The 60,948-nt window shown below is 39.6% G+C and overlaps 1 protein-coding gene across 2 annotated transcripts; it reads right to left on the bottom strand.

Annotated features, from left to right (window-relative positions):
- Positions 1–12,258: 12,258 nt before the first annotated feature.
- On the bottom strand, positions 12,259–32,443 carry Snx16 (sorting nexin 16). Of its 2 annotated transcripts, XM_027398754.2 has the most exons (9): positions 32,264–32,439; positions 31,250–31,360; positions 30,211–30,674; positions 27,324–27,410; positions 26,227–26,375; positions 20,505–20,574; positions 15,172–15,308; positions 14,567–14,686; positions 12,259–13,339 (listed from the first exon to the last, which is right to left on the bottom strand). In XM_027398754.2, exons 3-9 carry the CDS (start codon positions 30,574–30,576, stop codon positions 13,243–13,245), a joined length of 1,026 nt encoding a protein of 341 aa, XP_027254555.1. In that variant the 5' UTR covers positions 30,577–30,674; positions 31,250–31,360; positions 32,264–32,439; the 3' UTR covers positions 12,259–13,242. The 2 variants fall into 2 exon arrangements, with proteins under 2 accessions (XP_027254555.1, XP_035295879.1); XM_035439988.1 differs by lacking the exon at positions 14,567–14,686 and having other exon boundaries at positions 32,264–32,443.
- Positions 32,444–60,948: the final 28,505 nt, after the last annotated feature.

Raw genomic sequence — 60,948 nt, 5'->3', positions numbered from 1 at the left:
TGCATTGGTGTTTTGCCTACATGTATATCTGGGTGAGGATGCCAGATCCCCTGGATCTGGAGTTGCAGGCAGTTGCGAGCTGCCATGTGGGTACTTGGAATTGAACCCACGTCCTCTGGGAGAGCAGCCAGTGCTCTTAACCACTGAGCCATCTCTCTAGTCCCCAAACAGTCTATTTCTAGGTGCTTTTTTTTATTTAGGATATATTGAGTATATATTGAGTCCCTGCAGAGTATGTCCTGACCTGTTACTAGGACAGGTAGTTGAAGGGCTACTTAGAGTCCATATTGTCCATAGACTTAGATGAACGAATGCAAATAAATGTGGCAAGTAGGCTGCAAGACGAACACAGTTCTGTGGTGCTAGCTTCCTGGGTATTCTGGGAGGAACAGTATGTGACCCATGGGACAAAGCAGGATTAGAGCTGAGTGCTGGTGGCAATCATTGATATGCAACAGTGACAGGAGAAGAATTAGTGTCATGAAGGTCTTTGTTCATTGTAGCACATTTCAAAGACACATCCTGCCATGCAGATAGCCAGAAATCTTTGTGAATTACAGATTAAACTGTATTGGGCCAAGGGGCTGGGAAGATGGCTCAGTGGATAAAGTGCTTGAGGTTCATATTAACATACCCAGAACCCCCTTGAAGCAGGCTGTGGTAGTGTGCGCCTGCAATCCCAGCACTCCTATGGTGAGACAGGAGGCAGAAACAGCAGAATCCTTAGAAGCTTGTTGGCTAGTTGGCCTGGAGAATGCAGCCTCTGTCTCAAACAAGGTGGAAGGTGAGGACAGACAGGTGAGGTTGTCTTCTAACCTCCACAGGTGCAGTGTGGCACACACACACACACACACACACACACACACACACACACACACACACACACACCTGTATTCATACACAGGAACTCGATATGTACCAGTGAACATAGTGTTTCTGCTGTCCTCTGTTCCAGAACTCCATGGAAAAAGGCCAGGATCTCAGAATAGAGAGGTGCATGGGAGAGCATTCTTATTCTGAAGGGGCCAAACCTTCACCTAGCTCCTTGCTTTAGCAGCCGTGACAGGCTTGCAGTAAAAGACCCAGCAAGATGTAGGTCCCTGACTCAGCACATATTGCTGAGTTTCCAACCTTCTGACCTTGCTAGACCTGCCCCAGTCACTAGGAAATCAGATACTCTCCATGTGGCAAGGAACCAATCAGAAGTTAGCTGGTGGGCTCTGATGTGCTTTATGGTAACAGTGACACACAGAGCATAGCAACTACCCTGGGAAGGTCTATAGGCCATAGCAACCAGTTGACCAATCAACACAGGCCAGGTCACCCAAGCCCAGAAGTGCACCAATCCTGAGACTCTTGTGGACCCCATGACACTTCCCTTGCTCTACCCCCAATAAATTTACTGCCTTGTGGCTACTCTGGATCCTTCTCACTCTACCTGCTATGTCAGATAGATGGAGGAAACGAGTTAATATAGTTAACTTGTTAAATAATAAGAGACATTTTGCTTTTGCATTGGAATGAGTCTCTTGGTGATTTTGGGGTTCAGAATTTGGGCACAACAATTCATAATTCAAGTTAATTTTCTAAAGTTTAGGAGAAAGCTTGTGAAGAATGCTGTGGAAAAGGGATTCAAACAATGTTCACTCTGAACCATTTTAAATTAAAACCCATGTAATTATGTGGTCAATCAGCCTTCAGTGAGCACTGTTTTATCCTGGTGGCCATTTTGTACCTTGGAAATTTAGAAGTATCACTGTGTGTGACATCTTTGTCTTGACAGCAAACAAAACCACTATTATTCCCTTGACATAGTTGAAAGATAAGACTGAGCCAAGAGGAAAAGAAAGCTTCCAAGAAAAACTTAAAGGAATCTGAAACTTGATCTTGAATAGGTCAACTTTTGTTTTCTGATTTCTTTGTGCCCATAAATACCTCTGTAAACCTGGTACATTTATGAAAATAGTTTTATTTTAATTTTCTGTGCTTATAAAAACAATTCATAAGCATCATATAATAAAACATGAAGGTGGGAATGTGGATTTCCTTGGCTGTGTCTAGACATTATTTCCCTATGGAGAGGAAATGTGGAGAGAATATTGCTTGAAGGCTTTGAGGTAGGGATGTGTCAGAACACCCGAGAAACAGGAATGGGCCACTATTGCCTATGAATCTGACGAGTAATGGGAGATAAGGTTGAAAAGGTTAAGCTCTCACTTATTGTCTAGTTGGGTGCTTTAAAAACATTTAGTGACAATGTCTGAGGCTCTGGCATCTCTAAGCAGGCCCAGGAAAGGAGGACTATGGTTGGCTCATCACTGCAGGTGACATCTTTTGTTTAGTTCCTGACTCTTAGGGAGTTGTTATCTTCTTGGAGCACAGTGTAGCAGGCTCTGGGGAAACACAATGTCTGATGAGGATAATTCCATCTTTACCTGACAGCAACCAGCACAAGGCTCAGCATTTACAGAATGTCCCGGCTTCCCAGGGTCAGTGACGCTTGGTCCTGAGCTAGTGTAAAGATTGTAAGCAAGCTGCTGGGCATGCGGTATGCTCTATCCGAGTCCCCCTTTACATAATCACTGATGCTGAGAAAAACAAATGAACGTGCCTCTTTGATAAGAAGCAGAATTTAAATGTAACCATAAATCTCTGCAATTTTGAAGTGCATTCATAACTAGAAGAGATCTGGGGTATGATTAAGCATAGGAGGTTCTAGGACTCTAAGACTGTGGCAGGCTCTGAAACACCTGGCAGACACAAGGCTCTGGGGAAAGGAGACTCACACATTTGGGCAAACCTTCCATTTATGTGTCCGCCTAGGTAAGGTCAACCCTCAGGTGAGTAATTGTCATCCAGTTGAAAAATGAAAGACAGCTCTCAGTGTCTTACTTGGTTTACATCTTTCAGTGCAGACAACAAAGGTCTTGTTTTGTTCCTGAAGTTGTTCACATGTTATAAAAACAACCCTCCAAGGCCCTAGAAAATGAGCTATTTATCTTCTTGGAGCACAGTGTAGACCCATTTGAAGAATGGAGGTCTGGTGTGTGGCAAAACAGGAATCTTCTAGACTGTCCTCCTGGCTTAGGTCTAGCTGCCTTTGTTCCTTGGTCATCTTCCTGCCATCTGAGATGCTTGAGTCCACATGGTGTTATGACATTTCCTGCCTTTTTCTGAAAGCACATTCTTTAGTTAATTCAAGTAGGGCCAAGTCCATATTTCTTCCATTGTCAGCTAGACCCAGAAACCCGTCTGTTTTAGGCTGGGTGCGATGGCATACACCAGTAATGCTAGCACTCAGGAGGCAGAGGCAGGAGGCTCACTACAGATTCTAGGACAGTCTGGTCCACATAGAGTTCCAGGATAACCCAGGCTACATGGTTTATGTGTCCATGTAGGTAAGGTCAGCCCTCAGGTGAGTAGTTGTTACCCAGCTGAAAAATGAAAGACAACTCTCAGTGTCTTACTCGTTTTACATTTTTCAGTGCAGAAAACAAAGGTCTTGCTTTTTTCCCTAAAGTTGTCCACGTTATAAAAACAACCCTCCAAGACCCTAAGCGATAATTCTTCCTCAAAAGCAATAAACAAATATCTGAGCTAGTGATGGACAGACTACATAACTGAATAGTGTCCATATGTGCAGCAGACAGGCCCTTCAGGGCTGTGATGGCCTTGCCTGGTCTAAACTGTGTACAGCAGGAAGGTAGGAGCCAGGGTTTCTTTGTTCCTGTGACTTTGGTATACCATTACCCAACATGCACTGCAAGGACTGCCAACCCTGAGAGGACCTCCATGCGGATCCACAGAAGATCCAGACAGCTTGGTTCTCATTGACTTGTAAACTCTGGAATCAGTCTTTTGCCACGTTTTTTGGTGCATTTAGTTCAGGTGGTCAGCTGTTCAGTCAAAGCAGATTATATTCCCGTATCAATGCTAGGTGTGTGGGCTGAGTCACCCTGAAATTCATCGGAGTCTTGCCAAGTGTTCACTTACGTTTCAGCTCCAACTAAATTATTTCCTTCAAGTTTTCAGATAAAAATATGACTGCATTATTCTTGCAAATTACTGGTTCAATGTTGTTTTTATTCCATTTCAAACAATGCACAAACATCCAATATTTTATAGATTTAAAAATCATTTTAATTTGATAACTACCATTTATTGAATGTGTAGCTGGGAAACCAGTTACAACAGAAACTACTTGTAAACTGGATAGTCCTTGTTTAAACCCTGCAATTAAAATGCAGGGTAAATGATTGAAATGACATGGCTAATGACTAACATTAGGTCTGATCACTAGAACTGGTTTAATGAAGTTCTATTGTATTTTATGTTCATAGGGACATTTCTGAATGGCCAGTGAGGGTGCTGTTTAGTACAGGAGAATGGACACTGCATTCTACCTGTGCAAAAGAAGCTGCCATGTTGTAGCCGGAGCATGAAGGAAGGGTGGGGGTTACTCATCATTCATTCAGACTGTAATCTGGGTGGCAAGACACTTTTACAGGAGAAAAGTTGAATTTTCTAAAAATGAAAGAGATGATAGGGATATATAGTTTGAATTAATTAGTTTTATTTAGTATTTAATTAGTATTTAATTAGTATTTAGTAATTAATTAGTATTATTTGTTTCACATTTTTAAAAGTTATAGCTTAAACTCTTTCAGAGGAAACAGGTTCAGTTCCCAGCACACACATGATGACTTACTACTGTAACTAACTCTAGTTCCAGGGAATCTGACCTCTAGAGGCACCAGGTATATGCACATGTACACAGACATACATGCAGGCAAACATACCCACACATATAAAAGTATTTTTAAGTTACCAATTAATACATGCTTACTATGGGAAAAATGAAAAATGATAGACGTGAAAAGAAGAAAATGATTCCTTCATAATTCATGCAGAAAACTACAACCATCATTTCACTATTTGAACTTCCTGTGCAGAGATGCACAGATGACGGCTTTCAACCTCCACCAGTGAGATCCAGGCTGCTTGTAGCCTGCTTCTTCCTATCTCATGAGCACTGTTCCTCCTCTTTGGCAGTGTCACTTCTCCAAAAATAGTCGGTGCAGGAGGCTTGTGTGTCAGCCTGTCCATACAGAAACTGTGTGCTGAAGTATTTGTGAGCAGTGTGCTACTTATCCTGAGACAAACCTTACATATCAGGCATACGCTTTCAGCTTTCTAGTGGAATGGCTGCTATAAGCATCTTTGGCATTTGGATGTTGTCAAATTAGCTCCACCAGCCATGCAGGGTTCATGTCCACAACTGCAGTGGAAATACCTTCACAGAACCGCCACCCCACCCTGCATGTGGCCATGACTGTCCTGCACTTCTGACTACTTATGAGATCAAATATAATGCATTTGAATGTCTTTTTCTTACACTTTGTTTTACATACTAAGTGTTATTAAAATAAACAAAGACAAAACTGTGGCACTGTGCTATTATTACATTTCCCTGGAAGAAAACATGATCTTCTGTGATAACCAATTACTTGAGGAAAGAAAAACAAATTAACTGGATGAGACACCTGGGCTCTGTAGGCATATTTCCAGGACACTTCTCACCATGACATATTCGAAGTCTTGTCTTTCTGATCTTTACTTCAGTTCTGCTAACACATGGGTCTCTAATACCTTCTAGACCAGTGATACATGGGCAAGAGATACAGATGGGAGGTTGAATATCTAGATCTCAATTAATCTGACCTCAGTTCTATCAAGTCAGGCCTTTCCCCTTTATTTGGGACAACTGTATCTGTCTACTAGAGAGCTTCACCTGGACTGCCCAAGTAACAATATCTAACCAGTAAAACACAGTTGTGAGTCTGAGCTGCCACCACCCTCTCAGTCAACACAGTGTGAGACCACAGAGTATCAGCCCTCAGGACTGAAATCTTCTTTTCAAATATCTCTTGCTTTTGACTTTTAATTCCTCTAATAATCCAGTTTCGGGTTTTATGATGTCAGTCATTCCATAACAACTCAATATGCACAGTGTGATGGATCTTTTTCTAAGTACAAGCTACAGGACAAAGAACAGAGGGAAACAGAAGTAGTTCTGCTTCCTGGAGCAACTTCAGAGGAAGGAAGGCAAGTAAAGTAGACAATAAAAAAGTAGACAGTAAACTTGGAATTTGGGAGTGGATGCTTGAGGATGCTTTAAGAGGATCATTAGATTAGACTTGAGAAGGAGACACCCTTAGTATGGCCCAGGGATGTAGCAAGGTTGAGAGGCATTGGGGTCTGACAGGCAGGCAGCAAGTGAACAGTTGGCAAGTGTCCCTTGGGTTTCTATCTTGGTGACAAAGACTATGATCACAACACACTTGATCAAGGAAGAGAAAAAAGACATGAAAGTAGATGTTAGACCAGATACTATTTGACAAGTTGGGAAGAAGGGGACTATAATGGGAGGGTAAAGAAGGGTAATGGTAGATAAATATGATAATAATACACTGTATTATATATGAACTTGTCAAAAAACAATGAAAAAGGGCTGGAGAGGTGGCTCAGAGGTTAAAGAGCATTAGCTGCTCTTCTAGAGGTCCTGAGTTCAATTCCCAGCAATGGTGGCTCACAACCATGTGTAATTAGATCTGGTGCCCTCTTCTGGCCTGCAGTCATACATGCAGGCAGAACACTGTATGCATAATAAATAAACAAACAACAAACAAAAAAAAGGGCATCAGGATGCACGCTCAATGATTGCGCAAAGCAAGTGCTCACTTAGACATACATGAATCCTACCTTGTCAAAAAATAAAAAATAAAAAAAAAATAAAGCCCGCTGTTGGTGGTGCACACCTTTAATCTCAGCACTCGGGAGGCAGAGGCAGGCGGATCTCTGTGAGTTCGAGGCCAGCCTGGTCTCCAGAGCGAGTGCCAGGATAGGCTCCAAAGCTACACAGAGAAACCTTGTCTCGAAAAACCAAATAAAAACAAAAAGAAGAAGAAAAAAAGAATCCTACCTTGTCAATTCCTCAATCTTGAACATCTTGCCTCCATACCTATGAGAAAATAAATTTGTTGTTTAAGCCACCCAGTTTGTGGCTTTTACTATAGCAACCTGAGTTTGATCTATCTATCTATCTATCTATCTATCTATCTATCTTCTATTTCATACATATCTCATCTGGAAAAAGGCGTGTCTTACTTAGAGTTTCTATTGCTGTGAATAGGCACCATGACCAAGGCAACTCTTATCAAAAAAAAAGAGCATTTAATTGAGAACTTGCTTAAGGTTCAAAGGGTCCATCTATTAGCATCATGGCAGGGAACACAGTGGCAGGCATGGTGTTGGAAGGTAGCTGACAGTACATGTGATCCAAAAGCAGAGAGGAGAGAAAAAGACTAGGCCTGTCAGAAGCTTTTAAAATCTCAGAGCCCTCCCCATTGACACACTTCCCTCAACAAGGCCACACTCTGTAATCCTTCTAATGCTATCAAAGGGCTTCCTTTCCTGGTGAAGAAGCATTCAAATATATGAGCCTATGAAAGCAATTCTTATTCAAGCTACCACATTCTAGTCCCTGGCCTTTCTAGGCTTGTAGCTATAAAATAAAACAAAATTGCATTCAGTTCAACTTCAAAAATTCCCAGTCTATAATAGTCTCAAAACTGTTTAAAAGTCCAAAGTTCAAAGTCTCTTCTGAGATTCAAGACAATCTCCTAACTGTAACCCCTGTAAAATAAAAATAACAAAGCACTTTCAACGTACAACAACACAGAATAAACATTACAAATATTCCCAACATACAATGGCACAGAACATACATATTACCATTCCAAAGGGAGGAAAGGGAGCAGAGTGAGGAAATACTGGACCAAACCAAGTGTGAAAACCAGCAGGGCAAACTCCATATTCTCTATCTCCATGCCTGATGTCAAAGTACTCTTCAGATCTCCAACTCCTTTCAGCTTTGTTGACTGAAACATGCTTCTTTCTCTTGGGCTGGTTCCACATCCAGTCTACAGCTTTCCTTGGCAAGTATCCTACAACTCTAGCATCTCCAACATCTTGGGGTCCTCAACACAATTTGGCTTTACTCTTAAGATTCATGCACTGGCCTTTCTGGACCATTCATGCAGACATACCCCTGACACATACTTGGCTTCTGCAGCCTTAGCAGGAGAGTGAGATGCCACTGCCCCCCTTGTATTCTTTACTGTAAAGCCAGAACCACATGGCTGAAGCTAAGCTGCCAAGTTGTGCTGCTTGCTGGGGCTGGAACATGACCCCTTCTTTCAATTACATTAACATCAACTTTCTGTTATTGATGGTTTCCCTACTGCTTAAGTTTTTCTTTAATTCCTTTTCACAAGCTGGAAGCTTAGCTGGGTGGGGATCTTGCTCTGAGGCCACAACTCCCTTTATTCCATTTAGCTTTTCTTTAAATGTTTTATCTTCTTGGACACTGGACTTAGCTCCATTCCACTTTCTGGTGCTGCTTTTCTCCTCAAACCATACATTTTTTTTTCTCTTTGTCATCTTGTCCCTTTTCATTATAAATCTGCTTAAGAGTGATTACTGATGACCACAGAACAGCGTCAGTACCAGGCTGTCTTGAGATCTCTACTACTACAGGAATGGTCAGTCTCTAGGTCACTTACTAGTATTCTCAGTTGAAATCCCCCTTAACACTGTTCTCTATGCTGTCCCGCGCGATATTCTCGCAGGCAAGAATCACACAGGACATTTGGATCCTTCTGCAGGAAAGCTTTAATGCATCTTGAGAGAGAGAGAGCATAAGCTTACCAGAGCGGAGACCCCGAGCCAAGAATCCCGTCCCCTAATAAAGGCTGGCAGCCCTGCCTGGGACGTGTCACCCTATGAATGGCTTCAGCTCCTCAGGCCATATGAGCCACGGGATAGGCAGAGATCAAGGAAATGGAAAATTACCCAGCGCCTGCGAAATAATTTACATTCAGTGCCTGCAGGCACCATCATTGTAATGGAGAATGCAGGGACGGCTCCCTACACTATGCTCCTACTAGGATGACCCATTTAAGTGTCAATTTGCTTTTCTAGTCCAAAGTCCCCAAGTCATCCATATTCCTTCAACAACAACAACAAAAAACATGGTTAGGACTATCACATTAATATCCCATGTCTTAGTCACTGTTGTATAGTAAAGAGATGCCAAGAACAAAGGCAAATTTAACTGGGGACTTCCTTACAGTTTCAGAGGTTTAGTTCAATTTATGGCAGGGAGTGTGGTAGCATCTAGACAGGCATGGATTAATTGATATGCAGGCTATGTATACATACATACACATATACGTGTGTGTTTATATACATATTACATAATACATGTGTATTATATATACATATTACACATATGGAGAAAGAGGGAAAGACAACTTTGAAATCTCAAACCCTACCCCCCAGTAACACACTTCTTCCAATAAGGCCAACTTCCTAATCCTCAAATAGTGCCACTCCCTGATGACTAACCATTCAAATGTATTAGCTCATGGGGGCCATTCTTATTCAATGTAGTGGCATCTTGTTCCACCAGTGGACTTGGGGTGGTGGCTGCACCTTAGGGCATGGCTTCAGGTGTTCGGATGTGACCCCTTATAAGGAAGAGGAGGGGCTGGCTTATGTTTTCTGGGGTTGTGATCGGAGCATCCTGAAGGGCAGAGACTGCATCTTCAGGAGCAGGAAGACAACAGAGTTTATTTACCATCATCATCTGAGTGCTCCCCTAATAAATAAATACCATTATCCTTTATCTGGATATTTATGGAGTCCTTTAAACCCATCTTCACTTGGTGCCCACGTGACCCAATTCCCTCGATCAGCCCTAGAGGGTGGCTGGCTGTGGCATCCGAGATCAACTAGTTGCTTCCCTCGTCTCATCAGCCACAATCAGGGCATGCGCTTGATGATCTGCCTCCCGGGAGCAGAGAAACACAACACTTAAGTTTTCCTAATTCCTATGTCTGCAAAGCATTAGGGTGCAAATAAATTTGCTCCATTTTGACTTAGCTCATGGACAGTGGCTGCTGTCTAAAAAAACAAGAAACTTGGATGGGAAGAGCAACTAAGGCGTCCATTGTGGGACACTCACTGTCGGTTTTCAAAGTACTTCAGTTGTAAGAGGTTCTCCTACCTCTTTGGTTACAATAACTCCAACTACAAACATTGTGTTAAGACTCAACTTATCTGCACTAGGGTCTATTACAAAGCATCCCATTTCATTCTCATGTATACCCTGTCTGTTTTGCTTTTTGATTTGTGTAGAGATGACACAGATCTTTGTAAATGACAAAAACTAGTAGCAGGTAATATGTCTCATTTGAGATTGTGGTCAACCCATGGTCCTAATTTTATATCGTCCTTTGGCCAAGGGCCCTTTGATAGTCTTCTAATTGCCAGCATTTAAAATGTGCAATCCAAACTCACTGACCTAACTTTCTTTTTCTCTGTTTAAAAAGTTTTATTATTTTTATTTTTGCTTTGTCTTTTTATCATTTTTTTAAATTTTTACTTGCTAACCAGTTTCCCCTCTCTTCTTGCTTCCTGTTCCTTCCCCCCACCTCTCCCCTACCCTGCTCCCCCATCCACTCCTCCTCCATTTCCACTTAGATTCGGTAAAGCCTCCCATGGGAGTCAACAAAGCATGGCACATCAAGTTGAGGCAGGACCAAGCTCCTTCCCACTGCATCAAGGCTGAACAAGACATTCCACCATAGGGGTTAGGTTCCAAGGAGCCAGCTCATGCACCAGGAACAGGTCCTGGTCCCACTGCTAGGGGCCCCACAATAGACCAAGATACACAATTGTCATCCAGATACAGAGGGTGTAGGTAAGTCCCATGCCAGCTCCCTACCTGTCTGTGTAGAGTCCATGAGCTCCCACAGGCTCAGGTCAGCTGTCTCTGCAGGTTTCCTTATCACTACCTCCCCTTGCTCATACAATCCTTCCACCCTTCAACTGACTCCTGGGAGCTCGGCCCAGTGCTTGGCTGTGGATCTCTGCATCTGCTTCCATCAGGTACTGGATGAAGGCTCTACTAGAGCAATCACCAATCTGATTACAGGGGAAGGCCAGTTCAGGCACCCTCTCTACTATTTTTAAGGGAGGGCAATTTAGCTTTTTGCAACCAGTGGCATAGTTCTTAAGTTGAAGTTGTAAGATTATTCACAAGTACCTTTTGTTTTAGCTGCATTCCAAGTTTTAAGTGAATATTGGTTACTTTAAAGGGCATGGCACGTATTCACAAAAACTTTCCAGAATACCTGGAATATCAAGTATAAACTTAAAAAGAATCCTAAGCTCATTCCATTCATGGGAGACACACACAGCTCTTAAATGGAATTTGACTTCTGAAAGCTGCAGGGGACAGGGGGAATACAGAAAGCAAAGGGAAGGAAAGGAAGCCAACCTCTGAGCAACAGTTACTCTTGTAATGGAAAATTCACTTATTAAATGGGATAATACTCAGAAGGAAAATGTACTATAAAAGTAAAAAGTGCAGCCTCTAAACATAAATAATAGTAGTTTACCTAAAAAGCAGATGTTGTCAGCCATTTAGAACTTTAACTATAATCTGAGAAGTATGTGGTTCCCTTAAAGCAGGCACATAGTACTTTAACATAATGTGTTTGCAAAGATCATTATGGTCAAATGGTATTGAGTAATTTAAGAGATTGTTCTTTTTGGTATTTTTGCAAAGCCTACAATAACTTAACATGAATAAGCAGACTAATTTATTATTTTCTTTTCTATCTTTAAGGGTAAGTAAGTAAGCACATTTTTAATACTCTGTGGAAAATGTCCTGAGTCAGAGCATATCTATGTATTCTGGCAAAAATTTAATTTTAGCATTCTGATAAAAAATATTTTCCTGTAAGATCAAAGGTTAACAAGAGTCAGTGCATGTAATAATGACTTGTGTTAGCAGAATTTTGAACAATTGCATCTCAAGTTTAGATAAATGAAAACATTCTATTTCTCCAGAAGGTTCTCTCAGATTTTAGAAAGCTTATGTATTTCAATGCCAACTGGGATTTCAAGATGTTACTGTGATTATAATGCACATTAAGAATAATATGCAAACAGTGGAAACAGAAACCATACAAGCTCACACTATCAAGATGAACAAGGCATTTCTACAACTGTACACAGAGCTGAAATAGGCAGAAACATTTCACAAGGCTGGCTCAAAGACCCTAGAATACTTCTGTAATAAGAGTTAAGGTACTATATCATTCTTCCAGCTAACAAGAAACTCACCAGTTGAACTTGGCACAAAAGAGTTTAATTATCATAAAGTGCATCAGTTGGCTAAATACATTATAAACAAAATCAGCCATAATACAGCATAACATCTTCACATACATAGAAATACAAATGGAACACCAGGAGCCAAGCTACTTGGGAACTTTGTAGTATATATGTTTATTTTGTTTTGTAACTCACTTGCCTCAAAACTAACATATTTTGAAAAGAATATGCCTTGATTAGCAAAAAGAGGTAGTGTTCTGAATGAGGCAAACCCCACTGAATCTATGGGTGGAGAATTGAGTTGAAGATTATGCAGAAAATATCCTAGTATATTAATAAATCAGGACACTTACAATAAGTATCTTGACATTAACTAATCATCATTTAAATCAAAGCTCTTTTATCACTTTGCCTATCTAATTATAGTTCTTCAGAACACATTAATCTTTGGCTGTACAAAGTCATCTTCTTAAGTAGTACTAACCTTCCAAATAAGCAATTTTTATTTAGAGATGATAAACACAGCAACATCTTAAACTGGATTCATCTTTATCTTCCCGATGGTGTTCACTGATTTAAACCTATGTCATAGAAACATTACCCAGATTCTAGCATGCAATTAGTTTTCACCTAATATAACTGGTGATTTAAGACAAGCACACACAAACACACACGCACACACACATAGTTTGGAGCAATATACAGGCAAGACACTGTAATAATTTATGTAAAGTATTTACGAATATGGGCCCTGATAACAAATCTAACTAGTTTTTTTTTTTTTTTTTTTTCCAGTATAGTAAATACAATGCTGGATAAAAGACAGTTAAAAGCAGCAGTGAATATAGTTCTTATTCGAATAACTTAAGAAACACTTTATGTAAACTTTATACATGTGCAGTCTTGCTCTCTTCTGTTCAGTCTTGTTAAGTGGCATCTGCCACTCCACTGCAAATCTGCTGAAATGCCGAAATGCAAGGAACTGTCACCAGTATGTTAGTCATCTTCCACATTATATGCCAACTGTGCAACTTCTATGTCTGCTATCACACTTCTAGCTTCTCTTGAGTTGAAGTGTGCTTTACTATTAGCTCTGCAAAGAAAGAGGATCATGTCAGTGAAGCGGACAAGGGGACAGATACACGCTCTCAGTTTCTTGTTATTCTCTCACAGAAAGGCCACTTATACGTTTAATGTCAAATAATTACACATTGAACCAGAAATTATTTGTGTGTGCATACCCATGTGTATGCATGTTTAAGGTGATCATAGGTGAACTTTTGGTGTCATTCCTTAAGTTACACTAATTTATTTAGAGTGTGTGTGTGTGTGTGTGTATGTGTATGCCCTAGCATGTGTGTGAAGTCAGAGGAAAACTTGAGGGGATAGGTTTTCTCCTTCTGCTGAGGTGGAACCAAGGAACTGGATAACAGTTCCTTGCTTGACAGCAAACACCTTTACTCAATGAGTCACCAACAATGGCCTCCACCTAATTTCCCAAAGTCTCACATTGGCCTGGAGTTTGCCAATTAGGAAAAGTTGGCTGGCCAGAAAATTCGCTTCTTAGGGAGAAACTAGGGTACTTTCTTTCTTTTTCTTTTTTTCCTTGATGAACAGATTCACGATACAGTAATACAAAGTTCATAAAAAATACTCTTTGGGCCAGGTGTTGGTGGTGCATGCCTTTAATCCCAGCACTTGGGAGACAGAGGCAGGTGGATCTTTGTGAGTTCGAGGCCAGCCTGGTCTCCAGAGCAAGTGCCAGGATAGGCTCCAAAGCTACACAGAGAAACCCTGTCTCAAAAAACCAAAAAAAAAAAAAAAAACAAAAAAACAAAAAACAAAAAACCTCTTTGGATTTAAATGAGCAGGCTGTGGTAAACTAAACATTATTGTGCTGCACAGTTTTATGTCAACTTGACACAAACTCAAGTCATCTGAGAGGAGGCACCTCAATTAAGAAAATGCCTCTATAAGATCAAGCTGTAGGCAAGCCTCTGGGACATTTTCTTAGTCAACACAGGGAAGTGCCCAGCCCACTGTGGGTAGTGTCACCTCTGGGCTGGTGGTCCTGGGTTCTGTAAGGAAGCACGATGAGCAAGCCAGAGGAAGTAAACCAGTAAGCAACACCCCATTCACAGCCTCTGCATCAGCTCCTGCCTCCAGGTCTCTGCCCTGTTTGAGTTCCTGTGCTTACTTCCTTCAGTGATGAACAACAATGCGGAGGTGTAAGAGGAATAAACCTTTTCCTCCCCAGCTTGCTTTTTAGGCATGGTGTTTCACCACCACCATAGCAACCCTAACTAAGACAATTATATACCTAGAGTCTTCATTCAAGACATCCCGATTGACTTGAAGTACAGAGGACTCCACCCTTAGGATCTGTCCACCTTCTGCTCCTGACACATAGAGTGTTGCCTCAGGTTCCAAGGACAATGTTCTAAAAGTATGGTACAACACAAGGTTATTTATTCTGAATAAGAGATGTCCTTCACTGTCATGAAAACATGCAGCATTCCTAGTCTCTAGCTGCTAAGTCTATGCAGACAAGTGGTTATTAAACTGTTAAATGAGGAGTGACAGTGACAGCATCAACTGTAATAATTTCCAATCTTTCCCACATGCACTCAGTATACACAGCTGGGGAGGCAAACTCCAGCTTTTGTAGTCAGAAGTTAGCATATCCTGTTATGTTGGTAACATGAACACACTTAACTTTTTTTATCAGTTAGAGCTTTATCTTCCCAAGGTTTCTCATCCTTAAATGTTCAGCCTCCCATATCCAAACAGTTTACAAGGAAGTAGGTCAAGAGCCCACTTTGAGAGTCACAAATTTCCTAAGCCACATTCAAATCTAAAGGACACTGAGGCTAGAATGTGACGAGTCAGATTTGCCAGACCACAGGTAGAAGTGTCACAACCCACCTCATTCTGTTCTCTAATGTGTCTATGTGAAGCTGCTTTTCTCCGAGCAGTTTCTTCAGGGACTCTACCTCTTTTTGCTTTTCCAGCAGTTCTCTCTGTAAATGGTAGTTAGTCTCTTCTAGAGTCTCACAGAATGCCTTTACAAAGAACATAAAGGCAAAGCAAAATTATGCACAGCAGCACCTTTCTCAAAAACATATTCAAGAGTCAGGAATACAGACATCAGAGAAATATGTGTAAAAACCCAAATAATTTGCTCTTCATGCTTATCTTTTTAGATTACTGCTATTTTGGCACACAGTTCCTATGCATAGGGTACCTGTCAACTCTCTTCCTTGAGAATAAGAACAGTAGCAAACACTGAAAGTGGATGTACAATTACAGACAAAGTGATAGAATATTATGTACGAAAATAAAGAATAGTATTACATGGCTTTATTTTTAAAATTATAAAAGCCATCAATTTCTATAAAATATACAAAACTACCTTTCCCCAGAATAGATAACCTGAATAAACTATTGTCATTTATTAAAAACAATAGTCAGTTATTATACTCTGATAAACTAAAGGGATTATCAGTCAAATTAGTCTTACAGGCAAGTTCTAAGAAGACGGAAGTAACAAAAACCATTCACAGTATTCAAGTAGTTCTGGAGAAGAGAAAAAGGAACAATTCCTGAGCTTAGAAAACTGGAATATTCTGACACCAGACTCAACATGAGTTAAAAAGGAAAGCAATACACACAGGAATTTGTTACAAAAATCATTATCATCTAAATTCAGCAATTAAAAGGAAATTTTCTCTCAAATAATTCTATCATCTGAAATTCTATAAATATATAATTCCTGCTGATTAAAGAAAGATCCCTGACAAAGTTATCCTTACATATATAAATAAAACCATCAATAGGACACAGATACACACATTCTACAAGCTAGCAAACTAGGAATATGAATAACTTGCTAACCTACAAAAAGACAGTAACAAGTGAACAAACCACAACTACCAACAGCTTACAGAAAATGTCTCATGATGACACAGGGTTTCTTTAAGATTAGGAAGAAAGGTAAAGTATGCTCACTGTGATGGTTTTGATTTATCTCCCAGGATATATTAACAAGCACAATAATACAGGAAAATGCCATGTACAATATTAAGGGCCAGTAGGGAAAACTGTGAACATTAGTATTATAAGGATACAATTAGCTGTACAGACAATTCAAAAGACTCCTCCAAAGATACAGTAGGGATGTGAAATAATCATACAAAATCCAACAAGTCAATCACGAAAATTTATATTATAAAACAGCAATTACTAACAGAATGATTGGAAGTTAATGTCTTGGAAGTTAAAAGGAGAAAAAGAAATGAAACCTTTATTGAAGGATATTCCCAAGTAAAATGAAACAGGATTTTCAAGGAATTCATGAGTTGATTATAAAATTTACATTGAAAACAAACAACAAGCAAACATGGGAGAAAACCTTTTCTCTGTGGACTCTAAGCTTCTGAAGCTACTGTAATTAACTGTATAGAGCTGGCAGGAGGAGATAACTAACTGAAGCTGAACTAACTGGCGGCAAACAGGCAAGAATGATTCATGAGACAGGAAAACTTTTAACTAGTGAAGGAAGGTGAACACTTTAATAAATGGTATTGGGATGAGAAACCACTCATATAGAAAAAGCTAAGTCAATTAAAGCCTGGTGTGAAAAGCAAGTTTTACTATCAGAACATAACTTAAAGATTACATTTGTGTCCTGGAGTACAGTAAAATAAAAAAAAAAAAGAAAGAAATATGATGAAGTATGGTAATGAGACAACTTTATAAGAGCCCCATGTAACCATTAATATAGAAAAGCCCTGGTAACCAAGAAAATCAGCCCAGAATCAAAAGGCAAATAATACTATAGATGAGTGATGACAGAGAGTAATGGAAAAACACTGATGTGTCAACTGACCTAACAAATGTTGGGAAGCTAAGAGTAAAATACACAGTATCAGGTAATTCCATGTCTACAAATAAGCTTCCTATAAACCCTTGTGTATCTTCCAGGATGAAAAACCATCTCCACAAGGGAGCACTGTCTTAGGAAAGATGTCCCTAGAGACTATGTTTCCAGAATAATCATTAGACAAATATGCTGATGGAACTATTTACCTATTAATAAGACCTCAAAATGCTTTGTGTTCTTAGAAAACAACCAAACCAAAACTGCTCTGAATGAATTATAACATTAAATGATGATGAACGTGATGTATGCAATCTTCTGTGACTAGCAGCAGCTTCTGGACAATATGTCCCATAACTCAGGGGCCATCATCATTTGCCTTTCTGGTTTTCTCAAACTTGGAAACAAGAAAAATTAAGTTCCTAAGCTGAAGAATACCCAAGTGGGGGGTAGAAAGTCTAAGGGTTTAGGTTTTAACATTTTGTAGTCATAATGTTTCCTTTAATGTTTTTGAATCCACAATACATTTCTTGAATATTGAGAATAGGTCTTCATGAGTCACTGATGCAGGGATTACTGGTATGTACCACTGTACCCAGTTCTCATTGCTCACTTCCAGTCATAATCTATTTATTGTTAGTATACCTCAGCCTCATTTTTTCCAATGATGCCACTTCCATGGAGATATAGCTCTGCCAATCTTAATTTCTTCTTTAGTACAAGCATTTGGAGGCATAGAAATGTCTCTCTTTAATAGGGTGCAGGTAAGTTGGGTGTGGTAGCTCATGCCTTTAATCCCAGCACTTGGGACAGAGGTGGGTGAGTTCTCCTTGCCAAAGAATTATCCAGTCCCTAATGCAATAGTGTGGAGTTTCAGATACTTCGACTTAAACCAACTCCACTCTTTTCTGACTCAGCCAGTGCATATTTTGAATTAAAAGTATTTAAAAGATTTTTTTGAAAAAAAGGAAAAATGCAAAAATTAAAATTTTTAAAGAACTGCCTTGCAGGAAGGCAGAACAATCTACTTGAAAGGAAAAAGACATCATGAACTGAAAAAAGTAGTAATGCCAACTGTTTTGTAGTACAATATATCCACCTAAAATGGAACTTTAACTTTCCAAACACATTCTAGGTCAAAATAACCCAATGAGCCCAAACCCAGTAACTACATGTGCGGCAGAGACAAAATATCACAGTTATCAAATGAGTAGCCCAATACCAACAGTCTATAGAGCAGAAATCAGATTAAGGTTGCTGAATTCATCTCCTGAAGTGTCTAGTACTCAACAAAACAAACAGATAAAAACCAACAAATAACAAACACCCAAGCACAACCGGAAAAAACAACAGCTAATAGAAGCTATCTCTAAATGACTTCAAGTAATGGTATACAGAATAAGTGATTTTTGAAGCACCTTGTATATTAATGTACTAAAATTTAAAAAATGTATTTATTTCTCAGTAAATAGTGAATCTAAATATGAGAAAGAATGACAAATAGAAAAAAATGAAATTTCTGTAATTAAAAAATACGAGGCCTAAAATTAAAAAAAAAAAAGTAAGAGATACTCAATGGCAAATGTAACAAGACGGAATTGTGAATCCCTGAATTCAAAGACAAACCAATAGAAACAATCCAATCTTGCAAACAAAGAAAAAAATAACTGAATAAAATTACAAGGAGACACAGGGAGAAAGGAGTAGGTAACTGAAAACTACTTGAAGAGATAATGGCCTTCTGAAGAAACCTCCATATCTGAGGTAAAGCAGCAGCCTTCAGGCCAACGAAGGAACAGAGCCAGTGTGTGTGTGTGTGTGGTGGTGGGGGGAGTGCATCACAATCGGATTAGTAAAAGTCAAAGACAGATCTTCCAAACAGAGAAAAGGTATCCATCATGTAATAGGAATGACAATAAAATTAAAGGCTCACTTTTCATTTAGATTGACAGAGAAGGCAGAAATGACGCATTCAAGGGGCTGGAATAAAAACAATCTGGGGTGGGGGGAGGAGTACATAATATTAAATGTTTGTGAGGGAATGGAGAAACAGAAACTCCCGAACTACCAGTGGGAAACTACTCAAGTAACATAGTTCATTAGTTTAGAAGTTTCTTTAAAATTAGACATTATGATGCTTTACAAGGAAACAATTGCTTTCTCAATAAACAACTAAGGTAAAAGGAAAGCATACATGTACTAGGGTTTAGAAGAAGCTGTCCATGTGTGACTTAGGGTGGTATAAAACTGCAAACACTGTAAGTATCATTCAGCTGGTGATGGAGGAAATGCAAGTTGGTGCACGCATTAAAAAATGACAGAAGCATAAAAACTGATGAGAGAAGCAATAAAATGGAATATCCTGTACACATGCTAACTGAAGGAAGGTAGAAAAGATTAAAATATGTAACTCTATCATGCACATCATATACATGAAAGATTATGCACACTGTATGTGGATTATAGATACAAAAACATTTACATTATTGAATGAACATATATACATACAAAACAAACAGAAAAGGCAAACTTATAGGGAATGGCAGAAGATTATGGGTTGTCTTGGGCTGGAGTGCCGACTAAAATGTTTTGAGGTAATGTGAATACTCTAAAATTGTTTATGGTGGTGGTACCACAGCTGTATAAATACTAAAAACTACTAAGCTAACTATTTAATAGTGAAATAACAAAATAACAAATGAATAAAGCTTTTGAGGTTTTTACTTCAATAAAGCTGTTTTTTAAAAAGCTGTAGCATTTACTCCAACACAAAGAGCTACAGTTTAGCTACACAAAACTACAAACCCACCAATTAAATCTGTTTCATTTAAATGCCATTAAACGTTTGGGGGTAAACTTGCATAAAATTCCAGCTAATCTCTTATTACTAAATCTGTTTTGTGGATCTAGCTTATTGCTTCAAGAAATGGGCCACTTTAATGTGTCAATTATTGTAATTTGAGTACCATGAAACATGAGCTGAATTGTTAACAAGACAGTCCTGTCTACCTCTAAAGATCAATTTGAATTCGACAGCAGGTTCCTCACTTGGGTCCCTCAGAAAAGGAATGATCACAATAAATCATACTACCAAATGAAGTAAATTCCTGTAGCATTTTATTGAAGCGGGAAAAAAATTGAAAGGATTTTAGATTTTTATTCATTACATGCCATGTATGAATTTTTATCTTTTCACTAAACTCAGACCATGTATTTCAATGAAAGAAACCTTTGATTCAAACATTAAAAACTGTCTGTATGAAAACCACTGTAGTTTGAACTGATAATATTTTGCTGTTTGCTAACCTATTCAAGAAACAATGTAGTAATTGTACTGTATTATTTATTCCTCTTTCATGTGACATAATATAGCACTTACCCTGCTTTCTTCTAGGCTATCAAATGGACCTGGTGGATCATCCAGACAAAGAAATTCTCTCACTGCAAGGCTTTTCAAAGGTAAAAAAATTAGCTGGCATACAAATAAGTTTATGAAAGACAGCAGAAAGCAAAAGGCACATTGACGCTATACAGTGTGTAAGGCACGCAATTTGTAGACAAGATAAAAAAAGCAATTATGTGTGTCTTCACATAAGTAGCCACATGCAAATATCAAACTACAAAAGATACTAAGGTATTATGGTATTCATAGGATCTTACAAATGTAAATAAAAATTACAAGTTTACTGTTATACAAACCATAAGACACAATAAACACAATTCAGAATAATGACAGAGGGCAGCAACCTGAGTAGTGACTCTCACTCTGACTTTCAGATAAGCATCAGTACCAACAGCTGAAAAGATGTCACCTTGCTATGAAGGAAATTATACTTTCCACCACGGAGTGTTTCCAAAGTTTGAAAAGCCTTTACTCTGAACTACCTTAAAGACTGACCTTGCTATGTTTACTGATTTATATACGTATTTCCCCTAGATGTAAAGAGAAAAAAATTCTGAACATGTCTTAATTACTAAATATTTTATATAATGAAGTATCATTCCCATGGATATAATTCCTATCAGCATTGGGTTAAGGAGGTAGATCACCAACTTCCTCACAATAAAATGCTCTCTTTTCTAACAGCAAAACTGGGCCCAAGAGATAACTTGACATGTATGTGCAACTTCCGTTTTTTTATTTGTAAAAGATAGGAGATTAATTGACATACTACATAAAGGAGATGCTACTCTGCATTGAAGAGAATGGAGCTTTGGGGTCTTTTTGGTCCCCAGAGGTTTATAACGACAAGGCTGTGTAATCATGAAGAGATAAACTGTATATTAAATGAGAACTCTTCAAAGAGAAAAACAGTAATATAAAAAAGTATTATTAAGAAAAGAACACGAAGTCCAAAGAAAGAGCAAAGAAGCTGATGGCAAGCAAGCAAATTCTAGACTGTTAAAGCTTTAGAATATAGTGCAAAGGACACATACTCAGGAAGGCTGAGAAAAGACACATGTCCATGATCATGGAAGATCTTCAATGTAATATACAACCACCTGCTATGCTTTTGTCCTTTTTAAGCTTCAAGCAACAACAGGTGGTGTTCTTTTTTTTTTTTTTTTTTTTTTTTCTTTCAGAAACCCTGTGAATCAGTTATTTCCTTTACTAAGTCTTCATTCAGCTCTTGACCACCGGGGTAATCCCAAGTCTTTTACTTGACAACACCAAGCATTCTAATGTGTCATTTCCTAGAAGCAATACCAGTGTACTGACACTTTCACACTGCATCACACCACTTTCACATTCACAGCAACTCTGAAAGGCAACACACTTATTTCTCTATCTCAGAAAGGATATCAAAGTCTAGATAGAAAAATGACCTTTATAGTGTCACCTAGTACAAGTGGTAGAAATGTCTTCTACCTGTCTTCAGAGAATAAACCTGTGTTCTTGTCGAAGAGAAAATTATTTTGTCTTATGTCTTGGTTAAATCAAATCTTTCTTTGTAGGACCGTTCTCTCTGAATACTCAGTTTGCATATATGACTATCAAGTTCTGGACCTTAGAATACTGAAGCTGCTTCAACAGCACAAAGTAGGACAGGGCTACCAGTCTTCTGGTGTAAGAATTCTAACTTCACCCACCCACTCTTTCTATCAAGTACCTACAGTTAGATATAGGTGAGCACAGGAAAGAAACTGTTCTTGGGCAACAAATCTAAAAATTAGGAATTGAAAAGCAAGGGAAGATTTTAACCCTTTCCCATGGCAGACTGTCAGTACATGTGGGAAAATCAGTTTTAAACTGAGATCTACTGTTCATTCCCTCTCAAGAGAAAGAAGTTTATTATCAGTACATATCAGCACTGCCTTTACTTCTAGGGAAAAATCTGTACTGTAACTTGAATCTCTCTTTGATTCTCTTAAAAAGGTGTTCTCTAAGAGAGTCCAAATGTACTTTTAAACTATGTTCCTAATAAACTATCCTGTTACTAAACTTTCACCTTGTCACTTTTTTCTTTCCATAGATAATATACTTCTTTAGACTTCAGCTGTTTTTGAAAGACTAGCAGTTTAGTAGCTAAATGGGCTTTATATTTCATTTTTCATTTTAAGAGAAAACAGCAACCATGAAACAAACTAAGGCCTAAACTCATTGCAAGGTCAAATAAATAATGAGTAAAGAGCCCAGTGCAGTGGCACATGCCTGTGTTGGGGAGATTGTGGCAGGAGGATTATAAGTTATAGGCCAGTCTGGCCTATATAGCCTCTTAAAAAAATCAATAAAAATATACTAAAAATAGTAATACCAAATTTGATACAAAAGCCACTACATAAAAATATTAAGAGGGATTCAGATAAAAAGACAGACACACAGATATGAAACCTAGCCTTAAGCGTGAAGACTGAGGAATCAAGGCTGAAGAGGCATTCACTATGTATGAGAACAGTGGTGTGGTTGTGAGGCTTGTCAAGGAGTGAGAAAGGAGGTACTGGGGGCTTAGTTAGATACTGATCACCTTCCCCTGGGTACTTTTAGCCCATTAGAGCCTTTACTAACCCTTTTGGTCCTTTCTGAGCCAGAATATTTCCCATCCACAGCTCCTCTAGCAAGAGAAGTAGAGCTTCCTTCTCAGAGCTGGCATGAACACTACCTACACTAATGCTGATTCTTACATGACACCCCAGCAACCTGCATCATTGTGTCTAGAGTGGTGTCTCATGCTGACCAGCCTTCCCACCTCAACCTGACTCTTGTGCTTCCTGATTCAGCGTATCTATTATTACCCACGAAAGCCTCTCATTACCTACCTCCCCTCTTCTTCGCTAGGTCCAGGGTTAGTGTTTGAAAGCTCCTTTTGACAGGACTTCTTACGGTTTAACTAGCAGATTAAAGAATTTAAAAGGAGAAAATATTGGAAATAGGATGTGTAATACTTGTGAAAACGTAACGGTAAAATGCCATTACTGTGTGTAATGGTGAAATGTCAGTGTAGGAGACAGCATAAAACAGCTGTTTTTAACTATGAGACTGAGCAAATAACTGGACTTCACTTTGACAAACCAAATACCATGCTGTTTCCAGCATATGACCTGTAGGCTTTACTTCTGCAGTTTGATTAGAAAATTCTCTTCCATCTGGTAAATCCTTCTTCACTCTCTCAAATATGGTTCAAATATCACTAATTCTTTAGAGACCACCTCAAATATCATCCAGTTGTAAGTTCTGACATTTCCTTGGCTAAAAGATGTATTTCTTGCCATATTACTTCTGAGGGCACATCTTCTCACATTTAATACAGGACCAGCACCTACTTCACCTTTGTGTAGCCATGCTTTCATGTAATAAATGGGTAAAATTTCTAGTAAATATTGTTCTCATGGAAATAGTGCTTCTTTTCAATGTTTTTTCCTGTTTTATAAATAGACCTGAAAACAATATTGTCAGTACTTTAAACTAAGATTTATTAATTTCCTTTCATCTTTCCTCCACTTTCACCTTGTCACATTTGGCAATTATAACAGGGTTGCCAGCTGTGCAATGACAACAGCTGTGTGGTAAGGTGCAGTGGCTATCAAGAAAGTGCACATAGTCTATCAGAAGGGAAATTGAAGACTTATTTAACACATGAACAATTATTTATATATGAAGACATACTTATTTTTAACTTTTTGATATTTTACTGTGTATGGGAGTTTGCCTGTGTCTGCCTGCCCTATATGCATGGTGCTCTTGGCGAAGAGAAGAGAGTGTCAGATCCTCTTGGAGCTGGAGTTACACATGGTTGTTAGCTGCCATGTGGGTGCTGGAATTTGAAACTGGGTCTTTTGGAAAAGCAGTCAGTGCTGTTAACCCCTGAGCCAACACTCCAGCACCCCCAAAACAGACAAACCAATAGGGTCTTCATGTGTAGGCCAGAATGGTCTGGAAGCTGAAATCCTCCTGCCTCACCTCCTGTGTGCTGGAGTACATGATATACCACCATACACTTCTTTGTAGTGATCTGTAAGTGCAGTTTCATAAAGAAATGTAGAAATTTTGTTCATCCTTTTTTCCCTTGGGAGGAATTGACTCTGTTCTCTTTTCAGCATTAAAAAAGTGAAAGACTCTTCTCTCCTTCATTTTTAAACACAATGAAGTCCTTGAATAGTGAATTCTTCTTCCCTCTACTATGTGACTTGAAGTAGAGGAGACTATGGAAATCTAGTACATGGAGTACAACAGGAACAGCACCACTGACAGCAGAATGCTGCAAGTAATTCAACCTCAGACTGAGAAGTAGGCATTTGTTTATAGAAGAAACAGTCCCGAAAGGAGAGAAACAACGTAATCATAAAGCAGAGAGCTACTATGTCAGTTTAAGAAGACAACTTTCAAATCAGTGAAGGGCTCCTACATATACTATGAGGAAGGAGGGACCTTGGTGGAGAGGAAAGGGACTAATCAAGAAACCTAATGAAGTGAAGTCTGTGTTGAAATTTTGGGGATGTACAGGAGTTACAGTGGAGTAGTAGTTTGAAATACTGCCTTTCTAGGAAGCATATACTTGAAGACCAAGAAGCATGATAATGTTAGATACAGAATGGTTATGACATGTACAGAGAATGGATGAATGGAGAAATAACAAATCCATGGCTGGAAAGACAGTCAAGTCAGCTGGGACCAGAATAATATCATCAAATTGCATCACAAAAATATCAGAGGCTTTAGTGAACTACAGAAGGCAGAGTGAGGAGAAGAAGACAAGCAGGAAAGACTACAGTAATTAAGGCAGAGACCTGTTGCACTAGGATGGAGCTGACAGCAGCCAGAAAAAGTAGACAAGTTTGAGTGGGTTCTAAAACTTAAGGGAAGAGATTAAAGTAGTGAAGGATGTGTGAAAGATGACTTTGCAGGTCTGAGTAAACAATGATACTGGAATTTGGGGGAAAACTATCTGAAGACTATTCTTCAAGCTGAGACAGCACACACTGAAGAGCAGATGCTCTTCAGAAGAGTATGCAGATCTCATGCAGATGACAGGCAAAGACGGAAAAAAGGGAAAGAGACGGATGGGTTCTTGGTTACCTTCCATCATTATTTGAAAAACTGCAAACAGTTAAGACATGTTCCATATGTTGCTGTTCACTGTAAATGCTCTCTAATTTTTCTAATAATGTAAACCCTTCAAACAAGCTAATTCATTAAGGGATTTTCTTACATTCAGAAGCAAAAAAAAAAAAAATTCTTGATCCTTTTCATACACTGCTCAATGTTTCTAGAAATTTTACTTTACTATATGAATTAATCTAACTTCCTAATTTTTATATTCTTTGCAGAGATATAAAAATATTATCCTTAAATTACTGTTACATTAACCAAACTTGAATAGTATGTTAGCTGTTTTGCCTAAATGATTGCTAACACGATGGGTAGTGTGAGGACACTGTACACTGAAATGTCCCCTTTATGTTTAAGCTTTAATACAAATGAAATGCTAAATAAAATCTTCAACTGAAAGCAAGAAAATTCCATGCACAGATTTATTTGAGAGAAGTAATTAAATTCTCACCCTCCATTATGTTCTGATATGAAGTTGGTCCTAAATTTATTCTTCAGTTTAAACTGGTTTTTGAAATGATTTCATAATCTCTTATTTCAATTTGTTACATACCAGTTAGCAATGTCCTTGTGAGCTACTAAGTTTTGAAGAAATGCTTGTAATCCTAATTGTCTATCTTCTAGAAAGTCAGCATTGTAATTATCTTTAAACCAGCGTTTTGGAGGGAGTGCTAATCGAAATCCTGGAAACATCTCTTTCAACTGAAAACAAAGAAAGAAGAGAGAGAGAAAACACTGGGCTCAATTACATGAATTGAGTACTGTTCTATAGCATTGACTATGTGAAATCATTCACCAAACAAGCTTAAGCTAATTAAACTACCTACGCCTTTTTCTGCATTTGCTTCTTGATGCTTCCCAGAGCTGAGCAAGCAGGCATTCTAGTTGCTCCACACCAGGACCTGCACATGGTATTTTCCACTTGCTCTTGTTAGTCATCCTGGTGTAAGGAGTGGAATTCACTGTGGCTGAAATTTGCATTTCTGATTTCATGCATAATGTATAATTGGCTATTCGAATATCTTCTCTGGTGCATTATCTATTCAACTTTAGACCAGCCATTGATCAACCCATAAAAAGTTGGCTGGAGCTTTGAAGATGGAGGAATCACACACAAGGATCTATCCATACCCTAGGAATGATCTCCAGTTGACAGGCAGAAATCAAACAAATGCCTTGTTCCTACAATGTCAAAAACTAAACTCTGATCAAATCCTGAATGAGCTTGGAAGCTGATTCTTCCCCAGAGACACCAGATAAGAGTGCAGCCTAGCCAACAGACTGACTGTGAACTTGTCTGGTCCTAAAAAGCACGAAAACCTTATCCCAAGCCACTATTAAGAAGAGTTTTAATGGTGTAGGCAGCAATAAAACTAATACTAACATTACATATTTTTGTTCACTTTCCTTTAAAGTGATGTTAAGTAGATTTTCCTCAAACTTTCAAAGTTATATAATCATATATGAAATATTAAACATTTCATATTTATATTAGAACAATTTTTCATAAACATGTAGCTAACTGCAGATGACACTAAAGATTATGATAGTGAAATGAAGTCTATGATTTTCTTACAAACCCACAAAGACAAAGGGAACAGATTCATAACTCACAACTGAGAGGCAGCTTGGGATTTATCGACTACTTACTTTGTCATTAAGCCTAGAGAAGTCCGTGTATCTTCGGAAAACTACCCAGCTTTCTTCTGGGGTTTTCTTTACTAGTATTTTATATACCTAGAAAGGGAGAAAGGGAGAGGTACAGGGAAAGCAATATTGAGAGGGGAATGGAAGAAAAAGAGGGAAGACAAAGAAAGAGGTCAAACATTTCTAGAAAACTTTACTTGGCATATCAAGCAATTTTTATGCAAGAAATATGAAGTCATTCAGATAATCAAATATATGGATATGGAGACAATTTTTAAAAGCATGACAAAGACAAAATGCCACAGCACATGTCTACATGTGTAGACATCAGAAAGCAACACCCAGGACTTGTTTTCTCCTTTTCTACCTTGTGGGTCCCAGAAATGAACTAAGGCCATTGGATTTGCTGGCAAGCACTTTTACTCACCAGCTTGGTTCTACCTTTTAGTAGCATCATTGTGGAGGTTAGGCTTCAACATATGAATCAAGGTGGACAAAAACACTCCCACCCTACCAGAATCTTAGTGAATATACATTCTTTCATAAGATGGGCAGGTCAATATAGACAAACAGCCATTAGGTTATAATTGGTGAAACGTTCTGAATGATGGTGTCACTCAGATTCACATCTTATCCCAGTGGTATGATAAACCAAATCCTATACTAGACTGCTTCTTCAAAAATAATGTCAACTGTTTTTCTTGGAGGTTCTCTCCTCCAGGCATAAGTTAACAGCATGAAACATCAGAGTAAACATAAAAACTTTACTTCAAGAAAACCCCCAAACAAACCCTTTGATCTAATGTAACTTTAGCAGGGTTAATGATAAACACATAAACACAGGCCAACATGCATAAATACACAAAATTATAGTATATAAACTTGGCTGGTGTGGTCAGAGGCAGGCAGATTTGTATGGTTGCAAGGCCAGCCTGGTCTACAAAGTGAGTTGCAGGGACAGCCAGGACTACACAGAAAAAACATGTCTCAAAATATCAAAAAGGAAACAAACAAACAAACAAAAACCCAGAAATATTAAAGCTGGACAGATTTTTTTAAAGTAGTTAAAAAATAGAAAACAAATAAATATAGATCTCATCTAAGAGTATCAGGTATACCAGACAAATCTGACTCCAAGACCTGCACTGGCAACTACAAAACATTATTAGGAAGAATTAGAGACTGAAGTCAATGGATTCATCAAATATGTGAAGATAGTACTGTGAAGATGAAGGTTCTCTTCAACTGATCTGTATCTAACAAACCCAGTGCACAGGGCAGAGAATAGCAAAGGCCATTCTAAGAAACAACAGAGATTGAGCACTGAGACTACTGGGTATCAAGATCTATTAAACACTGTACTTATTATGGTTGTAAAATTGGTAAAGATAAAAAAATGAGCATAGTAGTAGATTCACCTTTATGAATTATGTCATAGGCAACACTGAAAATGAAGATAGCTTTTACATAAAAAGCCTGATTAAGAGATTTCACAGAAAAACATGAATGGCTTGGCCTTTTTCATAACATGGCCATAAGAATCACTCCTGGATGGTCTTCTGTTATAATTGTGAAAGGTCTAACACAAAACCGTTTGACAAAAAGCATGGACAACACCTTTACAACATTACAGGAGGCAAAAAGTATAAAAAAGTGCTAAGCAGAGCCAGATGTAGTAGACATGCCCTAACCTTGGCATTTGAGAAGCAGAGGCAGCAGAATGGCATGTCTGAGAACAGCCCGTTACAGTGAGACACCATCGTAAAAGAAGAAACAAGAGGAAAAGAGAGAAGAGGATATTTGTAAGAAAAGAGAACAATCAACTGAGATGTTAAAGCTATGTCTAGCGCATGCACCAAGGAAAGGTAAGAATGATCACAACACACATACTTGAAAAAGGACCTGTCTAGAATGCAGAAAACTACAAAATGGTTATGTATAAGTGAATGTGTAAGAGACTATCCAAATAGTCAAAAGGTTTGATTTTTTTGTTTATTTGCTTTTTTTTTTGAGACAGTGTTTCTCAGTGTAGCCCTGGCTGTCCTGGAACTTGCTCTGTAGATCAGGTTGGCCTCCAACTTAAGGGATCCACTTGTCTCTTTCTCCTAAGTGCTGGGATTAAAGTCATGTGCCACCACTTTCTGGCTAGGTTTTGAATGTTTTAATGCAATTAGTCATTAAGAAAACTCACATTTAATATAAACTAGAATACATAAATTAAGAAGGAAGGCAAAAGGTGACACACTAGGAAGGTGTGAATGAGTGGAAATCCCACACACTGCAGTGCAATGACACCTACAGGGCATAGCTCACCAGTATCTTCCAAGGCTGGGCCTCTGAACTAGAAACTTTACTCCTAAGTAGATTGCAAATGGAAATGTGTACATGTGTTTCCAAAGTGATCAGTACCAAACGATCACAGCAGTCGTGTCTGAAAAAGCCTAAAAAAACAAGTATTACCAGCAATAAAAATGAGGTACCTAAATGTATACAAGATTAAGGGTGGCTCTTACAAGCATAATGCTGAAACAAAACTGGATCCCAAAGAGTATATGCAAAACAACCACATTTATATCAAGTTCAAAAAGGGCCAAAATTAATTGAGGCTACCAGAAAAATACCAGGTAAGTGTGTATTGACTGTCAGGGAGCATGGGGTGTTCTATGTGTGCTAACAATGTTCTTTTTCTTTATCTATGTGCTCGTTACAGAGGTATGTCTAGTGGTAAGATAAGAGTTTGCAGTAGCATGGCAGAACTCACTGGGTAAAAGTCACAGAATTTTATGGTTATGAATTTGAAGTATAGGCTTGACTTAATAAGCACAAACTTAGGCACACAGGTGACCAATCTTTGACTTGTCACTGGTGTGCAGCAAAAGTCAATACTTACAGTAAATTTGGCTCGCTCTTCCATAACTTCATAACCCAGAATTGTAGGCGTAGAAGGTCTCTCTTCCCAATTCACTGTGTCAGGATGCTGATCTTCAGTGTCTCTTGGTCTAGTAGAATATTCAATGGATGAATCTGCACCTGTAAACTTAGTCCTAATGAGAGGACTGCCACAGACAGATGATGTACTGTCCATCCGATCCTGAACATTGGTCTGCTTAAAATTCGAGTCTTCTAACTGGCCTTTGGAAGAGTTTGAGCTAGTGGAGACACTACCAAAAGAAGAACTCCTTTGATTTCTGTTGGTTGTAAAACTGGAAGCAGAGTTTCCTATTGGCATAGGAACTGGGACGTAAGGGGTTGCCATCTTCTTTGGCCTTGGCAACAAACCTGTATACTTTTGACTCTAAATACTTAAAGAACAACCAATATGCAGTTCATTATTTTCTTCTTAGAGTTCACTAGCTAAAAATGAGAAGGAAATATCAAATGGTTAGTCTTCTACCTAGAACACAATCCAAAAGAAAACAAAATGTTCTTTTTAATATGTGAGCTCAAATATTTTGTGAACACATACTTCTAACACCTTCCTTTAATGTGAATTATCTCCATGAAGTCTTGTTTGCAAGGTAAAGAGAACGAACTTATTTTATCTCTTTTCTTAACACTCATAATACATGGCAGTCTCTTTTTTTGCCTCCTTTCATTCCTTTATTTTTGCAACATTCATTTCAAATGGACTTAATCCTAACATACATACAAACATATTCCCCTCAAGAGGAAAAATAAGAAGTTTTGTCATCCTGATAGTACTATAGGAACAGTATAGCAAAAGAAAGGAAAAACCATTCACATTGCCTTTTTATATCCCAAGTACTTAAACATGCTAATCACAGTCAATCAGAAACTTAGGTGGTATTATTAAATGTTCTTTTATTTTGGAAGAGATTTGCAAATACTAGGCAGGTACTCTAACTCTCTCTCCTAAAAAAAAAAAAAAAAATTGTTTTTAATTTTTAGATGAAGCCTCGTTAACTTACCAATGTGCTGCCTGTGACCTTGCTAAGAAGCCCAGATAGGCTTGAACTTTTGATCTTGCTGTAGCCTCCAGAGTTGCAGGGATACGTACCACCAAGCCAGCAACAACCGTTCTGAAAGTAACATTTTATAAAACTTAACATCAAATATATTTCGAAAATAAATTTGATCAAGTTAATGAATTTTGATCAAGATTTACAGTCAACAAAATTAAATAATTACAATTTTGTTTTAGTTTCTAGATGATTAATCCTCCATAACCCAGGGTCCAAAAAATATTTGTATTTTGTGTTAAGATAATTTTGTACTATAAAGAAGTAATGGTTTATCATTACATCGTTAAGTAATAAACTCTAAAATTTTAAGTACCAACCACTAGAAATGACAGGTCGATACACAACAACAGGCCATCTACCAGCCCAACTTCATTTGCTCAACTCTCCTGCCCTTGGCAAGACGCTGAAACAGGGTTTTTACCCTCACGTGGCCAGTGAACCTTCCTTACAGACGAATATTCAAGAAACTTGAGCTGCTGATTCACCTCTTGCGTTCTTCTTGATTGCCCCCCTCCCCCCCGAAAAAGAAAAAAGAATTAACTGTGCATGACTTCTGGAGTTCTCAGCTCCAGCCTGTGACATCTGCCACCTGAGGCCCCGGGCTGCCCCGGGCGGCCTAAGCGTGCACCGGGGAATTCCACCCACTGAGCTGCGAGCGTGCGGAGGGCGTGTCGCGTTCTTTGGGGGCGCCCGACGTTTGTCCTCCATGAGGATGCTCCAATGCTACCTGGCTCGCTTGCACAGGTGAGGTGGATGACAGCAAGGCGGCGGAACACAGGCCCAGGGGACCTGGCAGGGCGGTGTGTTCGGCGCGGGCCGCGACCCTCAGGCCCGGCTCGGGCGCCTCCAGCCCTCCGGGGCGACCGAAGGTCAGGGACGGAAGGGGTGCGGCGGGGGGTCCTGCCGCGTCCCCGCACCCTCCCGCCAGCCGTCGAAGCGGCAGGTGTCCCCTCGTCCTACCTCGGCTGGCACCGCGGCCCCCGCTTTCAGGTGAAGGAAGGCGGCTCCTCTTCGACTGCGCGGCGGGTCTCCTCCTTCCCCGTACCGGGACGCCCGAAAGCAGCCGCTCTCTGCCTCAGGTCTGCCACCAGCCCGGTTCCCGCGAACCGGAGGGAGGGGAGCCGCTCCAGGAAGTGACGTCACACCACGTCGCCGCCCCCGAAGGCTCGCGCTACAGTTGTTGGTCCCTATCTCTGCAGCAGCCAGAACAAATCTAATTTCCTCGAGGGGAATCGATGGTTTTGTTCCACAGACTTTACTATTAAAAGTGACTTCCTGAGAAATGGAGCTACGATATCGAGTTTGCCAAGTAGGCGACACAAAGACTTCAATTCCCAGGAGGCACTGTGGGTATCCTAGGTTCAGGCTCGAGCTTTGCATCATGGGATTTGTAGTTATCACTGGCTTGGGGTTCTCTCAAAGGTTAGTAGTCATTTCCCAAAATTAGCAGCTTCTTGATGGATGAAAACTGATTTGAAAAATAGACAAGTAGAACAAAATTTCATTGTGTATTTGTCCCATGTAATTCAGGACTTTTCTCTGGCAAAGTTTTCTGAATTTCTTAGTAATTTATCCCAAGTGATAACAATATTGGGCTGCTTAGGTCTGCTTATTTGAAAACCTATAATGTTTCAGTAACACTATTATCTGGTGGCTATATATCAAAGTTTACAGAACCATTTATCAGTAGAATTGTGCAATCTAATTTAAAGATCATTTCGTGATTTCTAGGGCTTTGGAGCAATATCAAGTGAATGAAAAAAAAAGGAAAAGGAAATATGGAAGGAAATAACCCTTCTCCTTCACCTAGGTCTGGTGAAGGAGAAGGGTTATTGTAGACATGTGAGAGAGCAGAGGTAGAGGCAGACACATGGTCATCCGGGAGAGGCCAGTCTGATCATGACTGGACTGAGCTGTCCTCTGTGGGGAGAGAGGGAGGGGAAGGGAGAGAGGAGGGAAGGGATCCAGGTACAGGAGCCAGGAAGTCAAAAGTACAAGAAGGAGCAGGTAACTAAAATGTCTGGATTATATAGGGAAGATCAGCTCAACCCCCTCGGCTGGTGAGTTTAGGATAGGGGCCAGGTATGCCAGGGAGAACTCTGTAACAGGTCGGAGCTGAGGGATGCTGGGAGAACCTGGCAGCCAAATCAGCTTTGATTTGTTTTAAACGTGAGTGTGTGTGTGTGTGTGTGTGTGGGTGGGTGTGCGCGCGCTTGCGCTTGCGCTTGTGTGTGTGTGTGCGCGCACACGCGTGCGCATGCACGCGCACCTGTCTGTCTGTCTGTGTGTCTGTGTGTCTGTGTGTCTGTGTGTCTGTCTGTCTGTCTCTGTCTGTCTCTCTCTAGGAATTTATTGGAATGACTTACATGCTGAAGTCTAACAATGGCTAGTTACTAATGGAAAGTCCAAGAATCTAGTAGCTGCTCAGTCCCGTGAGGTTGGGTGTCTCAGCTGGTCTGCGGGAATCCTGAAGAAAGAATGGATGTGCTGATGGAGGTGAGATCAACCACGCAAAGCACAACCCCCTCCTTCTTCCATTGTCCTTATAGAGGCTTCCAACAGAAGGTGTGGCCCAGATTAAAGGTCTGTATTAAAGGCCCATGTCATCCACCGTCAAGACCCGGATCAAAGACATGTTGTCTTCCTGCTTCAATTCTGGATCACAGGTGTGCCCTCCATTCCTGGATTATAGTTCATTCCAGATACAGTCAAGTTGACAACCAACAACAGTCATCACAACAGGCACTTCAGCCATTTGTCCCAGGGTTGAAATATAACACCAAGAAGGGGCAAAATGATAGTGGTAATTCCAAAATGATTATATGATTTCTGACATAACTATAGTAGTTTTTATTGGAGAAATGCTATCCTTTAGGTATTAATGAAGTAGAATTCTTTGAAAAAAGGAAGGTAGTTTTCAGGATGAAATTGGAGGTTTTGTCCATCAGTAATGTCATTGAATAAGGGGAAGAAAAAAGCAAAGCAAAGCAAAGGAGCCATGGAGTATTTCCCTCAATATGTACAGGGTTACAGGAGCCAGGGAAATCAATCTTCTTTCAAGAAATAAGACTGAACAGGGACCTTAATGTGAAGAAAGTTGAAGATCTTGGAAAGGTTGTTGGACTTGTCCAAGAGCATTTTTTTTTTTTTTTACAGATTATTGAATGGAGAATAACAGAACACACACACACACACACACACACACACACACACACACACACACACACACACCCCACACACACATTTTCTGGTATTGATAATATCTAGATTTTACTTTCAAGAATTAGCTTTAGTGACTAAATGACTTTAGTAGACAAGGAGGAACATTCTGTGTGTCAAGGTAAAAGCTACATTATCATAGGCTATATATACTGGCCAGTTCCTACTTACAGAACTTTTAGTTCACAAATTGGATGCTTCTTCTATACAGTCCACAATTGAACTCAATTGTTTTCATAACTTACAGAATAAGGTTATTTTTTCTGACTGTTAATAGTCATAAGAGGGCATTTGAGCTCACCTGGTATATTACTAAACAAGATGTTTAGCTCTTATCAGCCTGAGGTGGTAGTGGTGTGGGAGGGAAGAAGAGGCAAAAACTAGAGCAGAAAAGAGGTAATTGAAATGGGAGGTATCCTTTGAAGTGGCCTATTTGTTAACCAGATTTCCCCTTTCTAAGAAATTGCTCTATTTTCTGTACATTTGATTTCTCTAGTGGCTAGGTTTATATCCCTGTTAATACACATTTTTATTAACTTTTTTTTTCAAGAAGAATATCTGATCTAACTTGTGTCCAGCAGGAGCTCTTTCCCAACAACTAAAATGGAGGTAGGGTTGAGGAAAACCCTAAGGTTGATGTCACAAGAACTAAGGTGAAAGGACTATCTGTGGTGAGAAGTTCCTGAAAGTCTCACTGCTAATTCCTCTAAAATGGATCAGTTCCTTCCTCTTCTTGACTTTTCCTTGAGCTCTGTAAAATAACCCAATGGAATTTTACAACATACTAGTTTTTTTGCCTAAATCTAGTCAAAGTTACTTTTTTTTTTTTTTTAGTGTGTAATCCAAAGTGCAAGTAACACAGGCAAACTGAACATGAATAGTAGATGCTGATCAAAGTCTTATAAACATTTAAATTGAGCTGAAGAGAAGGATAAAGTAGGTAAAGTCCTTACTTTAAGTGTGAGGACCAGAGTTTGGATCCCTGGTACCCACATAGAACAACCAGGAGCAGGGAGAGAGAGAGAGAGAGACAGAGAGAGACAGAGAGAGAGAGACAGAGAGAGAGAGAGAGAGAGAGAGAGAGAGAGAGAGAGAGAGAGAGAGAGAGAGAGTTTCATCCCACTTCTTAGGAGGTGGACATGACGGAATCCCTGGGTCTAGGCTACGAATACTAGTTGAATTAGTTCCAAGTTCGGTGACAGATCTTGTGTCAGTAAAAGGAAAAATCAATCAAGGATGAAGGATGATACATGTCTGATCTGCATATTATGTGTACAAGCATCATGTGACCACACAAGTGTGATCACATATGCAAACATTCACACCACACAAAACACATATAGATAATAATTTAAATGTATGATTTCAAAATAAAGTGTGGTACATCATAATGGAACATTATTAGTCCATCCCTTCAATGCTTCTGTGCAGCAAGCTGATGTTTATAATGTAGGAAAACAATTCCTCAATAATTTATAACTAAAAAAGGAACCATGAAATAATCCCCATTAAGTTTTAAAAAATGAATTCCCTAATTTGTGTTTGTTCTCCATAGGTGGCACTCTCGTAATCTTGCTATTTAGGATCTGTACTGTACTTGCTCTCCTTTGTCACTTTCATGACATTGTGAGTCTAGAGAAAGAACCACAGGTGATCTCTTTCTGGAGCTCTGGGAGGTCAACAAAGCAGCAGCGTGGCGACATGACACATGACACTATCCCCATGAATCTGTGACCTCTCCAGCTTCTTACATTCAGAGTGACAATCATTTGAAACTCGTAATGGCTCTGAGATGACTGCTGCCATTGGTTATTTTTCATGCTGTGTGGAAATCCTCCTACTGGGAACATATCAAAGTGATACAAAACTTCCCTCAAAATTACATTCATAGCTTTGGACCTGAGAACATGAATGCTGTCCACAGGAAAAGCCTTTGTTCTCCTGAGAAGAATCTTATCCATTTTCTTGGGCTCAGACGGCCAGTTCATACTTCCTTCTTCTCTGAATGCAGCTACACTCTGTTGTTTTTAGGTGTCTTTGACTTTCCAATGGTTAACTTCTGCTGCATTTTCAAATAGTACCTGACACTTGGGAGATTATTGTGCACTTTATATATAAGGACTGTCTCTGCACTGGGCCTTTAGGAGTTAGCAGGAATTGTTAAAGGAGGGAGGGTGGTCTTTTTACATATAGTGAAAGGCTTGAGAGAGGACACAGCACCAAGTGTGAGGTGTTGAGGGTTAGGGGTTAGGGAACTGATGGAACTGAAAGGTGTTTGTAGGCTGTCACTAGACATAGAGATGAGCTTCTGATTGTCCTTCAGACTACCTCAAATGTGACCTTATCAGTAATGGCTTCCTGTTCACCCTAGATGGAATTCAGAAAGCCACCCTCTATTGTTCTTGGTTCATGAATGTAGGCTGACATCATATTATATCATAGGTGCTTACTGGTTGAGCCTCAGAACTGGACTATGTATTAGATATCTATCTGCCCACAAAGCTTTAACACCAAATAAGGCATACTCCCCATAATTTCAATTTTTAAAAATACCTGGTTCTTTTTCCACGTTTACATTTTCACCAGATATTTTAGATATTTGTACTTCTAGTTCTAATTTTTTTCTTAAGCTTTGATGATGTATCTAGTTCTAATTTGCAAAGCAAAATCTAAATACTTTTCAGAGACCTATGAGCTCCATCCCAAAATTTAATTATCCCCAGAACAATCAGCTACTTACCGGAAACCTACCATAGGGAATGCACCTCAAAGGCCAGCTGTACCCATTATTTGACACGCTGAGTGCTCGTCTTTCTCTTTATATGATTTTCTGATGCTTTTGCCTCTGACTTTCCTGTGTCCTGCATGCCAGTTAAGGGGCTGAGCCTTAGGCCAGTCACTTTACACCATTCCCACATTCCTTTTGACAAACCCCTGTGTGGCTTTGCCTTCATCTCCACCAAACAGGATTATCTCTGTGTTAACCTGTTGGACCAGATTATAAACACCTTGAGGGCAAGAAAGATGGGTTTTCTTCTCCACTGGTTGGCAGAACCTCCAACTAAGTTCTGTAGGGCTAAGTTGAACAAATAAATGAATGTAAATAAGTGAAAGAAATTTTCATATTTTTTGTTTTGTCTTTTCTTCTGATTAGGGATTCTAACACCCACACCTTTTCAGTGGAATTTTGTTTTGAAGAAACATATGTAAGCTGTAAGAACAAAATCAGAGCAACTGTGATGAAAGAGAATAAATACTATTAATTACTGAGGGTAATTAATTGTAAGCTACTAGATTGGCCATGGGACTTATAAGGCCTACTTCAGATCTGACACTTGGAGTTTATGTTACTTAGAGTCAGAAGTGTATCTCAAACCAAACACCATAGTCTAGTTAGCAGCACTAAGATCCATAAAAAACCTTAGGAGAGTGAACGTAAATTAAAAACTAGGAAGTCAGACTTCTGAACTTAAGCAGACCAATGAATCAGACTGCATTGCACTTTTACAGCTTTGTCTTAAGTTGGTTTGAGAAATGTTCCTGGCATATGACTAAATTGAAATCTCTAAGTTCCACACAGTGTCAGCATTTTCAACATCCCAGTTTGTAAAACAATTTTCCAAAAAAGGGGGATTAAAAAATCCTGTCTGGTGCTCTCCAAACTGTTGATCTGCCTGCAGGCTGTGCAGTGTGCTTCAGTTTCCTTTTTGTTTGTTTGCTTTTGTTTTTGTGAGCTGTCCCCTGTGCTGGGGTGGGATTTGGTGACACAGCTGTCTTTAAGTTATTTGTGCTTCTGTAAATAACCCCTCACTCATATTCCTCTAAGTAACCCCAATAAAACACATTTGTTCACCAAAAAACAACAACAACAACAAAATCCTGTCTGGTAAAAAGCTAAGACTTGGAAGGGCAACCTGACTCCCGAGTCTGTCAGCACTGTCATTGTTGCTTATCTCCTAGATGAGTTTGACATCTTCCAGGGAGTCTTTTGTTAGGGTCTTCTTCACTTTTTCACATACACTGAGATGCAGCACAATAACCTCCACATGGTTATTGTGAGAGTTGGAATGATCAAGCATCTGAAGGGCTTGGTACTAAGGAAAGGAAAGTAGCTCCTACTGCTATTTTGGGAGCTTCAAGGCAGTTACTTTCAAAATATGTGAACAGTGGCAATAATAATGCACTTAGACGTATGATGAATGGATGGTATTGGGCACCTCTACAAAGAACTGCTGCATTGGCTTTATGTACATTTATTGTTTTTGTGTTTTCTTTGTTTTTCCTCTGTTGACTTCTAGTTACCTCTCTCTCTCTGTCATTTTGCTTTATTGAGATAAAGCTGACAAACTGTACAAGTTTAAAGTATACAATGTGATGATTTGTATGTATTAGGAACTGCTTGCCTCAATAAAGGTAGTGAACATATTGGATTAATTTCCATAATTCTCACAATAATTTCTTAGACACCATTGTTACTGTAGATCTCCTCTCTCTCTCTTTCTCTCTCTTTCTCTCTCTCTTTCTCTCTCTCTCTCTCTCTCTCTCTCTCTCTCTCTCTCTCTGTGTGTGTGTGTGTTGATGGAAACATTACTCTGAGAGGTGAACCTGTTGGTATGCTGGCATTCACACCTAGTTTTGTCTCCATCCCATTCTCAGATTCCCACTTTACTATGCTTTTTGAATCGCTGCAGGAGTTGGGGGTGGACTTTCTTACACTACACTGGCCAGACATTGGTTGACAATTAACTCAACTTGGTTACAGGAGTTGTGTAATCACATAATTTACACATGGAGGGAATATGGAGGGAAACTTTATTTCTCATGAACCATTTGCTAGTTCTAACCTAACTTACTATCATAGCTATGGCCCCTGAAATATTTGTCTCTTCAGCCCACTACAGTTCCTCAGTGCCTGTCTTGTCCCTAGCCTTTTGCTTTTATCTTGATTTATTCCCTGGTATTTGTCTAATGGTGCTTTTTTTCATTTTCCTTGTCAAAAGACTGAATGAACCAGGAAGACTGGAAGATTGGGAAGTGGTTGACCGTGTGAAAAGTGTTTCTGAAGTAGATAGACTATAGGGATTTAGTTAGGCAGGACTAGACAAAGGTGATTATGCAGAAATTCCTTAAAATGTGACACAATATGGCTACAATTTAAATAAAGTCTTGAAGATCTGAAGACTCCATATTTGATGTGTGTGTGTGTGTGTGTGTGTGTGTGTGTGTGTGTGTGTGTGTGTGATAAGGTCTCTCTATCTGGCCTCATAATCCATATTCTCCTGTCTTAATCTCCCATGTGCTGGGATTATAGGCATTTGTCACCGTGACTGACCTTTCTTCTGAGCATATAAAATGGTTCAATCTCTGTGAGGAGCCACATCTTAATATTCATTTAACTATATTGGTTGAGCGCCCGCCATATGCAACACTTCCTGCTCTTAGCCTTGAGTAATCCACTAAGAAGATACGCTCGTGGAAATCACATTCTTGTGGATATGTGTGTGTGGGTAGTCAGTAGATATATGAAATACGTTTTAAGAATTTAGCTAGACTTATATTCTTTGAAGAAAATAAAACAGAGTCATATAGCAAAAGTGGCAGAGACAGAGGAAGTGAAACAGTTTTCTAGTGTAGTGCTAACTTTCCTGGAAAAAAACAAAAACAAAAACAAACACAAAAAAACGCCTGGAATTGCTGAGTCTATAAGAAAACAATCTTGCAAAAATCTGGAGGTCACATCTTCAGGAAAGCAGTCTCACATGCTCCCTGGAAAAGAAAACAAGCTAATTAGCAAAGCCTCCATTTTCCTCCAAGTGTCATTTCCATCCCAGGGAAGGTGACTCGGTGTTTCTCTAATCACAAATGTGGTCTGCATGCCCCCTGAGACTTTTTTTTTTTTTTAAACATTAATACCTGCTGCTTCTAAATCTTCATTTGTTAAGGAATCCTCACCGCTTACAAATTTTCCGGTTCTAGGGTATTTTCGGCATCCTTGGGGGGTGCAATTCAATGCTCCGGGGGAGCCTGTTCTGGTTATTGCTCCCTGCCACCGTTGTTGGATGAGCCGTTGTCACTGTGTTTGCTGCTGGCTGAGTCACGCTTGCCTTGACAGCTCTACAGTGGCCTTTGCACTAACAGAAATTAGATGTGCAGTGCCTCTTGACTTCAACCCCATGCGACCGCAAGCTGGAGCTCTGCCAGAAGTGCTACGGTACGACCCCCCTGATGAGGGAGATCCGTGGAGCAGTGGGCAGCTGATAATTACACTGAAGCAGCTTCTTTCTCTTCAGCTGGAGTCCTAAAGCATTGCAGAGCAGTGAGTCAACCCTTTCAGTTTTGTTTCCCAGGCAGCTGCATGCCACGTGGGTGGTGCATGCTATAAAGGGCTTCTAACAGCCTTGTAGTGGGCCGAACTGGATGCTCACTCTCTGAGTCTCTTTATCTCTAAGGCATTGCTGCCCTATGACTCACAAGAGGTCTGAGCCCATGGCTGGATATCCCAAAGGCCCTTGCCTTCTTAGGCCTCATGGGCACCTTTGATTAGGTGAGCCACTGGGATGCAGGCTTCATAAGTATCTGGGATACAGGGACTAATGCTCAGGAGTTTTGAGGTTTGCCTTAAGGATTGCTCCTGCCTATATTGTCCCAAACTTTCTAGAATTTATATGAGCTAGTTAATGTCTTTATAACAATATCATTTCTGAAACTGGACAGAGCTTGCCTCATAGTGATGTGAAGAAACAGGCCAAGAGAAAGACTAAGAGACTTGTGGCTCCCTGAGGGCACATAAACAAGGAAACACAGATTCCAATTGCCCTTCAGAGTCACCTTGAAGTGAAGCCAGGACCAGGATGACAGAGGGAAGCAGTTCAAAGCCTTTGGATGATACCATTGAGCCTCATGTCTAGTCTGTTGCTGAACTTGAAATTGCATGAGATAATGCATTTCCTAGTGAGAGCAAATTTAATGCTGGATTTTCTATTGATATTAGTTTTACAACAATAAATACAAAACAGAACACCCAGCCTTTCCCAGAACTTTCTTTATAGTTATTCAACAAATATTTATTGAATACCAATGTATTAATGACTCTATTATTACAATAAACCTAATAAAAGTATTATTTATGCATCTGCATGTGCATACTTTATATGCAGACAGAGATAACTAGATTGGTATAGAGGCATGTATATTGAGATCCATATAGATATAGGTATAGCTCTGGTTATAGGAATGGTTATAGGCATAGATCCAGACATAAAGACACACATGTAGGGCCAGGAAGATGCCTCAGTGGCTTAAAGAAATCACTTGCTGACAAGGCTGCCAACCTGGATTCCATCCCCAGAATGGACTTGGTAGAAGGAAAGATCTTCGAAACCCACACTGTGTTATTCACAAAGCACATGCATACGCACACGCACACGCACATATACACTATAAATACAAATAAAAAGCAACTTAAGGAAGGAAATGTTTATTCTAGCCCACAGGTCCAGGATATAGTCCCTCATGGTGGGGATGCCACAGCAGCAGGAGCCTGATGTATCTGATCACATTTGTAGATGGAGGTTCTGTCCCACCTGGTCCCACAGTCTTTTAGTCCCAAATAAACACACAGAGGCTTATAGTAATTATTAACTGTTTGGCTGATGGCTTAGGATACTTGTTGGCTAGCTCTCTCTTAATTATTAACCCATTTCTATTAACCTATGTATTTCTACATGGCTTGTCTTACCTGAGATGCCTGTCCTATCTTCCTGGTAGCTACATGGCATTTCTCTGGCAACCTCTCTGCCTCTTCTCTCCAGAATTCCTCTCGTCTGGTAGCTCTGCCTAACTTTCTGCCTGGCTACTGGCCAATCAGTGATTTATTCATCAACCAATAAGAGAAACATATGTTCACAGCATACAGGAAATCACCCATCACACATTCATCAAGCAGAGAATGACAAATGCCTTGTCTCAGCTTCCTTTTACCATGTACAGTCCAGGATCCCAGCCAGAGATAAGGAGCCACCCACACTGAGCAAGTAAGTCTTCCTCAGTCAATCAATCAAGATAACCTCCAAAGGCATGCCCAAACGTGATTCTGTATTCTAGATTCTGTCTTGTTGACAGTTAACACTAGCCATCACATGTATGTCTTTTGGGTGTTGTGTGTAAGCAATTCAAACCAGTATTCCTTGAAATCATTTTAAACATGTATTTTAAAAAAATATTTACTTATTTATTCATACTTTTTCTTTAGAGACAGGGTTTCTCTGTGTAACAGCCCTGGCTGTCCTGGAACTCACAGAGATCTGCCTGCCTCTGCCTCCCGAGTGCTGGGATTAAAGGCGTGTGTCACCATTGCCAGGCAGATACATTGATTTAATGTACATGTGTGTGTGCTCGAGTGCTGTTGTTCCCTGAGGAGCATGTGGAGGTCAAAGTACAACTTGAGGGGGTTGACTTTTTTTCTTTCCACCATGTGGCTATGGGAAATGAAACTCAGATCGCCAGGCTTGGCAGCAAGATCTTTACTTGCTGAGTCATCTCCCTGGTCTCCAGTGTCTCATAAAATCCTTATATTAGGGGCGCTAATTCAGAGCACTGCCCTAATCACCAAGTCCATTTGGGCCCTATTAGAAAAGAGAGTGGAGGGAGTCTATTAGGCTACTTCTTTCCCACTACAACCAATAGTTTAACAAACAATGGTTCACCTCTCTGAAGAGGATGGCCAACTACTCAGCCTGAGATACCAACTTGCCTGTGGTCCTCTCAGGTCATTTCATATGCTAATCCTAGGTTCTGAAACAGAGAGTGTTGGGCAAATATCACATCATTGCTGAAACATAAATAAGAAAAGCTATTGGCTCCATTAGCTGAAAAGGCAGACATTAAGAAAGGCTTTAGGAATGTGTGAGTTTATGCCTTAATGTTTATGTTCCACTTGTGTCCTTTGCTTAATTGGCTATGTGGGTGTAGAATGGCTACCAGGACTATTTACTGTGTTGCATTTCCATGTGTAATCTACTATCGGAATGAAATTCTATCAGAATGTTCCAACAAAGAATCCTCATGTTTATCCTGGTTGAACGTTTGTCATATACCCAATAATACACTAGTGACTGTGTCAGAACAGAATACATTTGCCTTCTTAAGTCACTCAGGATCTATCCCCATGTTTAGAGACTTTGAGTCAACTTTATCCTCTATTGTATGGTGTCTTAGTTAAGGTTTCTATTGCTGCGAAGAAACACCATGATCATGGCAACTCTTATAAGGGAAAACATTTAATTGGGGTGATTTGCTTGCAGTTCAGAGGTTAGTTCATTATCATCAATCATGGTGAGAAACAAGGCAGCACACAGGCAGAGCTGAGAGTCTCAAAGCAACAGGAAGTGACCTGAAACACTGGGCATGGCTTGAGGCCACATGAGACCTCAAAGCCCACCTCCACAGTGACACACTTCCTCTAACAACAATATACGTACTCCAACAAGGCCACACCTCCCAATAGTGCTATTCCCTTCGGAGGCCATTTTCTTTCCAACCACATCATTCGTGAGTATGTAGATGGATGTCTGAACTAAAATATGAAAGCTGTGGTTGGGGGCACCAACCACAGATGATGAGATACAGTCAGTAATGTCCTCTACAAGGAAAGAAAGTGCTTCATTAGGGTGACTAATCCTAGATTAGGGGTAGGAGACTGGACAGTACTCCAGACAATAGGTAAAGATATGCAGTGTCTAGAGCTTGGAATGACTTTGAAGATTCCTCCTCAATAAAAACTCTCACATTTTCATTGAAACTGCACTCATTTGTACGTAGGAAGTCAGGGAAGGTGGTGTCTAGAGCACGCTGACAGGTGTGTCCCTCCTGTATCTACTGGTAGACGTGCTGACAGCATCATGTTCTTAGTGATGAAGAACTCCTACCTGCAGACAGCTGCCCATTTGGAGAAATGGCAAAGCCGGCCTCACCCACTGTCTTCTCTTTCTCAGAGAAAGTTCTGCTCCATGGAGAAGAAGGAAAAGGCATGCCTAAGCCTATGTCCAAAGGCTGGCTGAAGGTTTACCTTGCAGGACCATTCATGTTTTAAAGCCACCAGTTCTTCACTGTCACTTTCCTCTCTCCATAGGTGTACATCTTTTTTCTCTTTTTTTTCTGTTTCCTTCCTTCCTTTTCTTTTCTTTTCTTTTTTTTGCAGAGAAAGCAAGGGATTTTTATTTTTATTTATATTTTTTAATTTAATTAAATTTAATTTTATTAGTTCAAATTAGGAACAAGCTTGCTTCAGATGTCAATCCCTTCTCCCTCTTCCTCCCCTCCCCCCAACAACCCACCTGCCCCTAGCCATCCTCCCTCCACTCCCCAGGCAGGGTAAGGCCCTCAAAAGGGGCTCCCCAAAGTCTACCACATCACCCTGGGCCAGGTCTAGGCCCTTCCCCATGTGTCCAAGTCAAGAGAGCATCCCTTCACAAGGGATGGGCTCTTAAATTCCATTCTTTTTTTTTTTTTAAGACCTTACATATTTAATACAGTGCATTACTCCTGTACAAATGGAAAAAAATTAAGTTCAACATTTCTAGACCAATATGGCTGTTAATTTTTGTACAATGCCAACTCAACACAGTAAACGGGATACTTTTTTCCAATGTTGACAGCACAGCTAAAGTTTCCAAAAATTCAAATTATATATGCATATATATATTTATATTTATATAAAAAGACCAATAATGGCAGTATGTTATGCATCAATAGCAGCAACAGCTTTTCCAGGTTCTACAGTCATTTGAACAAAATTGTAGAGACATCCAGCACTCTCCATTAAAAAAAAAAAGTAAAGAACAAAATCCCAGAAAAACAGCACAGTTCTGTTACTCTTGTGGTACCGGGCACCATTTTTTTTTTTAAAATTAGCTTCTCAATCATCATCTGGAAGGAAACCATTCTGAGCAACATCATTAAAAACAGCTCTGATAAAGCACAGTCACTACTATGTATCATAAAGCAGGTCCACATATGAGTGAGTACATATCATGTTTGTCTTTTTGTGATTGGGTTACCTCGCTCAGAATGGTTTCTTCGAGTCCCATCCATTTTCCTGAAAATTTGAAGATTCCATTGTTTTTTTCTGCTGAATAGTACTCCATTGTGTAAATGTACCACAATTTCTCTATCCATTCTTTGGTTGAGGGGCATCTAGGCTGCTTCCAGTTCCTGGCTATTACAAATAATGCTGCTATGAACATGGTTGGACATATGTCCTTGTTATATGAATGTGTTTCTTTTGGTTATATGCCTAGGAGTGGAATTGCTGGATCTTGTGGTAGACTCATTCCCATTTTCTTGAGGAGTCGCCATACTCATTTCCACAGTGGCTGTACAAGTTGGCACTCTCACCAGCAGTGGAGGAGTGTTTCTCTTTCTCCGAATCCTCTCCAGCATAAACTCTCATTGGTACTTTTGATTTTAGCCATTCTGACAGGAGTAAGATGGTATCTCAGAGTTGTTTTGATTTGCATTTCCCTGATGACTAAGGATGGTGAACACTTTCTCATGTGTCTTTCAGCCATTTTAGATTCCTCTATTGAGAATTGTCTATTTAGTTCTGTACCCCATTTTTTAATTGGATTGTTTGGTGTTTTGGAGACTAGCTTCTTGAGTTCTTTGTATATTTTGGAGATCAGCCCTCTGTCAGATGTGGGGTTGGTGAATATCTTTTCCCAGTCTGTGGGCTGTCGTTTTGTCTTGCTGACTATATCCTTTGCCTTAGAGAAGCTTCTCAGTTTCAGGAGGTCCCATTTATTAATAGTTGATCTCAGTGTCTGTGCTACTGGTGTTATGTTCAAGAATAGGTCTCCTGTACCGATTAACTCAAGGGTATTTCCCACTTTATCTTCTAGTAGGTTCAGTGTGGCTGGGTTTATATTGAGGTCTTTGATCCAGTTTGACTTAAGTTTTGGGCAGGGCGAAAGGCTTGGGTCTATCTATAGTCTTCTACATGTTTGCATCCGGTTATGCCAGCACCATTTGTTGAAGATGTTCTCTTTGTTCCAGTGTATATATTTGGATTGTTTGATTGTTTGTCAAAAATCGGGTGTTCTTAGGTGAGTGGGTTAATTTCAGGGTTTTCAACTCTATTCCATTGGTCTAACTGTCTATTTTTGTGCCAATACCAAGCTGTTTTCAGGACTATATCTCTGTAATACAGCTTAAAGTTAGGGATGATGATGCCTCCAGAAGTTCCTCTATTGTACAGGGTTGTTTTGGTTATCCTGGGTCTTTTGTTTCTCCATATAAAGTTGAGAATTGTTCTTTCAAAGTCAGTGAAGAAATGTGCTGGGATTTTGATGGGGATTGCATTGAATCTGTAGATTGCTTTGGGCAAGATTGCCATTTTTACTATGTTGATCCTGCCTATCCAAAAGCATGGGAGATCTTTGCATTTTCAGGTATCTTCTTTAATTTCTTTCTTTAGAGACTCAAAATTCTTAAGGTACAGGTCTTTCACTTTTTTGGTTAGTGTTACTCCAAGGTATTTTATGTTGTTTGTGGTAATTGTAAAGGATGATGCTTCTCTGATTTCTTTCTCCACCAATGTGTCATCTGTATATAGTAGGGTTACAGATTTTTTTTGCGTTAATCTTGTATCCTGCCACTTTGCTGAAGGTGTTTATCAGCTGTAGGAGTTCCCTGGTTGAGTTTTTTGGGTCACTTATGTAGACTATCATATCATCTGCAAATAGTGAGAGTTTGACTTCTTTCTTTCCAATTTGTATTCCCTTGATCTCTTTTTGTTGTCTTATTGCTCTAGCTAGAACTTCAAGGACAATATTGAAGAGGTATGGAGAGAGTGGACAGCGTTGTCTTGTACTTGATTTTAGAGGAATTGCATTGAGTTTCTCTCCATTTAATTTGATGTTGGCTGTTGGCTTGCTGTATATTGCTTTTATTTTGTTGAGGTATGTTCCTGTTATCCCTGATTTCTCCAGGACCTTTATCATGAAGGGATGTTGGATTTTGTCAAAGGCTTTTTCAACATCTAGTGAGATGATCATGTGATTTTTTTCCCTCAGTCTGTTTATATGGTGGATTACTTTGGTGGATTTTCGTATGTTGAACCATTCTTGCATGCCTGGGATGAATCCTACTTGATTGGGCTGGATGATTTCTCTGATGTGTTCTTGGATTTGATTTGCTAATATTTTATTGATAATTTTTGCATCAATGTTCATGAGGGAAATTGGTCTGTAGTTCTCTTTCTTAGTTGTGTCTTTGTGTGGCTTGTGTATCAAGGTTATTGTGGCCTCATAAAAAGAGTTTGGCAATGACCCTTCTGCTTCTGTTGTGTGGAATATTTTGAGGAGAATTGGTATAAGCTGTACTTTGAAATTCTGGTAGAATTCTGCACTGAAGCCATCTGGCCCTGGGCTTTTTTTGGTTGGGAGACTTCTAATGACTGCTTCAATTTCATTAGAGGTTATAGGTCTATTTAAGTTGCTTATCTGTTCTTGATTTAATTTTGGAAAGTGAAATCTGTCCAGAAAATTGTCCATTTCCTTTAGATTTTCAAATTTTGAGGAATATAGGTTTTCAAAGTATGATTTGATGATTCTCTGGATTTCCTCTGTGTCTGTTGTTATGACCCCCTTTTCATTCCTGATTTTATTAATTTGCATATTCACTCTTTGTTGTTTGTTAAGTTTGGATAAAGGTTTGTCTTTCTTGTTGATTTTTCTCGAAGAACAAACTTTTTGTTATATTGATTCTTTGTATTGTTCTCCTAGTTTCCATTTTATTGATTTCAGCCCTCAATTTGATTATTTCCTGGCATCTGCTCCTCTGGGGTGTATTGGCTTTTTTGTTTTCTAAAGCTTTCAGTTGTGCTGTTAATTCTCTAGTGTGATTATTCTCCTGTTTCTTCATGTGGGCATTTAGCGCTATGAACTTTCCTCTTAGCACTGCTTTCAGAGTATCCCATAGGTTTGGATATGTTATGTCCGAATTCTCATTGAATTCTAGGAAACCTTTAATGTCTTTTTTTATTTCTTCCTGGACCCATGAATTGTGCAATTGGGTGTTACTTAATTTCCATGAGTTTGTAGGTTTTCTGTAATTTGTGTTGTTGTTGAATCCTAACTTTAAAGCATGGTGGTCTGATAAGATACAGGTGGTCATTTCAATTTTTTTGTACCTGTTGAGGTTTGCTATGTTGCCAAGTAATTGGTTGATTTTAGAGAAGGTTCCATATAGTGCTGAGAAGAAGGTAAATTGTTTTGTATTTGGATGGAATGTTCAATAGATATCTGTTAAGAACAAATGGGCTATAACTTCTATTAGTTCTTTTTTTTCTTTGTTAAGTTTCTGTCTGGTGTTCGTGTCCAGTGGTGAGAGTGGGGTGTTGAAATCTTCCACTATAAGTGTGTGTCGTTTTATGTGTGATTTGAGTTTTAGTAAAGTTTCTTTTACAAACGTGGATGCCTTTGTATTTGGGGCATAAATGTTCAGAATTGAGACTTCATCCTGATGGAATTCTCCTGTGATTAGTAGGAAATGACCTTCTTCATCTCTTTTGACTGATTTTAGTTTAAAGTCCAATTTATTAGATATTAGGATTGCTACCCCCGCTTGTTTCTTGGGTCCATTTGATTGAAAGATCTTTCCCCAACCTTTAATTCTTAGGTACTGTCTGTCTTTGAGGTTGAGGTGAGTTTCTTGTAAGGAAAGCAGAAGGAAGGATTCTGTCTTCTTATCCATTCTGCTAATCTGTGTCTTTTTATAGGGGAGTTAAGACTGTTAATGTTGGTGGATATTAATGACCATTGATTATTTTTCATTCTTGTTTGTTTTTGATTTGGTGATGGTGGCAAGATTATGTGTGGGATTCTATCCCTTTTTTCTTTTGACTGTTGGTAAGTTGGGATCATCTATTGCCTATGTTTTTCTAGTTGTAGTTAACTTCCCTGGGTTGCAGTTTACCTTCCAGTACTTTCTGTAGGGCTGGATTGGTGGATATGTATTGTTTGAATCTGGTTTTGTCATGGAATATCTTGTTTTCTCAATCTATAATGATTGAAAGCTTTGCTGGGTATAGTAGTCTGGGGCTGGCAGCCATGGTCTCTTAGTGTAGGTAGAATATCGATCCAGGACCTTCTGGCTTTCAGAGTTTCCAAAGAAAAGTCAGGTGTGATTCTGATAGGTTTGCCTTTATAGGTTACTTGACCTTTTTCCTTTGCTGCTCTTAATATTTTCTCTTTGTTATGTATGCTTGGTGTTTTGATTGTTATGTGGTGAGGTGACCTTTTTTTTTGGTTCAGTCTATTTGGTGTTCTGTAGACTTCTTGTATTTTCCTTGGCATGTCTTTCTTTAGGTTGGGAAAGTATTCTTCTGTGATTTTGTTGAATATGTTTTCTGCGCCTTTGAGTTGGATTTCTTTACCTTCTTCTATACCTATTATTCTTATATTTGGTCTTTTCATGGTATCCCATATTTCCTGGATATTTTGTGTTAGGAATTTGTTGGGCTTAAGATTTTCTTTGGTTGATGAATCTATTTCCGCTAGTGTGTCTTCAGCTCCTGAGATTCTCTCTTCCATCTCTTGTATTCTGTTGGTTATGCTTACATATGTAGTTCCTGATCATTTACCAGCTTTTCTATTTCCAGCATTCCCTCAGATTGTGCTTTCTTTATTGTCTCTAGTTCAGTGTTTAGGTCTTGAACTGTTTCCTTGAGAGATTTGTTGATATCTTGTATTTTTTGGTTTGTTTTTGTCTTCAATTTCTTTAAGGGATTTTCTCATGTCCTCTTCGAGGTCTTCTTTGAGGTCCTCTATCATTTTCCTGAAGATGTTTTAAGGTCATTCTCTTCTGGTTCATCTGCATCGTGATGTTGAGGTCTTACTGGTGTATGGTTCCTAGTCTATGGTGGTGTCATATTGGGTTTTCTGTTGTTGGATGTGCTTTACCTTGTCCTCTTCTCATCCTTTCTTCTGGTGGGTGTAGCAAGTGTTTCTTGTTCTCCTGTTGGGTGTGGGACCACATTCCCTTCTGGTAGATGCAAACAGATCCAATACTCTGATGTCAGTCCTCTTCTCGTGAATGGACCTGTCACTGTTACCTGGTGTGGGCAGTGTTCGGGCGTGCTGGGTCCTGCTGGCCCTGCAGATGGAGGCAGAGCTGTCACCAGGGGTGTTGGATCCCGCTGCTGAACTCCATACAGCAAGCAGGTCGCTTGTGTCAGATGACTCTAAGCAGCAACTATGAGCAGGAGCTCGAAACAGCCCCTGGTCTACCTGGACTGGTGGATGGAGGCTGGGCTGCCTCTGGGTGTTCGGTGTTCAGAACCCGCTGCCGCCGAACTGGGTCCAGCACGCAGGTGGCTTGCCTCAGATGACTCTGAGCAGCCATGACGAACCGGAACTGGAAACAGTTCCTGGCCTACCTGGGCCGGTGGATGGAGGCTGGGTTGCCTCTGGGTGTTCAATGTTGGGAACCCACCGCAGCTGAACTGGGTCCGGCACTCAGGTTGCTTGCCTCAGATGACTCTGAGCAGCGATGACGAAGCTTCCTTTTCTTTTTTGGTCATCTATAATGTTGCTACCTTCCAAGTCACCCAAAGTAAAAAATTTGGGTTGCATCAATTTTACATCTTTCATTCCTTGCTTCTCCTCAGAAGCAATCTCTGTCAGGTGTTTACTAAATGTCTTCCATTATGTCTTCTTTCTTATTTCAATGTAAGTACTGTCCCTAGCGCGCCCCTCACACTCCTCCTCCTCCTCCTCCTCCTCCTCCTCCTCCTCCTCCTCCTCTTCTTCTTCTTCTTCTTCTTCTTCTTCTTCTTCTTCTTCTTCTTCTTCTTCTTCTTCTTCTTCTTCCCCATTCTAGCCTCATTATCACTAATTTCTTTTACTCTTTCCTTACTCCAGGACCTACATGAATCATTTACTATACATGCTCTTTACCTGGTCTTTGCAGTTTCCCTTTCCTTTAATAAATCCATTTATGGTACTGTATTTTATTTATTTGTATTTTTACGGCTTGAAAATTTTAATATTAGTGTGTGTGTATACATAACTGTGAGTCATAGTGTTCATGTGGAGGTCATTGAACAATTTTATGAAATTGGTTATCTACTTCCACCTTTATGTGAGTTTTGAACAACTCAGCCTCCAAACTTGGATTGCAAGGGCTTTGCCCACTGAGCCATCTTGTCAACCTAATGTTCACATTTTAAATCTCTCTCTCTCTCTCTCTCTCTCTCTCTCTCTCTCTCTTAAATAATGTTTTGTAGATTATCTGGCATTTCTTCTTCAATGCTTCTGTCTGTCCTTTGTGTGGTTTTGGCCTTTATCATACTGTATTGGAATTGTTTCATTGTTTGTCTACCCATTCATTCCATCAGCCTACACTTCTTGAACACTTTGCATGTGTGCAGAGGGCTCTGACTGCATGAAAAATGAATACTTTGTACTTGTTGGCTTCAGTCAGCAGTTAGGTAGAGATGGATATTTAAATTAATAAATATGAAAGCATTCTGGATAGTAGGATGGATATTGCCATGATCAGCAGAAAGAAGAGAGAAACAATTTTACATAGAATTGGCGATCAAGTCAGGTTTAGTACTTGTGACTTATCTTGTTCTTTTTTTCACCATCAGCAGTACTTACTGAATACAAATGGCTGTTGTACTGTAACTGAAATAGTGGTGACCTAAATAGAATTAATTGTTACCTTTATGCTACTCATAGTAGGGTTGGGAGGAGACAGATTAAGTAAGCACCAACCATAATTGGCAAACTACAGTCAACTCACACAGAGGAGGGGTGCCAGCCCAGGCTGTGGAGTGCAGAGGCAGCAGAAGATTCCAGAAGGAAATGACATCTAAGGTCAACCTGAAGGATGAGTGAGGGGATCCTCTCTCTCTCTCTCTCTCTCTCTCTCTCTCTCTCTCTCTCTCTGTGTGTGTGTGTGTGTGTGTGTGTGTGTGTTATATTCAAGTCTGGAAATGAAAAGTGGCTTGGGAGAGTCACACGCTTTAGAGGCAGCACATAATGGATACACAAATACATAAAATTTTCTATATACCCTTGACTTTAAAGCTCAAAGGTTCTTTCTGTTGAGTAGGACTTTTGTATAACCTAGTCTTCAGTGGATTTTTTCTCTCTGTCTTTTCTCTCTCCCCCTCTCCTTCACTCCCTCCCTTCCCCTCTTATTTCCCTTCTCAGCAACAGACATGGAGAATATACCATCATTCCCAGGAAATTCTCTGTGTGCTTTTCTTTTGATAATATGTGGAAGTCTGGGCTTGAATCTGCTGCTTGTCTGTCTCTTCTAGACCACTTTAGAGTAGATGAACTTTACCTTCAGGCCTGACTGGGAGCCTGGTATCCAAGGATTTTGCATGGAGGGGAACAGCCTCCATAGGCAGAGAGCAAAACCCAGACCTTTTATTGGCTGTTTAGGACCTTTGGGAAAAGGAGAATTAGATGGACAAGCTCAGAAAGCTTCCAAAGGAACTCTGTAACACTCCAGTGCTATCCTTAAGAATCCTGCTTTTCAGACCTACTCTATCCATTCAAACATTCAGAGACAAACTCATGGACTGTGGCTGGGCTACCCATAGAAACTGGATTTTTGGGGCCTGAGCAATTACTTGAATTTTAGAAGAAAATGTAAAATGAAATAGAAAAGGTTGATTAAAGCCAACCCCATGGCTTATCTACTGGAGATGGAGACTCAGGATGGATTATAAAGCAAAGGAAGACTAGGCGGTAAAGGCTCTGAAAGCAAGGCTTAAGGGTTTAGAAATGGACTTAGATGAGTTTAGAAAGGAACTACTTATGGGAGGTAAGAAGACATGGAGAGCTGACAGGGAGAGGAGGATACCCCAGACCACCACCAAGAAAAGGAAAACAACTGTGAGACTAGCATTGTGACAAGGTGCGTCCAAATCAAACCAAAAGGAGGTTAGACTGAAGGCCGAGGTGGCTTGTGAGGGAAGGCTGCCATCATTAGACAGCCGGTATTACAGCCAGTTCTCAGTGTCTAAATGCCTTTTAATCCGTGGATTCAACCAACCTTAGATAAATATACTAAAACCAAAAAAATCCTTGAAGCCATTCTGATCTGGCTTTCTCCCTTGTTATTATTTCCTAAGCATTTTAGTGCAACAACTGTTTATTAGGTGTAAGTAATCTAAAGTCAATTTGAAGTCCACACAATGACTGCATACATTATATGCAGTTAACATGTTCTTTATTATTATCTTTTGTAAGATGCTAGGGATTAAACCTGGGGTATAGCACTACCGCCCCAGTTTTACTGTGTCATTTTATATTAGGGACATCAGCATCTTCAGATTTGGGTATCGGCGGTGTGTCTTTGGAAACAATACCTGGAAATTCTGAATGTAGAACAGAAATAGGTATGCTTGAAAGCAAACAGAGGATTAGCACCTTGATCTCCAGATTCAAAGGCCACCCTTTTCTTAGTAGATAATAGTCCACTTTGTAGTAGGCCAGACTGCTCTTTAAGTAGTTCTTTTTTTTTTTTTCTGGGGTTGTGATGTTTATTCTGGTTATTCATTTGTGTGTGACTAGACACAGATAAAGTTGGCACTAAAGACCATTTTGTTCTTATATCTTGCCTTGCCAGCTCAACTCTGCTGTTCTCCATAGCACGGCTAGGGTGGCTTGGAGACTGGGGACTTCATATGCATGTCTACAAATTGATGCTCATGTAGCATTCTTGGGACCTTAGCTGAGTTTTCTCGGCAGAGGCAACCACATGACTTGTCCTTGTGTCCTCATGAAAGCAACAAATGGATTCACAGCTAGCCCTGGAAGCCTGTTAGTATGGGTGCTGGTTTTATTTATTTTATTATTCCTTTTGAGACAGAATATTTCTACACAGCCCTGGATGTCCTGGGTCTCACTGTGTAGACTAGGCTGTCCATGTGTAAGAGATAGGGAGGATGACTTTGAAATTCTGTCATTTTTTTCTAACTACCCTTGATGGCTATGTGCTATTCATCAGGCATGCCTCACAAAGACCAACAGACATCTGAAGAAAAGAGAATTAGACTTTATTTTTTATTTTTATTTACTTACATATTTTTTGAGACAGGATCTTAGTCTGTACCCTAGTGGGCCTAGAACTCACTACATAGAGCAGGCTGGTCTTGAACTCGGGGATTAAATGCATGTACCACTATTCTCAGCTCAAGAATTAGCATCTTGATGGGAGGAATGCTAAAGATTTCACCAATGAGATTAAATTGTGCACCATGGATTTAATGATAATAATAATAATAATAATAATAATAATAATAATAATAAATACCAATAACAGTTATAAAGTACTTAAACAGCAAATTCCGCTATGATTTTTTACTTATGTTGATTACTTTTTTCTTCACAGTTACCTTATATTATTATATTCACTTCACATTTGAGGAAATCTAGGCAAATAAATGATTCTTCCCAAGTTCATGCAGATTACAGCAACAAGCACAGCTAGCCCTGGGAGCCAGTTAGTGTGGGTGTTGTTTTTATTTATTTTATTATTCCTTTTGAGAAAGAATCTCTCTACACAGCCCTGGATGATCTGGGTCTCACTGTGTAGACTAGGCTGTCCTTGAACTCACAAATCTGCCTGCCTCTCCGTCCAGAGTGCTGAGATTAAAGGGGTGTGCCACCAAACTCAGTGGGTGCTGGGTTTAAATGATTATCATCCATTTTCTACTGTCTACTGTGGTATGAAATATAGTCTGGGAAATTATACCCTGCTGGAATGAATGGCTGTTTTGTTCTTTCAGTTTCCCTCAAATGCTAGCAAAGCTGTTTCTTTTTCTTTTTAAAGTAATTTATTTATTTTACATTCCAGCCACTTTCCCCCTCCCTTCTCGCCTGCCATTCCTCCCTCCACCTCTTCCCTGCTCCACCATCCTCCATTTCTATTCAGAAAAGGTCAGACCTCTCATGGGTATCAACAAAGTATAGCATATCAACTTTCAGTAAGACCAAGCAGCTCCCGTTATATACTGGGCAAGGTGACCCATTATGAGGAATAGGGTCCCCAAAGCCAGTAAAAATTAGAAACAGCTATTGTTTCCATTGTTAGGAGCCCCACAAGAAGACCAAGCTACACATATATGCCGAGTGTTAGGTCAGTCCCATCAGGCTCCTTAGTTGTTGGTTCAGTCTCTGTGAGCCCCCTTGAGCCCAGGTTAGTGGATTCTGAGTTTTCTTGGGATGTCCTTGAACCCTCTGGCTCCTACAATCCTTTCTTCCCCTCTTCTGCAGGATTCCCCGAACTACACCTAAAGTTTGGCTGTGGGTGTTGTCTGTATGTGTTTCCATCAATTGTTGGATGAAGCATCTCTGATGACATTTGGGCTAGGAGTCAATCTGGTCACAGAAGATGGCCAGTTTAGGCTACCTATCCACTATTACTAGGAGTCTTAGCAGGGGTCATCTTTGTAGATTCCTGGGAGATTCCCTTGAGCCAGGTTTTTACCTGGCCCTCAAACTCCCCCACTTCCAGTAGTTTCCTTCAGTATTCTTTCCCCCATCCCCACACTCCCAACTTGATCACTCCTGTTTCCATGCCCACATTCCTCAGTCCACTCATGAAATCTTTTCTATCTCCCCTTTCCACGGAGATCCAGCAGTTTTCCCATGAACCCTCCTTGTTACCTAGTCTGCCTGGATCTGTGGATTGTAACATAGCTATCCTTTATTTTATAGCTAGTATCCACTTATGAGTGAATGCAAACCATATTTGTCCTTCTGTGTCTTAGTTTCCTCACTCAGGATGTTTTCTTCTAGTTCCATCCATTTGCCTTCAAATTTATCGATGTCCTTGTTTTTAACAGCTGAGTAATACTCCATTTTTCAAATGTACCCCATTTTCTTTATTCATTCTTTGGTTGAGGGGTATCTAGGTGGTTTACAGGTTCTGCCTATTACAAATAAAACTGCTATGAACATAGTAGAACAAGTGTCCTTGTGTAGGATTGTTCATCCTTTGGGTATATACCTAAGAGTGATATCACTGGGTCTTAAGGTAGATTGATTGCCAGTTTTCTGAGAAACTGACACATTGAGTTCCAAGATGGCTGTACAAGTATGCACTTTCACCAGCAATGGAGGAGTGTTCCCCTTATTTCATAACTTCTCCAGCATGAACTGTTGCTTGTGTTTTGTTCTTAGCCATTCTGACAGATATAAGATGGAATCTCAGGGTCGTTTTGAATTGCATTTCTCTGATGGCTAAGGATGTTGAACATTTTAAAAAATGTTTCTCTATTATTTGAAATTCTTCTTTTGAAAATTTTGTTTAGATCTATACACCAATTTTAATTGGATTATTTGATTTGTTGATATCTAGTTCCTTGGGCTCTTTATATATTTTTGAAATCACCCTCTGCCAGATGTGGGTTTGGTTAATATCTTTTCCCATTCTGTAGGATGCTGTTTTGTCCTAGAGATGGTGTCCTTTGCCTGAAGGAACCTTTTCAATTTCATAAGGTCCCATTTATTAATTGTCAATCTTCATACCTGTGCTATTTGTATTCTCTTCATTGGTGTTCTGTTCAGGAAGTTGTCTCCCATGCCAATGTGTTGAAGATTATTTCCCTCTTTTTTTTTTCTATCAGGTGCAGTGTATCTGGATTTATGTTGAGGCCTTTGGACTTGAGTTTTGTGCAAGGTGTTAGATATGCATCCATTTGCATTCTCTATCTTTCCATTTTGTATCCCTTGAATTCCTTTAGTTCTCTAGCTCAAACTTCAAGTGCTATATTGAATAAGTATGGAGAGAGTGGACAACCTTGTCTTGTTCCTAATTTTAGTGAAATCGCCTCTGGTAAAGTAGAAGTCTTTTTCTGAAGTTGTAGATCAGGTTATGAAGGTGGGGTGCAGTCTGAGTTTGTTGAGCAGGCTTAATGGGGTTTTGTTGGCTGTGAGTGGTGTCTTCCCTGGGGTTCCTAGGCCCTGTCTTGCCTCTTATAAGGATGCCTTGGCTGTTGACCCTAGTCTGGAGCCCAGGGGAAGGGGTGCAGTCTGGAAAAGCTGTTTCTTGAATGAATAATTTAAATGCCATCCTGCTCCAGACATTGAATGGAGGGTATGTCACTGTGAAACTGGAGATGAAATCCTGGTTTTCAAGTAGGTGATGAGAGACCCTGTTCTAGATGGCTTCTGTTGCAGAGTTGCTTTAATTCTATATTCTACATTAGTATTTGGGAGTGTGGAGGTTCCTTTCCTCTTTTGACCAGTCTTCTTAAATTATCATATAAAGTAATTGACTTTATGATAGCATCACCATACATTGTTCTTACTTATCTTCCACTCCTAGTCCTCTCTCCTATTTCCCCTGTTGATCCTTTCCCTATCTATAATAGTCCTGCTTTCACGAGAGCAAGACCATCTTCTAAGAGGTGAATTATAAGAGCTTCCTTCTCACTTGCACACACACACCTTAGAGTTTCCCCTATTTTTTAAACTGATTTCATTAGTAATGGGAGTATGTATTTATTTATTCCAAATAAATAGTAGTGTATTTATTTTAAAAGAACTTTAAAGAAATCTTATATTCTCTATGACAAAAATTTGAGCTGTTTACATGGTAGACTATAAGAAGAGCCACCTAGTGGCAAATTTTAGAATGTCCTTTTAAAAATAAAAAATACAAGGTGTTCTAAAAGAAAGCAATTGGGCAATAAAGTGAAATGTATTAATGTTGTAAAACAACCACGTAGTATGATATCTGAACTATATGATTATATTTATGTATCTATAAATTATTGTTACTGTTGTTTCAATCTACAATTTTCATAGTCTTTCAATCTATAATTGCCATATCTTTGAAAAAGTCTCATTATTTGAGTGTAATGGTGAATTGAGCACATACTGGGACTGAAGTAGGAGTAGCCACATGTCTGGATAACTCTTGCTTCCTTCTGCACTGGCATCTAAAATTAGCCAGAAGCACTCACTGAGGGCTCTGAATCTGTCCTTTCCCTTGTGCTTCTCATTTCTTCATCTTGACTCTTCAAACTTCACTGGTGGTTGTTAGCATTCCTGGGCTGTCTGTTCCATCAATTCCAAATCTTGGATTGCTAAATACGGGCTTTTAGAAAAATTAAGAGCAGATAAACTGATTTGAACTAAAAATAAGATTAATAATCAGACAATATTCAGAACCAAAGGAAGAAGTCCATACAGCACTTCCCAGCAGTGTGTGCAACAGGCTCTCACAGGCCAAACACAGAAGCAAAGTAGCAAGTTACAGATTGGTCACAGACTGGTCACAGTTTGTCCTCTCTGCCTTATTTGTTCATCATATGTGATCTGTTGCTGCCTGTGATTGGCCAAAGCTCAACTATTTGTTAAACTCCTAAGTTCAGTTGAAGTTTGGGATGGACAGCTTCAGGTAATGGGCCCTTACTTATTTAACTTAGCAGGATATGCAAAGCATATAGAAAAGTAGGGACACTTCCTTCTGACTTATTCCTTGTATCTCAGTCTTCTCCTTTCCACCATCGATTCTTCCTGTATTTGTTCATGGTGCCCAGAGAATTTTGTTTACTTAACAGAAGAAAAAGTATAAACCAGATTTACCTCTTCTTCCTGGATGTAGAAGTCTGACTTTTGATTTTTCAAATTTACTAAAAATAGATTTCCTTTTGTCTCTATATGGAGAATAGATATAGAAACAAAAGAATTGAAACAGTAGAAGCTAGTAGATCAGCTGAAATATTTTAATTCATCACTTGAAAGATGGTGTTGGGCTGGAGGGATGACTCAGCAGTTAGGAGTGCTTACAGTTCTTGAAGAGGACCTGGGTTTGGTTCCCAGAATCTACATGATAGATCACAAGTGTCTGCAATTCCAGTTCCAGGGGAATATGATGCCCTCTGCTGGTAAGGGAAGGAGCATGCACATGCAAGCAAAACATTCATACACATAAAAATAAATCTTTTCAAAAAGGATGTTGTTAGTCAGAAATGGTGGGATACAACTGAAGTTCTAGATGCTCAACACACTGAGGCAAGAGGAATCCCTGAACATAAGTTTTCTGGGCTAACTTTGGTTAGTGAGAGATCATGAAAAAATAATAATAAAAACAAAAAGATTTGACCTGTTGCAAAGCTAATGACTAAAGTGGAACAAAGTGTGTATTACTGCTTACATAAAACATTGGTTAGATATCTACTTACTTAACATATTTTTTTAAATCTAGCCAATGTTAATTAACACATAAATGGGTTCAGCTGTCTTCAAGGCCATTGACTATATAGAATCTTCCAGAGGATGGTTAGTATTTTACAGCACCTCGTGTGGACAAAATCAATGTCTATTCTGTGAAGGAAGGAAAGGACGGGGGGATAGAGGGATGGAGGGATAGGGTAGATAGGGGAATATATATATAGAGAGAGGAATGGAAAGAGGGAGGAATAGAGGCATGCACAGAGAGGAAAGGTTGAAGATCCTATTTCAAATACCAATCAGTGTGATTTGTGATCACATCCATGGACCTTTCAAATGGTGATGCTTGAGTGCATGCGTGCGTGCATGCGTGCATGCGTGCATTCGTGTGTGTGTGTGTGTGTGTGTGTGTGTGTGTGTGTGTGTGTGTGTGTGAAGTATTGGCTTAAATGACAATAGGAAACAGAAAGCAGTCTTATTAGAAAATTGTCCTTTTTGTTCCCTTGTGGCTATCTCATCATCTCTGTTTATCCTACATTCAGAGTTAAAGCTTATTTAAAGCGAGTGTATTTGATTCTGTAATTTTTAATTCTCTTACTTTTCAAGGGGTGCAGTTTCAGAATGGGCTGGTCTTTGTTTTTTATTTTAGACAGGTTCTTATGTAGTAGCCCAGGCAGGTTTGTAGTCTTCGTCTTTCTAATTCACTCACATATGTGCTGGGATCACAGACATGTGACACCATATCTACTGAGGCCAGACTTTCCTCCCATTGAGATGCAAAGAGGAGGTAGCAAAATGATGTTGGATGTAGTAAAGTGGACAGTTTCTGTGATGGAATAACATAGAAATGTCACCTGTTTATTTAGAATTTTCAGTATGCTTTTGAATTGTACCAAATGCCTTGTACTGTCTCGGTTAATCTTTAAAACAAGTCTCCCAGCACTATCCTCATTTTGGTGTTACTGAGTCTTCTTTACAGTTGCCATTTGTGGTGCTTATGGATTGTATGGGTAATTTGGATAGGGACCTGTATCTACTTCTTAGTATTGGTGGCCGTGGCTGGAAGTCTTGAAGAAAGGGCCTGTGATTACTAGATGACTCAGCATGTATATGTGTATCCCTGGCTAGCAAGCAGATATAGACAGCTCTAATTTCACGTGCTTGATGCTTGATCACACCGCATGCAACAATGTGTTAGAACCAGTAATATTTCAAAAGAAT

The sequence above is a fragment of the Cricetulus griseus genome, chromosome 2 (assembly GCF_003668045.3).
Source record: "Cricetulus griseus strain 17A/GY chromosome 2, alternate assembly CriGri-PICRH-1.0, whole genome shotgun sequence".
Taxonomy (NCBI): Eukaryota; Metazoa; Chordata; class Mammalia; order Rodentia; family Cricetidae; genus Cricetulus; species Cricetulus griseus.
This window is presented reverse-complemented; position numbering and strand designations above follow the sequence as displayed.

Excerpts from the sequence above, each read along its gene's own strand:
- Snx16 (XM_027398754.2), bottom strand. The coding sequence starts at position 30,576 with ATGGCAACCCCTTACGTCCCAGTTCCTATGCCAATAGGAAACTCTGCT. Across the intron at positions 27,411-30,210 it reads AAGAGCGAGCCAAATTTACT|GTATATAAAATACTAGTAAA; the intron begins GTAAGTATTGAC and ends CTCCCTTTCTAG. Across the intron at positions 15,309-20,504 it reads ATAGCCTAGAAGAAAGCAGG|GCATTCTGTGAGACTCTAGA; the intron begins GTAAGTGCTATA and ends TTCTTTGTAAAG.